We start from the raw sequence: 72089 nt of genomic DNA on the forward strand, positions 1-72089 counted from the left end.
TAGACAATAAATATTACGTTCAAACATTTCGGTGACTCGGTTTAGTGGTCCCGAAACCACTTCCCGACTAGGGTCAATTTTGGGCTGTCACAACTCTCCCCCACTTAAGGAGTTTTCGTCCCCGAAAATCTTACCGGTAAACAGGTTTGGGTAACGCTCTTTCATAGAATTCTCGGGTTCCCAAGTAGATTCTTCCATCCCGTGTTTGAGCCATAACACTTTTACTAACGGAACCCTTTTATTTCGCAACTCCTTCACTTCACGAGCTAGGATACAAATCGGTTCTTCTTCATAACTCATATCGGCTTGAATTTCAATCTCGGAGGGGTTTATTACATGTGAAGGATCGGATCGGTAACGTCGAAGCATCGAAACATGGAAAACGTTGTGGATCCTTTCGAGTTCAGGGGGTAAAAGCAACCTATACGCTCTTGGGCCGACTCGTTCGGAGATCTCATATGGCCCAATGAATCTGGACTCAATTTGCCCTTACGGCCAAATCGAGTATCTTTTTCGGTGATACCTTAAGAAACACTTTGTCTCCCACGATACTCAATATCTCTTCGTTTTAAATCCGCGTCGACTTCGGCGATTGACGACCTTCAAACTTTCACGAATTACTCGAACTTTTGCTCAAGATCTCTAATCAAATCCACCCGAAAATTTTGCTCTCACCGAGCTCAGTCCAAAACAATGGTGTACGGCATTTACGACCATACAAAGCCTCGTAAGGCGCCATCTTAATGCTTGATTGAAAACTATTGTTGTAAGCAAATTCAATCAAGGGTAAATACCGTTCCCATGAACCATTAAACTCGAGGATGCAACATCTCAACATATCCTCAAGTATCTGAATTATCCGCTCGGATTGACCATCGGTTTGGGGATGAAAAGCGGTGCTAAAATGCAGCTTGGTACCCAAAGCTTCTTGCAATTTCTTCCAAAATCGTGAGGTGAATCTTGGATCTCTGTCCGACACAATAGAAATCGGTACCCCGTGTAATCTCACAATCTGAGAAACATACAATTCAGCTAGCTTATCCAATGAAAAATCCGTACGTACGGGGATAAAGTGAGCCGACTTAGTCAATCTATCAACGACGACCCAAATTGCATCTTTCTTGCTTGCCGACACTGGCAAGCCAGATACAAAATCCATCGTGACTCGTTCCCATTTCCATTCAGGTATCATAATTGGCTGAAGCAAACCCGTGGGCACTTGATGTTCCGCCTTTACTTGCTGACATACTAGGCACTTCGAAACAAGGTTGGAAATGTCTCGTTTCATACCATGCCACCAAAACTGGTGTTTCAGGTCGTTGTACATTTTCGTACTCCCCGGGTGGATTGACATTCGACTACTGTGAGCCTCGTTCAAAATCATCGAAACAAGTTCTGAATTCCTTGGAATACATAATCGACCCTTGAACGTCAAGCAATCATGGTCGTCAATCTGAAATTCCGATTCCTTGTTCGGAACACACTCATCCCGTTTTGCAACCAACTCATCGTCGACTTTCTGAGCTTCACGAATTTGACGTATCAATAATGGTTTGGCTTTCAATTCAGCTACTAACACATTGTCGGGTAGAAACGGACAAGTGTACATTCATCGTTCATAGCGCAAATAGTGATTCGACTTAAGGCATCCGCAACCACATTAGCCTTTCCCGGGTGATAGTCAATGACCAACTCATAATCCTTTAACAGCTCGAGCCAACGTCTTTGTCGCAGATTTAAGTCTCTTTGAGTCATCAAATATTTGAGACTTTTGTGATCCGAATACACATGGCACTTCTCACCAAATAAGTAATGTCGCCATATCTTTAAAGGCGAATACGATGGCGACCAATTCGAGATCATGGGTCGATAATTTTTCTCATGTGGCTTTAATTGTCTCGACGCATAGGCCACAACTCGCCCTTCTTGCATCAATCGCAACCCAACCCAAGTAGGGATGCGTCACTATAAATGACAAACTCTTTGCCCGATTCGGGTTGCACTAGAATTGGGGCTTCATCAAATAAGCTTTCAGTTGATCGAAACTTTTCGACATTTCTCCGTCCATTCGAACTTAACATCCTTTTGGAGTAAGCCGTCATTGGCGTGGCTATCGTCGAAAACCTTTACAAATCGTCGGTAATAACCGCAAGCCCCAAAAGCTCCTAACTTCGGTAACATTCCTTGGTGGTTTCCAATCGACTATGGCGAAATTTTGTTCGGTCCACCACGACACCGATCACGGACATCACGTGCCCCAAAAAGCTAACCTCTTTCAACCAAAATTCACATTTACTGAACTTTGCGTATAACTGCTTATCTCGTAAGATTTGCAACACTAGCCTCAGGTGTTCAGCATGTTCAGTTTCATCTCTCGAATAGACCAAAATGTCATCGATAAATACAACTACGAACCGATCCAAGTATGGCCTGAAAATTCTATTCATTAAATCCATAAACACCGCAGGGGCATTAGTGAGCCCAAACGGCATCACCAAGAATTCGTAATGACCGTACCTCGTTCTAAAAGCGGTTTTGGGTATGTCCGATTCTCGGGCCCTCAACTGATAGTACCCCGACCTCAAATCTATCTTTGAAAACACCGAGGCTCCTTTAATTGATCAAACAAATCGTCAATTCGTGGCAATGATATTTATTCTTTATCGTCACTTTATTGAGTTGACGATAGTCGATGCACAACCTCATGCTTCCGTCCTTCTTTTCACAAACAATCTTTGTGCGCCCATGGAGAAAAACTTCGGTCGGCGAAACCCCTATCCGTCAATTCTTGCAATTGGACCTTCAATTCCTTTAACTCCGTTAATGCCATACGATCACGGAGCTATTGAGATCGGCGTAGTACCGTACAACTTTGATGCGAATTCCACTTCTCGAACCGGTGGCAATCCGGTAACTCCTCGGAAAAACATCTGAATACTCACAAACCACTGTACCGATTCGAGTTTCTTTTCCGTCTCTTTACTTTCAAGCACATACGCAAGGTATGTTTCACACCCCTTTTCACATATCTCCGAGCGGTCATAGAAGATATTATCGCGGCACTCCTTTTAAATCGATGAGACTCGACTCGGACTACCTCATTATTTGCACTCCTCAAATCAATGGTTTTCCTTTGCGATCCACCTTTGCATCATGTACGGTCACCAATCCATACCAAGAATAACATTGAATTCATCAAATGGTAGAAGCATCGATCGGTAGGAAAACAGATTCTCGAATTATTAGGGGCATCTCTTGCACACTTTATCAACGAAATGCGTATTGACCCAAAGGGTTTGACACTGAATTACGAACTCGATGAGACTCAACAGTAGAGTCTTCTTGGATGCTAAAGTTTCACATACATATGAATGAGTAGAGCCGGGTCAATCAATGCAATCACACTAGTATCAAAGAGAGTAAAAGTACCGGTGATAACGTCGGGGAGGATGCCTCCTCTCGTGCGCGGATGGCATATGCTCTAGCAGAGCACGAGTCTCGGATCGAACAGCCGTGTCGGTGGCTCCCCTCGATTACCACCCCTACCTCCTGAAATCCTCGGGGTCTACCTCTAGTCGTCGCCCCACTCGATCTTGCACCTTGCATCTTATTCTTCTCATCTAGCTCAGTGCAATCTCTAATGAAGTGGTCCTTGAACCACATCCGTAATGAGGCAGGTTAACAGACTTACCCCAACATTCACCTAGGTGTCGTCTTCCACATTGGGGGCATTCATGTCTCTCTTGACGATTATTGCCCACACTAGCCACCAAGTAGCTCGAGTCCGTCGATGGTCGTGCTCTAATGGAAATTCCCTTGATCGTCCTCGATTTATTAGTGTCCTCCACGAACTTCTTTACAATCGAGAACGGAGCTTACCCATCGATCTCTTCGATAGTCTTTAGCTTCAAATTCAGCCTTCTTCTTCTCCTTTCCAAGTTCTTCCGCCTTGCGAGCTCGTTCGACCAGCGTCACGAACTCCTTTATCTCCAAAATACCCACTAGTAGTTTTAAATCTTCATTCAATCCTTCTTCAAATCTTTTGCACATAGCAACCTCATCGGCCACACTCTCCGAGCATACCGACTAAGTCTTACGAACTCATGTTCAGATTCGTCTTGTCATACGGCCTTGCTTGAGTTCCAAGAATTCCTTACGCTTTTGATCGATGAACCGTTGACTAATATACTTCTTTCAAATTCTTTTGAAAGAAATCCCAAGTAACTTCGCTTCGTTTGGGACTATGGAGATCAAAGTCCTCCACCAATAGTAAGCTGAGTCTCGCAACAAGGATATAGCACACTTTAGACATTCATCGGGTGTGCATGACAGTTCATCAAACACCCGAATGGTGTTATCAAGCCAGAACTCGGCTCTTTCGGCATCAAACACCCGCGCTTTCTAATCAAGTCTACAGGTGGCTTACTCGGCCTCATAGGATCAGTAACCGATGGCATTACAGGCCCTTGGGGTGGATTATTTAAATTCGGGAATTGTTGGACAGCCGGATTGGTTCGGGCGTATTGCGCTACCCACTCATTCATCATGGTAAAGAAGGCTTGTTTTGCCTCCTCACCTTGATTATTCGCAGATGACTGAGGTTCAACAGGCGGCGTCCCTTGTGCAGGAGCAGCCGCTACACTTTCAACGTCATCCGCCAAGGTTCTCTCTACACCGGGATCCATTTACTAATCAAAACAAAAATTTTAACCGTCAGAAGTCATCACACATTTAAACATTAACATTAAGGCATGTATAGCTAGACTCATACGCGCTATGGTAGTCCTAGAACCGACTAAACCATAGCTCTGATACCAATAAAAATGTAACACCCCGAACCCGAGACCGTCACCGGAGTCGAACACGAGGTGTTAACAGACTTCAACCCACTTATTGAGAGTTTCCAGACAAGCTGCCAATCTGTGTACTAGTCGCTCCAAAATTCATAACTTGAGTTTTACAACTCGAAAATCAGTTTCGCAAATTTTCCATGAAACTAGACTCATATTTCCATCTACATATTTTTTCTAGAATTTTGGTCGAGCCAATTGGTACAGTTTATTAGTTAAAGTCTCCCCTGTTGCAGGGATCGACTACACTGACCTTTGAGCATTACATTGGATATCTCCTGTACAGGGATTAAATACTGATGCCGTTTGTTTCTATAGAAACTAGACTCAGAGAGAAATCTACACATATATGGCATGACTCCTAATTATCTCTGGTTAATTTACAATGATTTTCCAAAGTCGGGACAGGGGATCCAGAAACCGTTCTGGCCCTGTTTCACAAGAACTTTAATAGCTGTTAACTTATAACTCATATGACCATTTCGTTTCTTCTATATAAAAGTAGATTCATCAAGGTACATTTACATAATTTATTTACTATTTAATACCATTCCTACTATTTTTAGTGATTTTTCAATCTCACGTTACTGCTGCTGCCAGCACCTGTCACTAAAGCAACTATGCCTATTTCATGATTTCCTTTGATCTAACTAGTGATTCATCATACATGTCACAAATCATGATCATGACTAGCCATACCAGAGGCTAATCATTATCCAACATCTCCCTACTACACTATTGCCATAACATGCATTTTAATACCAAAATAATCAACCATGGCATAAGACATGGAAATCGAATTACCAAGACTTGTGACTTAACATTGGAGAACTAAATCCAACCAAGCATTTATGCCATTTTCGCATGGCTAAAAGTTTACATACCAAAGTTCAACAAAGCATATTAGCCTATACATGCCAAAATGTTCTCCTAAACCGACTACACAAAAAGATACCAAAAGTTGATAGTCGGTGTGATGACTCAATGACGATCACGAGCACGCAAAAAGGACGAGTCCGAGAAACCTAAAATGGCGACAAGCAAACACCGGGTGAGTATATAACTCAGTAAGCCATAAGCATTATATTGCCGTTCAGTAATAATATACCATAAAAGAAAATAATTAAGGCGAATTAAAATCCTCCATCCACACCCCAAACGGTACTATAATTCTTTAGGCATTTCGGTTTGGTCACATACCAAGCCCTACTTGATATTTCATACATTACGCCATATGACATTGCATGCATTTATTTTGAGTAATATCACCACATAGATCAAGACTTACCAAACCAAAATTCCAAATATAAATAAAATGTCCATTCCTCATAAGCTCAAGGTGTTTACTCGTGCCGCTGTCCATGATTGACTCGGTAAGGCCATACGTAGAACGTGTACGTTTATTAGAGGATGTGCCATAAGCCCGCACACTTAGTGCTTAATAGTCGAACTTCGCACACTTAGTGCTATATAATCAAACTTGCACACTTAGTGCTGTATAATTTGAACCCGCACACTTAGTGCCAATTTGTGATTATAAATGTTTACACCGCACACTTAGTGCCGAACCGATCATTCAATACATCTCACCTCTTTTCTTTCAATTCAATATTTTTATCACCACATACATACATGTTTATATATATATATTCTACCATTCCATTCAGCAACATCACTTAGACATTACGACCCCTTTAAATTAGTACAAATAAGTGCTTAATGACTTACCTTATATCGGATGAAATGATTCCCAATCTACTACTCGATTATCTTCGCTTTGCCTTTGCTTGGTTCTCCTCTTTGATGTCTTGATCTAAAATGAATACATTTAGTAGTTTAATCTTCTTGCTGGATTTTTATGTGTATAACTTAATGGTTTTCACCCCATTTCACAACTATCTTTGTTCAAAATATCAAAATCTCAACCAACCTTTGTTTAATGCTTCAAGGCGAATGCATGGTCACCATTAAGCTAATCTAGTCTCAAGTATTTTAATCCTAACATACGACATCATGAATCAACTCAACCTTATAAGCCAATATTACTCCTACAACCGATTGTAAGGAGTTAACAAAGAAAATATATTTTTACAAACATATACACCCATGTGGCCGATTTTACCAAATCAAATTTAACCTTACTTATCTCAAATTTTCATTTCATACTATCATCCCCATGACATAGCAAGGTTTTGAATCATGGACTAATTAGAACTAAAACTAGCAACTAAGAACATGCATGAATCTCATGGCACCATATTAAACATACCTTAATCTAGCTACAAGGATGGCCAACCTATTCCAAACCAACCATGAGCAAGGACCCTTTCTTCTCCTTGAGATTTTTGGCCAAAAGGATGGAAAAAAGATGAACAAAGCTTTTTTTTTTTGTTTTTCTTTCTCACTTGCACGGCAATGGGGAGGGGAGGGGAAAGCCTTCACACACACACCTTTTTTTTTTTTCCTCATGCACCTTATTTTATTTATTTCAACATAAACCACTCACCCAACATGTTTCATGACATGTCTTGCCCATGCTTCCTTGTCATGGCCGGCCACTAGCACTTGGGGGAATTTTGACATGCAAGTCCTCCCTCTTGACTACATGTACTATTAGGTCCTTATAGATTAGCCTATCATTTTTCAAAAGTGACATACAAGTCCTACTAACTGAATTCACATGCAATCGACTAAACCGAAGCTTGAAATTTTTACACATTCGTAAATACATATTCTAGACAATAAATATTACGTTCAAACATTTCGGTGACTCGGTTTAGTGGTCCCGAAACCACTTCCCGACTAGGGTCAATTTTGCGCTATCACAGTTGGTGCCATTCTATATAGAGCAATCGAGATCGGAGCTGTTCCCGGTATCAAATCTATACCAAATTCTACTTCCCTGACTGAAGGCAAACCCGGCAATTCTTCTGGAAATACATCCGCAAATTCACACACAACCGGCACTGATTCAACTTTCTTTTCAACTTCTTTTGTATTAATTACATACGCCAAATAAGCATCATAACCCTTTCTCAAATATCTCTGAGCCGACATCGAAGAAATCATACTAAATATTGCCTCTGATTTGTTTGGTTCAACCCGCAAGATTTCACCACTTTCACATTTTAATTCTATAACCTTTTCTTTGCAATTTACTATAGCATCATGCAATGTCAACCAATCCATACCTAAAATAACATCAAATTCATCAAACGGCAACAACATCAAGTCGGCCGGAAAGTAATGACCCCAAATCATTAAAGGGCATTTCTTGCATACTTTATCAACTATCACACATTTGCCTAGTAGATTCGACACTCTAATCATAAATTCTGTGTTCTCAACAGGTATATTCATACTAAACACCAGTTTCATGCATACATATGAATGAGTAGAACCGGGATCAATCAAAGCAATAACATTAGTATCATAAAGAGAAAATGTACCAGTAATCACATCGGGTAAGGAAGCATCTTCACGCGCTTTAATAGCATAAGTTCTAGCCGAAGCTCTTCCTTCAGATCTAACTACTGCATCTCTAGCTACATTCTTACTGCTTGTTTCACTTCCAGCTTTTCTCGGATACCTTTCCCTCGAGTCTGCACCACTAGCTTTTACATTCTGAAATTTTTCTTTCTCAGCTCTCTCTGGGCAGTCTCTAATAAAATGATCCGGAGAACCACATCGAAAACATTCATTTGCTTTGCACGGACCAAAATGATTTCTACCACACCGCTGGCACTCGGGTTTAACAAATCTCGTATTTCCCACACTAGCCGCAGAAGTAGTTTGAGATTTAGGACCCACATTTCGCTTCTTAAAATTTCCATATGATTGCCCCGCTAAAACTTGGGAACGAGGATTCATATTTCTTGACTTTCCGGTTTGCTGTGAGGGTGCATTACCCATTGGTCTTTTCTTCCAATTTCGTGTTTCAGATTCTACCTTTTTCCTTTCCTTCAGTAACTCTTCAGCCTTGCAAGCTCGATCGACAAGTACCACCATTTCTTTTAGTTCAAGGATCCCAACAAATACCTTAGTGTCTTCGTTAAGCCCGTCTTCAAATCGTCGGCACATCTTGGCTTCTGTAGGAACATATTCCTTGGCATACTTACTCAATCGAACAAACTCTCTTTCATATTCTGAGACTGTCATATTACCTTGCTTCAGCTCAAGAAAATCTTTACATTTCTGATCAATAAATCTTTTACTAATATATTTCTTCCGAAATTCTTCTTGAAAGAATTCCTGAGTTACCCTCTCTTTCGTACCACCAAATCAAAGTCTTCCACCAATTATAGGTGAATCTCTCAACAAAGATGTAGCACATTTCAAACTTTCTTCAGTGTACAAGATAATTCATCAAATACCGGATAGAATTTTCAAGCCGAACTCGCTTTCTCGCATCATCATCAATATTTGCTCTAAATTCTTCAGCCCTTTTTACGAATTACATCAACGAGGGTTCGTGACATTTTATCATATCCACTCCACGAGGCATTGGAGGCATAGGTTGAGGAATTGCGGGAGGTGGGGAGGTCGTACATTTGGGTTCGTCTGAACGAACTCAGTGTACCATGCACTCATCATTTGGAGAAAGGCTTCCCGATCCCTTTCTCCTCCTCCCTGACCAACAGTAGGGGGTGGGTTTTCAGTCGGCACTACCCCTTCAACCGTAGCTGGCGCATTACTCTCTACTTCATCTGCCACAGCTGGATCGGGATCCATTAACTATATAAAAATCATTTAAAAAGGTCAGAATTCGTCACACTATCACAATTCATACATATGGCATGTATAGCAAAATCCGTACATACAACACGTAGTCCGAGAACCGACTAAACCTGCTCTGATACCACCAAATGTAACGGCCCCACCCCCAAAACCGTCGCCGGAGTCGAGCTTGAGGAGTTACCGAACATAATTTATCAAATTAAGAACTTCAAATCATTTGTTTCTACATTCACAGCTTTCTAGCTACCCGCGTCACAGTTACAAGAAAAATCATAACTCGAGTTACGAAACTCGAAATCAAAACCCATAAATTTTCCCTAAATCTAGACTCATATATCTATTTACTAATTTGTTTCTAGAATTTTTGGTTGGGCCAATTAGTAAATTTTATTAGTTAAAGTCTCCCCTGTTTTAGGGTTTGACTACTCTGACCTCTGTGTATTACGAATCAGATATCTCTCTATAACGAATTTCAATGACTATGAGGTTTGTTTCTCTTAAAACAAGACTCAATAAGGAATCTGTAAATAAAAATAAAAACTTCTAATTATTTTTTTACAATTTATTATGAATTTTTAAACTCAAAACAGAGGATCCAGAAATCACTCTGGCCCTGTTTCACAAGGTTTCAAATATCTCATAAAGTATAATTTATATGCCTGTTTTTTTTATCCATATGAAAATAGACTCATTATGCCTCAATTTCATAACTTCATCATCATTTAATTCCATTGATACTATTTTTAGTGATTTTTCAAATTCATGTCATTGCTGTAGCAATATTCTATTTTAAGGCAAATTTCATCTTTTCATGAGTCATTATGAACTAGATAACCTATTAAACTTCCATGATATCAAACAAGATCTAAATTTAACCATCACCATGACTTATCAATATCAAACATTTTCTCAACCAATCATGGCCATATCATAAAATTATTTACACAAAATAAGTATATTGCTATACATGCCATACTTAAGTTTTACAAGCCATTTACCCAGATGAAAGTCCTTTGGATAGTGTGATCGAACCTTCGACCCGTCCCAATTCCCGAGCTGGCTTGTTCCAAACTACAGTAAATAAAGAGGAGGGAGTAAGCATAAATGCTTAGTAAGTTCATATGTAAATAACAAGTAACATAACAATACAAATATACCAAACAACTTTAGCATGGTATCACCAAAACATATATCACATTTCTAAACATCATTCATCATCTTACCACCTTATCGTTGTTGTATCTATTTTCAACCCGAGGGTTAAGAAAATACTTATCCAAAGTGTCCATTTCACAACACTTACCAAAACGTCGCTTGCACCTTAAGTGTTCTTCCATTTCACTAGAAATTTCACCCGTTGAACACATCGGAATACAACTTGGATACACAGATAATTTGCACATAAGTGCCTCATATGTAATCAAGAAATCATGTAACCCGCCCCTAAGTGAACTCAGACTCAACTCAACGAGCTCGGGCGTTCGCATCCATAAGTGAACTCGGACTCAACTCAACGAGTTCGGATGCCTAGTTACATCTCACGAACTCGGACTCAACTCAACGAGTTCGGACATTCGTATCCATAAGTGAACTCGGACTCAACTCAACGAGTTCGGATGCTCAACCATCCTAGTGACATGTCACTTGTATCCTAATCTATTCCTAAGGTTGAAACGGGCTTTTTCCCTCGATCTCACATTTGTCGTCTTCCATGGAATATCGGAACCGATACTCGGTAGCAATTCATATTTATCAAGTAGTAAACATAATTTGCATATTACTCAACATTAACCACAAAGCATAATATTTCACGATTAAAAATCAGCGTATCATATAATTAACATCAATAACTTAAAAATAACAATTATGCTACATTATTTACACATGAACTTACCTTGGTACCAAAATATAAAGATTTTGCAATTTAGTCCACAATCTTTTCTTTTCCTCGATCGCGACTTGAATCTCGTTTCTCTTGATCTATAATGCCAAATTAATCTTATTTAATACATACATTCATCAAAACAGCATTTAATACGAACTTTGGAAAAATTACACTTTTGCCCCTAAACTTTTGCATAATTACACTTTTTCCCCTAGGCTCGGGAATTAAACTTTATTCCTTATTCTTATGTTTTATAACATGCTAATCATTTTTCCCTTCTATGGCAACATCAAATTCTTACTCTAACATATACTTGTGACTATTAGGTATTTTTGCCGATTAAGCCCTTTTACTTGTTTTCACTCAAAATCGAGTAGCACAAGTTGTCTAACATAATTTACAACCCCATATTCTATCATAAAACATCAAAATACACAAATTTCACCTATGGGTATTTTTTCAAATATAAACCCTAGGTTGAATTATTGCTAACATAAGTTTAATCGAGCTACCGGGATTCCAAAAACGTAAAGAACGTTAAAAACGGGGCTTGGAATCACTTACTATGGAGCTTGGAAACTTGAAACTAACCCTAACTATGGAGAACCCTTGAAATTTCGGCCTAATGAAGAAGATGGACAAAAATTGGCTTTTAATTTTGTTTTTAATTCATTTTAATAACTAAATGACCAAAATGCCCTTACTACTAAACTTTCCAAAAATTCCTTCCATGTCCTAATTTTGTCCATGAACTTAAAATTGGTCAAATTGCTATTTAAGATCTCCTAATTAATATTTCAATGCAATTTCATACTAAAAACTTCTAGAATGCAAATTTTGCAACTTATTCGATTTAGTCCCTACTTTCAATTTAAGCACTTTAGGCATAGAATTTCATCACGAAATTTTCACACAATCATGCAATCATATCATAATCATAAAAATAATTATAAGATAATTATTTCTATCTCGGATTTATGGTCACGAAACCACTATTCCAATTAAGCCCTAATTCAGGATATTACATACCTGATCACTTTAACTTATTTTGCACATTCATTCACAACTTATCATTATCGTTGCCCGATGAACCATTTGGAATTGGATTGGACACTCGGATAATAACACATTTCGTACAATGCCAATGTCCCAGACGTGGTATTACATGTAATCACATATCGATGCCACTATCCCAGTAGGGTCTTACTTGCATACGTATATCGGAGTCACATATCGATGCCAACGTATAAAACGTACTCTTACTCGCACACATATATCGATGCCATGGTCTTACTCGCACATCACATATCAGAATACTATGTCATGACATATGTATCCTAGCTATTCTTGAGGTTCACATGGGGCTTTTGGACATCGTAACTCGGCCGAAATGAATTTGTAAACAAGTTACCAAGCTTAATAACATTCGGCTATTATGTATATATTCACATATTCCATTTCAGCATATATAGCTTGCATATAATTAAAATAAACAACATCTATTTGCTTATAAACTTACCTCAGACGATGTAAACAAGAACGGGACGACTAGTCGACACCTTAAGTTTTCCCCCGATCCAAATCCAATTTTCTCTTTTCTTCATCTAAATTAATATAAATTAAACTTATTAATCAAATTACATATTTAACCTTAATGATTTAATAACAAAACCATATATTATATGCCTAATGTCGTCCATTCATTTAATCAATGGGCTAATTGAAACATAAATCCTCCACATTAAAAGAACAACCACTATTCTGCCCTTTTAAAAATAACCACCAAATTTTCATTTTACGTGATTTAATCCTTTTATTTAATCAGGCACTCAAACAATAAAATTAAAGCACGGAAATTTCATACATACAAATTCACACATAATAAACATAGAAAATAATTTTGAAATATTTTTCTGACTCAGGTTCGTGGTCTCGAAACCACCGTTCCGACTAGGGTCTAAATCGGGTTGTTACAATTTGAATATGGTAAGTTTTGTCTTGTGAATTGTCTAATAATTTGGCTTAACAAAGGAGCAAGATGTTGATTATATAAATATGTACATGTGTATGTGTGTGTAATCGAATGATACTTATCATTATGATTTGGTTTGTAATGGAAATGTATATGCATATATTATGCTTATGTGGTTAGTAAAATGGGTACGATTGATTAAGGTAAATATTGAGGAAGTGTTAGGTATGTTTTGTTAGTAAATTGCATATTTAATAAGTAACAAGTATATATATATATATATATATATATCTGTATTCGGGTATGCAATTGGTAAACTTCTAGTTTAAGATTGAATGGTGGAATTGGTATGACTTTAATGTTTAATGAAATATTCTTAATCATTTGTGAAGTTGATAATGCCATATATGCTAAGGGATAAAATGCCTTGTGATATTATTTAATTGGTTAAATATGTGCATGTATAAAATTAAGAAATAAAATGTTTGAATTTTTATTTTGGTATCCGCTTATCAATAAAGTGATGAACCTGTGATTCGTATACGCAATATGTTTATATAAGGTATGATTAATATTTAATTAGTTATATGCTCTACATGTATATAAGAATATGACTTGTGTTAGCATGAGAATGTTTGGAACTATGTGTAACACCCCGAACCCGAGACCATCGCCGGTGTCGGACACGAGGGGTTAGCAAGCCAAGTTCACTTGTTTGCCCATCCATTGGACATTTCCAGTCAGGCTGGAAAACTGCATCACTGTCGCCTTAAAATCATATCTCGAGTTTCAAAACTCGGAAACTGGTTTCGTAAATTTTCCTGAATTTAGACTCATATATCCATCCATGGATTTATTTCTAGAATTTTGGTCGGGCCAATTGGTACAGTTTATTAGTTAAAGTCACCCATGTTACAGGGATCGACTGCTCTGACCTTCGCGCGGTATAACTTGAATATCTCTCTGTACAGGGCTTTAATGCTGGTGCCGTTTGTTTCTAATGAAACTAGACTCAAAATGGAATCTGTACATATAAGGTATGTCTCCTAATTCTTTCTGGATAATTTATAGTAAATTTTAAAGTTGCGACAGGGAACCCAGAAACCGTTCTGGCCCTGTCTTACAATAGCTTTAATATCTCTTAACATGTAACTCCTATGACCATTTCGTTTCTTCCATATGAAAATAGACTCATCAATGTTCATTTACATAGCTGATTCACTATTTAATACCATTCCTACAAATTTTGGTGATTTTTCACATTCACGTTACTGCAGCTGGCAGCATCTGTTTTTAAGGTAGGTCTTACCTATTTTGTGGTCTCCATGAACCAACTAGTCTTGCCTTACATAGGTCCACATATGATCATTTTAACCATGCCAATGGCTGATCATGTGACCAACATTCCCATTTCCAATTCATAGTCACATCATGACACCATATATATATATACAAACCGCAAATAGTTTAAGTTGATACTTCACTATTACGAGCCATTTTCGCATGGCCGTACACATATACATCATAACATATTTAAACCAACAAGGGGTAGTCCTATACATGCCATTTCAAGTTCAACCAAGAATTTATACCAAAATGGGGGCTTGATAGTGTGGATGACTTCGACTTCAACGATCCCAAATCCGATTGCTTCGGCGAAATCTAGAAAACCGAGAGCCAAAGCAATGAGTAAGCATTTTATGCTTAGTAAGTCTCAAGGAATATAATCAACTCTAATTACAGCAATACATTCACATAGTTAAATGCATCATTTCATTAATGCACATTCACATAATCATACTTACTTCACCATCCCAACTCTTATGTTCATACACAAATAACGGCTTCATTAAGGCCGATAACTCGTTCCATCATAGGAGCGGATATTCACACGCTCTTACTCCTAGCGCAAGAAAGCACACACCGCACTTACCTTGTCATTGGGAAATTTCACAAGTGCATTAGCTGAAATTTTCCAGCAAGCTTATAATTTTCAAATCACATACCTTCGAGTTTAACCGGATGTCGCTACTCGATCAATCGCCTTGGGACATAGCCGGTTATGGTAACCCGCACCAAGGCCTCACGGACTTAACCCGGATATCACGATTTGCACAAATGCCTTGGTCTTAGCCGGATAGAATGACTTCATACGAATGCCTTGGTCTTAGCCGGATGTAGCCACTAGCACAATTGCCTTGGTCTTAACCGGTTATAATTTCCAGCATAATTGTCTTGGGCTTAGCCCGGATATCATTCAATTTCTCATGCACACATACATCAATAATCATTGGACATACATATTTATTTTTGTTACTAAGGCTCAAACACAATTATAATCACTAACATAATCGCCGGGACTTAGCCCGGGTATCATTCAATACTCATACACACATAAATCAATAATCAATACATCCATATTTCATTCCACATAATTCAAGTAAGGTCACTTCTTGAGGACTTACCTCGGATGTTGTCGAACGGCTTTTACGGCTATTCGATTACTTTTTCCTTCCCCTTGTCCAATTGTGGCCCTCTTAGCTCTTGAGCTAATTCAAACAAATTCAATTTATCAAAACCTCATTGTGCTAGCTTATGGCGAATATGACAAGGAATTTAAATGGTCATATGGCCACCCTTTAGCTTGAATACACAATGGTCATGCACATTTTATACTACATCAAGCAATTCAATACAATTTATTCGAGCATCAAGGAAAAGCTAAGGCCTTCAATAGGCTACCCAAGGCCGAATATACTTGTCCATGTTGAGGCCAATTATGCACTTAATACCACACAAAAACAGCATGCATTTTACTAGTTAATGCTTTGCATATTGTAGCTCAAAACTTACAATATAGCATCAAGCACTCATATGTGTGCTAGGCCGAATGTGCTTACAATTTCACAATTATTCTTCAACATCTTCTTCTTTAAACAAACTTATTCATCACTTCCTTCATAACCAAAACATCATGTGCAAACATATATATACATATATGAGCATGGCAATTTCAAGGTGTCCATAGCCATCCAAAACACAAATTTTAACTAACATGCAAGAAGCATGAACCATGCTCATGAATGCATCATGGCGAATATGACAATCATGCTCCTTTTCAACTTCAATCATGATAAAACAAAAGAAAGCTCAAAAATCTTACTCAAGAGTAGACAATCCATCATTGCATGCATCATCATCAAGCTTCACACTTAGCATGCAATGGCTTTATCACCATAACAACTTTGGCCAAATACCATTTCCATGGCTTAACAAAGATTTGAGCCATGGCTAACATGCACATCAAGTTAGCAACCAAAACATGCATGAAACTCCTAACACAACCTCATACATACCTTAATCTTGATGCAAACTTAGCCAAATCTCCTTCTAGATCTCTTCCAAACCAAGCATGAAGCAAAAATCCTCCTTCTTCCTTAGTTTTGGCTCAAAGAAAGGATGAACAAAATTTTTTCTTTCCTTCTCTACAACTCACGGCAATGGGGGATTACCACACTCACACACATTTTTTTTCATTTTTTATCACCCATACACCTTTGTTTATTATTTCACCCTAATGCACCAACAAAACATGTTTCATGACATGTTTAGCCCATCCTCCTTGTCATGGCCGGCCACCACCTATAAAAGGGGAATTTGACATGCAAGTCCATTATTTTGCATGCATGCTTTAATTAGTCATCACACATTTCCCTATCATACTTTCAAAGTTCATTACTAAGTCCTTTCTTGTGGAATTCACCCTTATAACACTAAATCAATCATCATAAAATGTCATACATGAGCACACACATATTATAGGCATCAAAATAAATTTTTAATTATTTTTATGCCTCGGTTTTGTGGTCCCGAGACCACCTTCCGACTAGGGTCAATTTTGGGCTGTCACACTATGCTTATGTTCAGTAATGCCTCGTGACCCTAGTCCGGTGATGAATATGGGTTAGGGGTGTTACACAGTCAATCCATGCCAAGAATTAGATCAAATTCATCAAACGGTAGTAGCATGAGGTTAGCCGGAAAATAGTGGCCCCTAACCATTAACGGACAGTTTCTACACACTTTGTCAACTATTACATGTTTGCCTAATGGGTTGGACACTTTTACCACAAATTTAGTACACTCCACTAGCATATTCGTACTAGGTACCAATTTCATGCAAATATAAGAGTAAGTAGGCCCCGGGTCGATCAAAGCAATCATAGATATATCATAGATAGAAAAGGTACCCGTAATCACATCAGGAGACGCAGCATCTTCATGGGCGTGAATGGTGTTGTCCTTGTAGGCCCTCTGTCCTTTGACCTCACAATAGAATCTCTAGGCAAACCTCTGCTACCAGCCCCACTCCCAAGGTTCTTCTGTGGTCTACCCCTCAAGGGAGAATTACTCACTCTTACATCTCCTTTTCGTCTTTCTCCTCCATCTTAAGACAGTTTTAAATAAAGTGGTCTAATGAACCACACTTGAAGTAGCCTCTATCATTACCTCGGGACTCACCGAAGTGTTGTCTACCACACTGCGAACACTCTGGTCTATTCGGTTGAGCACTACCAACATTCGTAATGAAAGTGGTCTGAGCTTTAGATGTCGCATACTGCTTATTTTTGTTTCTGATTGAGAATCCTATCGATGCATTTGTTTGAGTAGGAAACTCCCTCGATTTCTTAGATGAGGTCTGAAATGATCTTCCCATTTGTCTTTTCTTTGAGTCACATGACTCAATGTCAACTCTCCTCTTCTCTTTGGCCAATTCTTCGGACATACACGCGCTCTCAACAAGTACTACAAATTCTTTTAACTCCAAAATACCAACCAACAATCTGATGTCTTTGTTCAAACCGTCCTCAAACCTCTTGCACATAGTAGCTTCGATAGATACGCGCTCCCTAGCGCATTTGCTGAGTCTCACGAACTCATGCTCATACTCTGTTATCATCATTCAGCCTTGCTTCAATTCTAGAAATTCCTTCCTCTTCTGCTCTATAAACCTCTGACTAATATACTTCTTTCAGAATTCTTCCTGGCAAAACTCTCATTTAATCCTTTCTCTTGGCATAACTGACACAAGGGTGTTCCACCATTGGTAGGCCGAGTCTCGCATGAGTGACACAACACACTTCATGCACTCCTCGGGGGTGTAAGACAATTCATCGAATACCCTAATGGTATTTTCCAACCAAAACTCTGCTCTTTCTGGGTCATCGTCAATTTTAGCCCGAAATTCCTCGGCCCTATGCTTACGAATTCTATCTACCGAAGGTTTTTCTCTCCTAACCATTTCTACTCATTGGGGAGCCATATGGGCAAGCTGAGGAATCGGAAGAGGCAGGGGAGGTGGAGTGTTCAAATTTGCACGAATGAACTCTGAGTACCAAGCATCCATCATATGGAGGTAGGCTTCTCTAGCCCCTCTACCCTGACTCAATGCCACGGGCCCACTTTCGACTGGCGTGGTCCCTTTAGTGGGAGCCGGCACATTACTTTCTATATCATCCACCATAGCTCCATCAGGATCCATTTACTATATGAAAACACAATTTAAATTTGTCAAGAGTCGTCACACTATCACAAAATGTTTATGGCATGTATAGCTAGACTCGTACTCATTCTAGGTTAGGCCGAGAATCGACTAAACCATAGCTCTGATACCACTAAATGTAAGACCCCTTACCCATGTTCGACGCTAAACAAGATACGAGGTGTTACCAAACATAAACACATACAAACATTCATTTCCTAGATATGAAGTTTCGCTCAAAATTAAAACTTTTCACAATACCTTAATGTCCCTACTATAGGCTTACGAGGCCCTGAACACACTTGGAATTGATTCAGGGCTAATCTGTGCACTCTAAAAGACTTTGTAAAATTTCAAGCTGACAGGGGCACACGCCTATATGGAAGGGCGACACACCCGTGTGTCTTCTTAACATGGCCATGTTGAAGGCCCATGTGACTCACATGGCCTGAACATATCAGGACACGCCCATGTCCCTAGACCATGCAAATTTATTTTATGATTCAAACCTACAAGGATTTTCACATGGCTTGGCATACGCCCATGTCCATGACCTGTGTCCCCCACACGGCCATGACACGCTCGTGTCTCAGCCCGTGTGCTAAAACCTTGACATTCTATTTCTGACATCAACAACCCCTTAGGGGCACACAGCCAAGGCACACGCCTGTGTGTTAAGCCGTGTCCTCCACACGGCTAAGACACACGATCGTGTCTCTGCCTGTATGTTTACTACCATGCATACTAACTTGAAAAATTGAGGTGCAGAGGACACATGGCCGAACTACACGCTAGTGGGGCAAACAGTGTGTCACACACGGTCTAGACACATGCACATCTGTCTGCCCATGGGAAAAAATAAAGCTATTTACCAAGCCTTTTTGCCACCCTTACTTGTACCAGCCTACATAACATCAACCAAAACCAATCCAAGCTAACACATATAACCAAAACAACCACAACCATGAGAAATTTGCATCAAATGCATTTAATAATAATCAATATTAGCCAACACTAATGGCCTATACAAAATGAGTATCACATCCATCATATGAGCCAACTCTTATAGCTAAATTAACAAGACATTAAACAAAAGATTCAAGTCCCTATACATGCCAAAATAAAAATATTAAACTAGCTATACCAAAGCTTCAGTTGATAGTGTGATTTATCCCGCCGACGTCCCTGGATCCCCGATACTAGCTTGGCAGCACTATAAGTGTAACACCCTTCGCCCGTATCCCTCGCCGGAACAGGGTTCGAGGTGCTACCAGATTTAAACTCATCCATTTATATAAAACCAGACCGTAAAAATTTTTGATCAATTTTAAACTTTTCCTACACACGTATATTATCCTTTAATCGGGCTTACAAGGCCCAAAATATTTATGAGGCATTATTAAATATTTACCAATACCTTACTCTTGTATCATTTACTTACTTAACTTTACAACCCTATACATGCCATAGACTCGAAACACTAAGATTTACTTACGCCGATAGCGTAGACTTGACAATGTGATAATATCTCTGATGGCCTCCAACCCGATCTAACCTGGAAACCCTAGGGAATATGAGAAAGAAAAGGGGAGTAAGCTTTAAGCTTAGTAAGTTCATAAGAAAACAATAAGCAACTCATTAACAAGTTTTATCAATGTTTACAACATTGTAACACCCCATACCCGATACCGTTGCCGGAGTCGAACACGAGGTGTTAACGGACTTAATTCATTAATTAAACAGCTCATACAATTCATTTTAAAATTTCCAGACAAGCTGGCTAACTGCATCACAGTCGCTTTAAAAATCATATCTCGAGTTACGAAACTCGAAATCCAATTCCGTAAATTTTTCCTGAAACTAGACTCATATATATATCTACTAATTTTTTCTAGAATTTTGGTTGGGCCAATTAGTACAGTTTATTAGTTAAAGTCTCCCTGTTTCAGGGTTCAACTACTCTGACCTCTGTGTATTACGAATCAGAAATCTCCTGTACAGAGCTTCAATGACTATGCCATTTATCTCTAATAAAACTAGACTCAATAAGGAATCTGTACATATAAAGCATGACCTCTAATTATCTTTGTAAAATTTATGGTGAATTTCCAAATTCAGAACAGGGATTCAGAAATCGCTCTGGCCCTGTTTCACAAAAATTTAAACATCTCATAAAATATAGCTCATATACCTGTTTTGCTTATTCCATATGAAAATAGACTCATCAAGCTTCGATTCCATAACTTATTCATTATTTAATTCCATTTCTACTATTTTTAGTGATTTTTAAACTCACATCACTGCTGCTGTCTGAATCTATTTTATGGTAAATTTTACCTATTTCATGGTTTCCATGGATTAGCTAGCAATTTGACATACATAATACCAAATATGATCATGATTAGCCATTCCAATGGCTAATCATTACCAAGCATTTCTATTTCCATACCACTCAATAACCATATCATAAGACCATATATACAAAATGATTATAATGCTATACATGCCATACTCAAAATATACAAGCCATTATGCCAAGATGGTATACGGATAGTGTGGCGTGCCTCCGACCGCTTCCGATTTCGAGCTGGCTTGTCAACACTACAAGGAATGAAAAGGAGGAGTAAGCATAAATGCTTAGTAAGCTCACATGCAAATAGCAAGTAACATAACCATATAAGCAAACATAAAACATCATTTGCATAATCATCACCAAGACATTCATATCACCTTTTCATTTATCATCTTACCATATTGTTGTTATATCGAGTTTTCAACCCGAGGGTTAAGTACATACCTGTTCAAAGTATCCATTTCACAACACTTACCAATACGTCCCTTTCATCTTAAGTATTCCTCCATTTGAGTAGAACTTTACCCGTTGAACACATCGAATATAATTCGGATACATGGATAACTTGCACATAAGTGCCACATATGTAGCCAAGCTACCATGTAACCCGCCCATAAGTGAACTCGGACTCAACTCAACGAGCTCGGCGTTCGCATCCATAAGTGAACTCGGACTCAACTCAACGAGTTCGGATGCCTAGTTACATCTCACGAACTCGGACTCAACTCAACGAGTTCGGACATTCGCATCCATAAGTGAACTCGGACTCAACTCAACGAGTTCGGATGCTCAACCATCCTAGTGACATGTCACTTGTATCCTAATCTATTCCTAAGGTTCAAACGGGATTTTCCTCGAACACATATCCTTGCCATCTTCCGTAAAATACCAAACCAATACTCGGTAGCACTTTATATTTAATGATAATACACATATCTTGCATTTTATTCAAAATAACCACAAAGCATATATTTCATGATAAAAATTCAGCATAACACATAATTAATATCAATAACTTAAAAATAATAATTATGCTACATTATTTACACATGAACTTACCTCGTATGCGAAAATGGTTATTTTACCATTTCAATCCACCACTTGGTATTTTCCCCATTTTAGCCCGAATTTCAGTTTTCCTTGCTCTATCATTTAAAATATAGTTTAATTAGGACTCACATTATTCAAATTGACCCAAAATCATATTTTGGAAAAATTACAATTTTGCCCCTAAACTTTTGCATATTTACACTTTTGCCCCAAAGCTCGTAAATTAAAATTCAGCCTATTTTCTTATGTTTTATGACATGCTGATTATTTTTCCTTCTATGGCAACATCAAATTCTCACTCTAACATGTACTTATGACTATTAGGTATTTTTACCGATTAAGCCCTTTTGCTCGTTTTCACTTAAAACCGAGTAGCACAAGTTGTCTAACATAATTTAAAACCTCATATTCTATCATAAAACACCAAAATACACAAATTTCACCTATGGGTATTTTTCCAAATATAAACCCTAGGTTAAATTATTGCTAGCATAAGCTAAATCGAGCTAAGGGACTCCAAAACGTAAAAATCATTAAAAGCGAGGCTAGAACGAACTTACAATCGAGCTTGGAAGCTTGAAAACCCTATCCATGGTTTCTCCTTGCTATATTCGGCCATGGGGTTGAAGATGAGCAAAATTGGCTTTTAATTTTGTATTTTAATTCATTTTACCCTAAATGACCAAAATGCCCTTACTACTAAACTTTCCAAAAATTCCATCCATGTCCAATTTTTGTCCATAGACTTAGAAATTGGTAAAATTACTCTTTAAGGACCTCTAATTAATAATCTAATTCAATTTTATGCAAAATAATTCTAGAACACAAGTTTTGCAATTTATTCAATTTAGTCCCAAATTTCAAATTAAGTACTTTATGCATAAAATTTCTTCACGAAATTTTCACACAATCATGCAATCATATCATAAACCTTAAAATAATCATAAAATAATTATTTCTATATCGGATTTTGTGGTCACGAAACCACTATTCCGACTAGGCCCAAAATCGATATATTACAACTCTCCCCCTTCGTGATTTTCGTCCCAAAATCTTACCGTAAAAGTGGTCTTCACTTTTAATCTCATATTTGGTGCCAAGAACTAGCACTTAGACTGCACCTCCAATACATCTCTTCAATTTCTCATATGATCTAAAAGCTTACAGCCTCAACTCTCAACCGTTCTTAAATTTTCAACCCTTCTCAATTTCCCATGATATCATGACATAAAACCGGATCTCAACTTGATTTAATGGAGACCGAATTCCAAGAAATCCAACAATCAAAGAGACCGAAATTCCATGAATCGATGAGTAGGAATTCATTCAATACGATGTGATTTATAGATCTCGCCAAACATTTAACAATAAGATACATCACATTTTCCTCTTTCCGCCATAGAAATAATTACGATATGGCCTCAAGAATAATCCTTCTCATTTCCATCCCAATATCAACATTGACAAGGATAATTTTGATAGATCCCAATGCTCGCTTTAACCCCTTTAACAACTCCGATTTTATGTAACATCGGATGCTCTAAACTATCACATTACCTCACCGTCTTGAAACACATCACAATTCATACAACAATACATTCTTGAAAGTCGAAGTCTTTGCTCAATGTAGACTAGTCTAGTTCGACGCCTTGTTACCAATATTCTCATCTATCCGAACTCTGTCAACATGTAATAAACTTTTCAGCTTTCACAAGATGGAAACCTTATCATTCGTAGTGACTTAAACTAATATTCAACTCTTTCTATTAAATATACACTTCTCGTTCAAACTATTTACTCTTTTATCCGTACAAAATGAAATTCTATTATCAGACTTGGGAAAAATAATCCTCACATAATTGTCACATGAAATCTTTCAAATAAATAATTTACCATACCGACTAAAACTCGCGCTTTTATCACCTATGCCTTTACTGATGTCAAATCCTTACACAGAAATTAGAAAAATCCCAATACTAAAATCACCACATTACCAAGATCAAATTAGAAGTATAGTCATATTTGACATGATTATCACGAAATGAAGAACGATTTGAACATGAGTCATAATTGACAAATTATGGAACAAAGATAACAAGAAAACCGAATAAAGAAATCCAAGATAGAAAACCGAATAAAGAAATCCGAATAAAGAGATCCGGGATAAAGAAACCCAAGATACGATACTATGCCGGAGAATCGAAAACCAAATTCATAGAGAAAATACGAGAATACCACGATAATTCTTCAAAGAAAGAAAGTCCAAAAGAAAACATTATTTAATCCCATGAAATCAAATATAACAAGATCAATATATCTTCCCATACATATATATCGATGATGCATCAAGTAGAAGAAACAGAATCATAATATCATATGAATTCTCTCATCAATTCTTATCGAGACGAAATGAAATAGAATACAGATGAAATAGAGCAATATAAATTATAAACCAAAGGACTACCAATGCTTTCATCCAACACCAAATTAGAAGACATTCCCATATAACAAGAATTTCTTCAAAGATCAATAGCCATAGAAATATTTACGAGAACGGGTGAACACATAGAACATCTCAAAAGAGATCGCTAAATCATTCGGTCATAATCATCACACTCGGATAATTCACATTTGAAATATCATTTCCCAACTAGTTCTCCGTCACAAATTTCATATTAAATCATTCACTAAAGAATGTCAGTTCTGAATAAATTTTGATTTACCAAAGAGAATTCCTTCTCTAACTGGGACAGTGCATAATTCCAATAATCTTTATATCAATCAGATACTTTCTGGCTCTGACTTTACTTATCAGCTCATTTTCAATCTCGGATCATACTTATAATTATTCTATCACTGAACTCTTTGGGTTTTCAACAGGAAACTTATTCAATACAAATCTCATGAAATTCCATTATAAGTACCACTTTGGTAAGGGGGAGGGGTTGTAGGACCTCTGACTCGACTTTCTTATACATACACATATGACACAACTTCCATCATCATAGTAACATCATCAAAATCATGTCATTCATTCATGTTGGCTTACACCAATTTTCCTATTGTCCCATTTAGACAATATACTTATCCACACATTCTATGTTTTCTAGATAGCTTTACTTATCCATTCATTTCATTAAATTAATTCATGCTCATGACATTATATAAGGCCAAACAAACATAAATATTTGCATCACAATCACAACTTTCATTTCGTGCATCATCATGTACATATCATTACAATCATACAATTCAGTCCAACAATTTAACATAGATAAGTTCATTTCATTATAATCCTTTATCTCATAAAAATTGTATATCATTAACATTCATCAACATTCAACGTCCAATCAAGACAAGGACATTTTCATCCGTATTATGATATTATGACCTTTATTCATACCTCTACTACTTTCTATTTATTCCGTTCATCTTATCAAGTAAGCCACATACACTACATCGTATGAGCATTAAGCAAATATGGATATTTATCACAACATGAACTTTCATCTCACATATTATCACATATGTATCATAAACTTTTATTCATACTTTTCTGAACCGAGACTTATCATAATCATAATTTTACTCAAATATCTTCACATAACATTGAACATGGTCGGCACATTTCGGTTGGAGAGTACCTGTCTAAATAAGACGGTACTTATACTGCGTCGGAAGACATCACACTATCACGGATCGCTGGCATGTATAGCTAAACTTTTACACATGCTAGGTTAGTCCGAGAACCGACTAAACCTGCTCGATACCACTAAATGTAACACCCATACCCGATACCGTTGCGAGTCGAACACGAGGTGTTAACGGACTTAATTCATTAATTAAACAGCTCATACAATTCATTTTAAAATTTCCAGACAAGCTGGCTAACTGCATCACAGTCGCTTTAAAATCATATCTCGAGTTACGAAACTCAAAATCCAATTCCGTAAATTTTTCCTGAAACTAGGCTCATATATATATCTACTAATTTTTTCTAGAATTTTGGTTGGGCCAATTAGTACAGTTTATTAGTTAAAGTCTCCCCTGTTTCAGGGTTCAACTACTCTGACCTCTGTGTATTACGAATCAGAAATCTCCCTGTACAGAGCTTCAATGACTATGCCGTTTATCTCTAATAAAACTAGACTCAATAAGGAATCTGTACATATAAAGCATGACCTCTAATTATCTTTGTAAAATTTATGGTGAATTTCCAAATTCAGAACAGGGGATCCAGAAATCGCTCTGGCCCTGTTTCACAAAAATTTAAACATCTCATAAAATATAGCTCATATACCTGTTTTGCTTATTCCATATGAAAATAGACTCATCAAGCTTCGATTCCATAACTTATTCATTATTTAATTCCATTTCTACTATTTTTAGTGATTTTTTAAACTCACATCACTGCTGCTGTCTGAATCTATTTTATGGTAAATTTTACCTATTTCATGGTTTCCATGGATTAGCTAGCAATTTGACATACATAATACCAAATATGATCATGATTAGCCATTCCAATGGCTAATCATTACCAAGCATTTCTATTTCCATACCACTCAATAACCATATCATAAGACCATATATACAAAATGATTATAATGCTATACATGCCATACTCAAAATATACAAGCCATTATGCCAAGATGGTATACGGATAGTGTGGCGTGCCTCCGACCGTTTCCGATTTCCGAGCTGGCTTGTCAACACTACAAGGAATGAAAAGGAGGAGTAAGCATAAATGCTTAGTAAGCTCACATGCAAATAGCAAGTAACATAACCATATAAGCAAACATAAAACATCATTTGCATAATCATCACCAAGACATTCATATCACCTTTTCATTTATCATCTTACCATATTGTTGTTATATCGAGTTTTCAACCCGAGGGTTAAGTACATACCTGTTCAAAGTATCCATTTCACAACACTTACCAATACGTCCCTTTCATCTTAAGTATTCCTCCATTTGAGTAGAACTTTACCCGTTGAACACATCGGAATATAATTCGGATACATGGATAACTTGCACATAAGTGCCACATATGTAGCCAAGCTACCATGTAACCCGCCCATAAGTGAACTCGGACTCAACTCAACGAGCTCGGGCGTTCGCATCCATAAGTGAACTCGGACTCAACTCAACGAGTTCGGATGCCTAGTTACATCTCACGAACTCGGACTCAACTCAACGAGTTCGGACATTCGCATCCATAAGTGAACTCGGACTCAACTCAACGAGTTCGGATGCTCAACCATCCTAGTGACATGTCACTTGTATCCTAATCTATTCCTAAGGTTCAAACGGGATTTTCCTCGAACACATATCCTTGCCATCTTCCGTAAAATACCGAAACCAATACTCGGTAGCACTTTATATTTAACAGATAATACACATATCTTGCATTTTATTCGAAAATAACCACAAAGCATATATTTCATGATAAAAATTCAGCATAACACATAATTAATATCAATAACTTAAAAATAATAATTATGCTACATTATTTACACATGAACTTACCTCGTATGCGAAAATGGTTATTTTTACCATTTCGTCCACCACTTGGTATTTTCCCCATTTTAGCCCGAATTTCAGTTTTCCTTGCTCTATCATTTAAAATATAGTTTAATTAGGACTCACATTATTCAAATTGACCCAAAATTATATTTTGGAAAAATTACAATTTTGCCCCTAAACTTTTGCATATTTACACTTTTGCCCCAAAGCTCGTAAATTAAAATTCAGCCTATTTTCTTATGTTTTATGACATGCTGATTATTTTTCCCTTCTATGGCAACATCAAATTCTCACTCTAACATGTACTTATGACTATTAGGTATTTTTACCGATTAAGCCCTTTTGCTCGTTTTCACTTAAAACCGAGTAGCACAAGTTGTCTAACATAATTTAAAACCTCATATTCTATCATAAAACACCAAAATACACAAATTTCACCTATGGGTATTTTTCCAAATATAAACCCTAGGTTAAATTATTGCTAGCATAAGCTAAATCGAGCTAAGGGACTCCAAAAACGTAAAAATCATTAAAAACGAGGCTAGAACGAACTTACAATCGAGCTTGGAAGCTTGAAAAACCCTATCCATGGTTTCTCCTTGCTATATTCGGCCATGGGGTTGAAGATGAGCAAAATTGGCTTTTAATTTTGTATTTTAATTCATTTTACCCCTAAATGACCAAAATGCCCTTACTACTAAACTTTCCAAAAATTCCATCCATGTCCAATTTTTTGTCCATAGACTTAGAAATTGGTAAAATTACTCTTTAAGGACCTCTAATTAATAATCTAATTCAATTTTATGCAAAATAATTCTAGAACACAAGTTTTGCAATTTATTCAATTTAGTCCCAAATTTCAAATTAAGTACTTTATGCATAAAATTTCTTCACGAAATTTTCACACAATCATGCAATCATATCATAAACCTTAAAATAATCATAAAATAATTATTTCTATATCGGATTTTGTGGTCACGAAACCACTATTCCGACTAGGCCCAAAATCAGGATATTACAAACATAATCACAAATTCACTACAAGTTGTCTTCCTAAGCAATAGTCACTAAATTATTTATAACTGGAGCTAAAAAACTCCAAATCAATTTTCGTTAATTTTCCCTGAAAATAGGCTCATATATCTTCCATCCATAAAATTTTCAGAATTTTAGGTTTGGCCAATCAATACCAGATTTTTCTTAAAGTTTCCCCTATTTCACTGTTTGACTAATCTGACCACTCTTCACAACGAATCAAATTTCTCATTGTACAGAATTCAAAATATGTTCTATTTGATTTCATTTGAAACTAGACTCATTAAGGAGTCTAACCATATAAATTGTATCTTATAACCATTTTTTTACAAAGTATAATGATTTTCTAAAAACAGAACAGGGGACCCCGAAGTCATTTGACTCTATCCGACGCCACTTCAAATATCTCATTATCAGAAATTCTTTTTCTTACATGGTTTCTTTTATAATAAACTAGACTCATTAAGCTTAAAGTACATAGTTTATTTAGCTTCTAACTCAACTCCAACAATTTATGGTGATTTTCCAAAATCACGTTACTGCTGCTATCCCAAGCAGATTTATTACAAATTTACTCTTTCACACATTCTTTGCATTCACATTATTTAAACATGTATATCACCAATCAATTTCATCACATATCTATAATTTCACTCAATGATTCGCACACAACTGTTCAAATTAGCAATTATAAGATGATTCCGCACATAGTCCACCCTTATCAATGATTTACGATGGTTTTGCCCTTATTCACATATATGACATAGGAATTTTCACCTATGCTTCTCATTTCACACTCATGATTCAATTTCAATCGATCTAACATGCATAAGAATATATCACATACCTGGCCAACTTAATGCATTGAACAAATTCAATTGCTAATTTAACACAAGGTCTCATAGTCTTAGACTTTTATCAAATCACCGGCATTTAGCCTGCTAGGTTTTAAACCCGATAATATTATTCACCAGCTTAAAGCTTTCTAGGCTCAAAGCTCAAATATCACCATTATAAAGTCGTCTCATAAACAATTCATATAATATAGCATGTATACCTGTTCACTTTGCACTATTTAATCATTCAATCACAATTTATAATTTCCCTTTGAATCATTCGATATTTTGCACACTAAGTGTCATTCTCAATATCTCGCACACTAAGTGCCATTCTCAATATTTCATACACTGAGTACCATATTTGATTGCCCCTTTTACTAAGTGCCACATTCTCATCAATATGTCGTCAAACATTAAAATATTCACGATATACAATTTATACAATATTAAAGCATTAGAAACATCAATTTAACAATTCTTATTGCATACGAACTTACAGCTAAATTGTAGAGATACCAAAGTTCGAGGGCATTTTGGTAATTTTCTCATTTTCTCGATTTTCCACCCGATCTTGATCTAAATTAATAATTTCATTCAGTATATTAATTTAGACATTAAAACACCTCACTTCATACAATTTGGTCATTTTGTCATTTTTACAAAATTACCCTAAAGTTTTACTTTTATTTATTTTAGTCCCCGAGCTCAAAACATGCAAATTAACCATTTTTAACCATAATTAAGCTTAGCCAAATGTTCATGGTATCCAAACAGTCCATAATTCACTTTATGGCAAAATTATAGTTTTACCCCTAATATTTCAACTTCTTTACAATTTAGTCCCTATATCATAAAATGCAAATTCATGAAATTGAGTAAAATTCTACTATAGACGAATATCACTAGTGTCTCTAGCAGCCCACACATTTCATTTATTTGACATTTTAACCGAAAGTTTTCACATTTATCAATTTAGCCCTTAATTGTCAATTTCACAAAAATTCACTTAACAAAAAGTGTTTAACTATCAACAAGGACTCATATTCTTCCATTAAACTTCAAAGCCCTATTATACTCATCAATGGAAAATATCAAACTATTCAATGGTTTTGCAAAATAGTCCCCTCATTAGATAGATTAAGCAACAACGATCCGAAAATATAAAAATAATTAAAAGCGGGACTAGAAATGCCTACCATGCATTAGTGAAAGTTGGAAGCTTCTTCCATGGCTTCTCAAGCCTTCATATTCTACTGGTAAAAGAGAATGAAAAGATGACACCTTGATTCTTTTATTATATTTATTTTATTATTATTAACCAATTTACAATATTAACCTTTATACACTTTATTTATTACACCAAATGCCAAGCCATCATATCCCACTATCTTTTTAATGGGCTAATTACCAAATAAGGACTTCTACTTTTAAGTTCTATATCTATTTAATTCCCACTATCTTTTTGCTTAATTAACTATCGAAACGATAAAATTTTTCAACGAAACTTTAATACCATCTTATTGCCACTACATAAATATTTATAAAAATATTTACAACTCGGTTTATAGAAACAAGGTCTCGATACCTCATTTTCTAAACCCACTTGACCTTAGGGTCATACCACTTGAACTTAATAAATCACTTATAAAACAAAAATCACAATATCAAAAGCATTTTTAAAATCACAATTAACTCATAAATATTAAATATAATATTTACCAACCTACTCGTTCGAATTTGGTGGCCCTGAAACCACTGTTTCGATCAACCCTAAAAAAAACGGGCTATTACAATAAGAAAATGGAAAGGAGAGCTTAGTAAGTTGCATATAAATAAGTAACAACATCAACCATGCATGTTATAAATCAACACAACATTCTTGACTGAACATGGGTAAATATCACTGCATGCTTATATAAATCACAAGTATAAACCAAAAATTTCAATATCATCCCAAGATCATTTTCATAGCTAGAACTTACTCATGTTATTCTTACTATCAAGGCAACATAACTAGAATTATATCTCATGAGTTTTGAATAAGAACCTGTACCACTCACAACATGATTATGTCATTCCATGTCATTGTCATAAGCTTTTAAAATAACCCGTGAAACCATTTGGAATACTAAAGGATATCTGACAAGCTTTACACAAGAGGGTGAATTGATGATGCCATGTTCCAAACATGGTCTTACACTGGCTCACATGTAGAGGCCGATGCCATGTCCCAGACATGGTCTTACACTAGCTCTCGTCTCAATGCCGATGCCATATCCTAGACATGGTCTTACACTGGCTCTTATAATATGGCTGATGCCATGTCCCAGACATGGTCTTACACTAGCACACGTATCAATACTGATGTCATGTCCTAGACATGGTCTTACACTAGCTCTCACAACATCGCTGATGCCATGTTCCAAACATGGTCTTACACTGGCTCTCATATCGTAGCCGATGCCATGTCCCAGACATGGTACTAAACTGGCACAGATATCACCTGAATGGCATGGCATGGATATCCAATCTATTCCTAGGTTCTACCGAGAATTTACTGCATTAATTTCATCATACATTATTCATAATCATATTCAACCACATTATGCAAATAAATCATTCAACAAATGATAACGATAAAGTTACCTTACTTACATACAGCTTACCTAGGTATACAAAAAGTGGACGACTAATTGGCTTTAGTCTACTAGCTTGGCCTTTCCTGGGTCTAGGTCCAGATTTCGTATTTCTTAATCTAAAATGATAAAATTTCATTAATTTAACCATCATATTAATTAGTGCATTTCATAAATCATATTTTGGCAAAATGACCATTTTGCCCTTAAACTTTTAGAAAATTACTATTTTACCCCTAGGCTCGTAAATCGATTTTTATTGAATTTTCTTACTACCCAAGCCTAGCCAAATTCTTTTTATACTAGAAGCATCCCATAATTCCCATTATTTCACACATTCACCATATAATTTATAACTTATACAAGATGGTCCTCAGTTAGGGTTTTCATGAAAACTACTTCACAAAAGTTGTTTGTTTTGCAACTAAGATTCATTTTTTTCCAAAAACATTCAATAAAAAACATGAATTCTCTCATGGATAAACCTTATGCTTTCAACTATTTTGCAAAATAGCCCCTCCATTAGCTAAATTAAGTTACAGGAGTCCCAAAAGTACAAAAATCAACAAAAATAACCATCAAAATGACTTACATGTAAGGGTTTATTGTGCTGAAAATTTTCAAGCTCCTATGGGGGTTTTTCACTTCAGTTTTTGGTGGAAAAGGATGGAGAAGAAAGATGACCCCTTTGATTTTTATTTTATTCAATTAGCTAATGTCATCAAATACCAACCCTACTAAATTTTTGACTTTTTTGACTCCCCTTGTCTCTATGGCCGGCCCCTATTGAAATGATTCTATTTTCCCTTTAAAGACCCCTAATTATGATTCTCTACTTATTTAACACCATTTGCTAGAAAAACAAAACTTTTGCTCTTTATGCGATTTAGTACTTTTTCGCAATTAAGCATGAAATCGCTAGAATTATTTCACCAAAATTTTCATGTACTCTATAACATTCTATAACACATAAAATTATATAAAAAACTAATTCTATAACCTCGGGTTAGTGGTTTCGAAACCACTATTCCAACCAGGCCCAAAATCGGGTTGTTACACCTGGTCACCGAAAGACATTTCTTAGCCGGAGTTGTGGGCTGGACAAACGAAAGCTATCTTCCTGAGTTCTACCTTCAATTTTTTATTTTCTATTTTGTAATCTAATTTAAGGAAACAGTGTTGATTACTATTTTGAATTTGGATTCTATTCACCAACCCATGAGCTAAATCTCATAGGGTTGGGATTACTTGATGAAACTTTTATTTCCATTATTGGCCACGGCTTGGATTAGTTTTAATTTACTATTTCATCCAATGGTATTTATGAATAGCGTGCGTGTAATCTCTAGACATAGGTGAATATGCAACATGTTTATGAAATTAATCTAATTCTGACAAGGTTAGGTTATTAGATCGAAATTGAATGATATGAGTGAGTACTCAAAAAAATACTTCTAGCAGACTCTATACATAGAGTAGAGTTCTATACAAAAAGGAGAAGAACACTAGTAGGAACCAAACTTAAAACCTATAGACATATAGTTCCCTAGGTGAGGTCATTCAAGGCATAACTCTCAAAAAAAGTAGACCACAGTAGAACTATACCAAGCAATAGAATAAGACTAAACTTCCCGACGTATTATTGGTTAATGAGTGTAGATTCGTTGTAATCCCAGCCTTAGGATTCAACATCGTAGATCCTTTAACCTTTGTTATAGCATCTTTATTTTCACATCCTTAGTTGTTACTTTTTTACATATTCTTAATTATTCTTGTAATTTCCATTGCATACTTACTATTGTCTTGCCATAGCATTTTCATTTATTTGTTATAATTCACATATCAAACACATCTGTATTACTTAATTATCTAGTATTCTTTTTTTTTCTATAGCATTAAACACACTCCTTTATACCTAATCATCCCTGTGGAGACAATCTCACTTATCACTTTATTACTTGATCCGACGTGTACACTTGCACAATTCGCTGAGCATATTCACACACGACAAGTTTTTGTTGCCATTTCCAGGGATCGACAATTTGGTGAAATTTGGTTTTATTATTTTCTGATCAAGTTCCATTAGTTTTATGTAACTTAGTTGTTTTTAATTTCTATAGGTTCGTTATCAGTACATGAGTAGAGGCATTCCTGTTAACGAAAAGTATTCTTTTGACCCTAAGATTGAGCTAACTTTACAAAGAAAGAGAAGAGAAGTGCATAACATGACTAGAGACGAGAATGATCCTGGTTTAAATGATCCATTAAATCCAAACGGTTAGGATCTTCCTATTCATCGAGCGATGGATGATCGTGACAGGCTAATTCTTGAGCATGTTGTTCCAATTTTGGATGATTTGAATCGAGGGATAATTAGACCACACATTCAATTTCATCATTTTGAATTGAACATCTAAGCATTTTGAATTAAAACTGGTAATGTTTCAAATGTTGCAAATAGTAGGGTAGTTTAGCAGGTTACCTACTGAAGATGCACGATTGCATTTAAAACTTTTTCTAGAAGTCTTTGACTCATTTAGATAATAGAGTGTTCATGATGCAATCACTTCATTGACTGCTCGGGTATCATCTTTAACTAATATGATCAAAACAATAAATAGGCCAATTGCAGTTCAAGAGATGAAATTAGTCGAGCTATCATGTGTTTATTGTGGCGAACACTATGTGTTTGACAAATGCCTATCAAACCCAACATCTGTGTTTTACATGGGTAATTTTAATCGAAATAATAACCCCTATTCCAACACCTACAATCTAGGGTGGAATCAACATCTGAACTTTCATTGGAATAATCAAGGTACAGGGAATTTTAACAATGCGACAAGACAGAGCATCATTAGTGCACCGCTTAATTATACTCAACTTATACCGAAGGAAATTGTCCAACAAGGTTAGCCATCGGCTTTATCATCATCATCATCATCATCTATTGAAGCCTTTTTGAAAGAATATATGGCCACGAATGATGTCGTAATTTAGAATTAAGTTGCATCCCTTTGAGCTCTTAAGAATCAAGTAGGGAAGATAGAAAATGCTTTGAATTCAAAACCACAAGAAGGTCTACCAAGTGGTACTGAGAATTTGAGATCATACAGGAAAGAGCACTGTAAGGAAATTACTCTCAGAAATGGGACTCAGTTCAATGAAATCATTAAAGATACCATAGAAAAATAGGGCAAATAAGATTGCAACAATGGAAAATTTTCAAAAACATCTGAAAATCACATTATGTCTGGAAAGGCTAAAAAAACGAATGTTACAGAAGAATCAGATCATCTTATTAATGAAAATGCTACAGCAAAACAGTGTCAGCAACCTGAAGGACGACCACCTCCACTATTTCCTCAATGATTTCACAATTGTAAACAAGAGGCTCAGTTCAAAAGATTTTTTTGATGTCCTTAAATAGCTTGACATCAATATACCGTTGGTGGAAGCTTTGGAGCAGATACGTAACTATGTGAAATTTATGAAAGAGACACTATCAAAGAAGTGTATATTAGGAATATTTGAAACTATTGCTCTCACTGAAGGGTGCACAACGATGTTTAATAATAAATTACCTACAAAGTTGAAAGACCTAAGGAGTTTCATTACTCCTTTTTCAATTGGAAACCATTATGTTGGAAAGGCATTATGTGATTTAGGAGTGAGTATAAATCTAATGTCTATGTCTATTTTTAGGAAGCTGGGAATTGGGAAAGCAAGACCTATGACAGTTACATTGCAACTAGCTAATCGACCCTACACACATCTCGAAGGTAAAATTGAAGACGTGCTGGTAAAAGTAGACAAGTTTATTTTTCTAGTAGATTTTCTTATTTTAGAATGTGAAGTTGACCATGATATGCCAAGTATTCTTGAAAGACTTTTTCTTGCTATAGGCAAGACTTTAATTGATGTGTAAAAAGGTGAACTAAACATGAGGGTAAATGAATAGTAGATCACATTTAATGTATTCGATGTCGTGAAATGTGCTGATGAGAATGAAGAATGTCATGCCATTGATTTGATAGAAATAGCAGTGGAGGAAGAGTTCATAAGATTTTGCCACAGCAATTCTGATAGAGATGAAGACTCACTTGAGTGGAGTGATGCAATAATTTTTGAAGAACTTGGTGAACTTGCGAAAGCCAAGAGTTTTTGGATAGACCAGGGAAGAAGTTTGAATCCTTGGATTTATTAGATTGCTTTTTCAAGCCTCCTAAACCATCTACAAAGGAACACCCTAGGCTGGAGTTGAAGCTGTTGCCGATGCACTTAAAATATGCTTATTTAGGAGAGAATAACATTTTTCCAATAGTTATTTTTATGCAGTTGACACCCGATCAAGAGGTAAGGTTGTTGGAAGTACTCCGATGATATAATAATACATTGGGATGGACAATTATTGACATCAAGGGAATCAGCCCTGCTATCTGTATGCATAAAATTTTACTGGCGATTGCCATAGCAATTCAATTGAACAACAGAGGAGGTTAAATCCAATCATGAAGAAAGTTGTTAAAAAAGAGATTATCAAGTAGTTAGATGCCTGTAACACCCTATACCCGTAACCCACATCAGGGCAGAGTACAAGGCATTACCTAACCTGATCTCATGCATACAACCGATCTTAAGTCACCGAAACTCAGTACAAATTTAAAAATTTTTCAATTTCTACTATAAACTTCTTATTATGGGCTTACGAGCCCCAAATCGATCGTTGAAAAGTAATCGAAACCTTTCCGAGTCCTTAAACCAACCTTAAGAAATTTTCCTTTAAAATAGGGCACACGCCCGTGTTATCATTTCGACATGGTCGTGCTGATGGCCCGTATGACTCACACTGCCTAAGCACTATGGGACACACTCGTGTCCTACACCCGTGTAGGATTAATTCTACTTCACACCTACAAGGGTTTTCATATGGCCAGACACATGCCAGTGTCAATGGCTAGTGTCCCTCACATGGCCACGACACGCCCGTGTCCAAGCCCATGTGCCAAAACATGGGCATTTTGTTTCTGACGTCAACATGCTCATGATGTCACACGGTTGTGTCTCTGCCCGTGTGTTTATTACAATGCATACTGACTTAAAATTTTTAGGTGCAGGGGATACATGGCCGAACTACATGCCCATGGGGTAGACCGTGTCTCACACATGGCCTAGACACACGCCCGTGTGTCTACCCGGCTATTTACCAAGCCTTATTGCCACCCTTACTTGCCTATTTCCATACAAAGTCCAACCAATACTAAAACGAGCACAATTTCTAAAATCAAATCAGCCACAATTGACATTCATTCCACCATGATAATGCATCTTTTATAAATTCAAAATGAATGCTAGCCATCATTCAAGGCATAATACAAATTGAAAGGCTTCCAACCCAAGCCAACACATTTGGCCAAATCTCAAAGACACAAAATAATAAAAGTCTAAGTCTTATACATGCCAAAATCAAAATATAAATCCAACTATATCGAATGCTTCAATTGATAGTGTGATCAATATCTCTGACCTCCGGTGAATGTTGAGCTAGACAGGCGACACTGTAAGGAAATGGAAAGGAAAAGGAGTAAGCATAAAAGGTTAGTAAGTTGCATATAAGTAAATATACAACAACAATATATCAGTGATCAACATGCTCATAATACCGAGGTAGGCACAAGTATAACTTACTCATTACTGTCTATACAAATCACAAGTTATATATATAGGGCTCATATCTTATACGTACCAAATAGGTACTTGTACCACTCACAACACGGTTATACTTTCCTTATTAACTTAAGAACATAACTTTCACCGTTGAACCATTCGGAATACTACCGGATATTCATTAAGCCTTAAATGTAGGTAAGATGTCAATGCCATGTCCCAGACACAGTCTTACACGGGCTCATATCTCAAGTCGATGCCATGTCCTAGACACGGTCTTACACTGACTATCATCTCGTAGCCGATGCATATCCCAGACATGTCTTACACTGGCTTACGTATCGAGGCCGATGCATGTCCCAGACATGCCTTACACTAGCTTTCGTCTCAATGCCGATACCATGTCCCAAACATGGTCTTACACTAGCTCTCATAATGTGGTTGATGCATGTCCCAAACATGTCTTACACTAGCTCACAAACAAATGACCCAAATGCCATGGCATGAATATCTAATTTACTTTCTAAGGTTACAACGGAATTTCCACTATCTCAATTATCATTATACATTCTCAATTTCACAACCAAACAATTCATGCTATATTAACTCAATACAATTCAATACATACAATAAATATGTAATTGTATTATTTACATACAACTTACCTCGGATTACAAAACGTACACGACTAGTCGGTTTAGTCGATTTAGTCGATTTGCTTGGCTTTTCCTCGGTCTAGGTTTGGATTTGGAAATTCTTGATGTAAAATAGCAAAATGCACTCATTTAATCACTAAATAAAATTAAGCAATTAAAAAAAATCACATCTTCGGTAAAATGAACGTTTTGCCCCTAAACTTTGGCAAAATGACCATTTACCCCTATGCTCAAAAATCGATTTTTATCAAATTTCTTCGCATCTTAAGCTTAGTTGAACTCTTTTTACTCTTATATATTCTCTCTATTTCACACATTTATCACTTATTTTACAACTTGTGCAAAATAGTCCCTCTAGGTGTTTCCATGGTAACACATTTCTCAAAAGTTGTCTATTACACAACTAAGACTCATATTCTTCCATAAAATTTTAGAAAACACCCTAAATTCTCTCATGAAAAAACCCTAGACCTTCAACCATTTTGCAAGATAGTACCCTCATTTGAAAGCCCATGCTTCAAGGGTCTCAAAAACGCAAAAATCATCAACAAAGGGTATGGAAATCACTTACTTGTGAGTGCTTCAAGTTGCTGAAAATTTTTAAGAGCTCAAACCCCATTCCATGGCTAATTTTCAGTGGAGAAAAGAGATGAGTAAGGGATGATATCATTCTTCTTTTATTTTATTTCTATTTAAGTCAAAATTAGTCGCCTAACCTAACAAATTTTAAAAATTTTGACCACATATGTCTCCTATGGCCGGCCACTCAATTCCTAGGGGTCTAATTGCCCTTTAAAATCCCCCAATTTTGCTTCTCTAATAAAATAACACCTTTAGCTATCAAAATAGAACTTTTGCACCTTATGTGATTTAGTCCTTTTTCGCAATTGGACTCACAAACGTCAAAATTAACTCACCAAATTTTTCATCTACTAATATAAACATGCTATAACTCCAAAATAATAATAATAAAATAATTTCTTTGACTTCGGATTTGTGGTCCTAGGACTACTATTCCGACTAGCCCTAAAATTAGGCTGTTACAATGCCAGTATTATCTACTCGATCTACAATAGCTCGTGGGTGAGCCCTGTCCAATGTGTACCCAAGAAATGAGGTGTCATGATGTATAGCAATGATAACAATGAGCTCATACCCACTTGCACTATTATGGGATGTAGAGTATGCATAGATTACCGCAAGCTCAATAAGGCAACTTGGAATGACCATTTTCCCTTACCATTTATTGACTAGATGTTAGATAGATTAGCTAGGAAAGCTTTCTACTATTTTTTGGATGGTTATTTAAGATATAATCAAATTGTCACAACTCTAAATGGCCAAGAGAAGACAACTTTCACTTGTCCATAAGGAACTTTTGCGTTTAAACAAATGTCATTCCAATTGTGTAATGCACCAACAACATTTCAGCGTTGTATGATGGATGTTTTCTTGGACATGGTGGAAAATTTTCTTGCAGCCTTCGTGGACAATTTCTCTGTGTTGGCAATGTTTTTGAGGATTGCTTGAATAATATGGAATTGGTTATGTTCCGTTGTGAAGAAAAAAAACTTGTTTTGAATTGGGAGAAACTCCAATTCATGGTTCGTGAAGGTATTGTGCTAGGTCATAAGATATCACATCAAAGGATTGAAGTTGACAAAGCAAAAATTGAGGTGATAAAAAAATTGCCACCTCTGACTATTGTTAAGGGTATTAAGAGTTTTCTAGGTCATGCGGGATTTTATAGAAGATTCATTAATGATCTTTTGAAGATATCTAAACACTTGTGCACCTTGTTGGAATAGAATAGACCTTTCAATTTTGATGAAATTTATTTGATCGCTTTTGAGGAGATGAAAAGACAATTGGTAATAGCACCAATTGTAATCGTTTTGGAATGGACACTGCGTTTTGAACTCATTTGTGATGCTAGCAATTATGCCATAGGACCAGTGTTGGGACAAAGGACAAACAAGGTATTTCATGTAATTTATTATCCGAGTAAGACCCTAACGATGCGCAACTTAACTACCCTACTACTGAAAAAGAGTTATTGGCTGTGGTTTTCATATTTGATAAATTTCGATCTTATTTAGTTGGACCAAAGTCATGGTCTACACAGATCACTCTGCTATTAAATATTTGGTGACCAAGAAAGATGTCAAGCCAAGATTAATTCGGTGGATACTTCTACTATAAGAGTTTGATTTAGAAATTCGAGACAGAAAGAGGACTAGAAATCATGTGACTGATCACCTGTCAAGGGTACAAGCTAGAAATAAAGATGGCAAAATTCAACTTATTTTAAGATTTTCTAGATGAGTGACTATTGGTTGCCATGGCATTTCCTTGGTATGCTAATATAGTGAACTTCTTAGTAAGTGGTTTGATGCCACCTAATCACAACAGTCAAAGAAGACGTAAGTTCCATCATGATGCCAAGCATTATTATTGGGATGAACCCTTCATATTCAAGCATTGTGCTGATCAGATAATTAGGAAGTGTATCCCTGATGACAAAATACATAGCATTCTGCAGCATTGTCACTTAGCGCCTTACAAAGGACACTTTGGAAGAATGAGAACTGCTACCAAGGTACTCCAATCTGGTTTTTTTGGCCAAGTTTGTTCAAGGATGCCCATGAATTTTATAAGGCATGCGACTGTTGTCAGAGGACAGGAAATCTATCTAAGAGACACGAAATACCGCTACAAAACATTTTGAAGATTCAATTGTTTGATGTCTTAGGAATAGACTTTATGGTCCCATTACCACCATTATTAGGCAGTCTCTATATACTCTTTGTAGTGGACAACATCTCTAAGTGGGTCAAAGTTGTTGCCCTCCCTGCTAATGATTCAATGTCAGTGATGATGTTCTTGCACAAGAACATTTTCACAAGATTTGGTACACCTCGAGCCATTATCAGTGATAAAGGTTCTAATTTTGATTGTAGATTAGTTGCTAGCTCTTTGCAAAAGTATGGGGTGAAGCATAAGATTGACATGTCATATCATACCCCAAACAAATGGACAAGAACATATCTCTAATAGAAAAATTAAATAGATTCTAGAAAAAGTGGTGAACCAAATTTGAAAGGATTGGTCCGCTAGGCTAGATGAAGCCTTGTGGGCTTATCATATGGCATTCAAAACACCATTGGGGATGTCACCTTTTAAGCTCGTTTTTGGGAAGCCATGTCACTTACCTATTGAGTTAGAACATAAAGCATTTGTGGCTATTAAAAAGCTAAATATGGGCTGGATAGCTGTTGGCCATAACAGGTTGTTAGAACTAAATGAACTGGAAGAATTTCAGGCATAGGTATATGAGAACGCTAAACTATACAAGGAGAAGACCAAGTAGTGGCATGATAAGAGGATTATGCCAAGGTAATTTGAACCAAGACAACAAGTGTTGTTGTTCAACTCTAGGCTCAATTTTTTCCCTAGTAAATTAAAATCTCATTGGTCAAGACCCTTTGAATTAACTGAAGTCTATCCTCATGGAGCTGTTGATGCCAAAGATATGAAAATGGGGGTCACATTTAAAGTTAATGGACAATGCTTGAAGCACTTGTTGGAACGCCGGTATCCCCATGGCACATCGAAAAATATATATATATACATTCTAGCGATCCAAACCATGGATCCATGTGCGAGGAATGAATCGGGGTGAAAATGTTTCAAAATTACCAAAATTACGATCTGAGTAGACAGTGAAGCCTCGGCAATGAAAATACTATTCTAATTTAGAATCCAAGCAATCCTTATGATCCCGACCACTACGCCACCCAGTTGACAAAGAATGGAAGAAATCCCCAAAAACTATTTTCTGAGATATTTTGCTTGACAGTTGCAAGGCCTAATAGCAAAGCTTCGGGTTTTTATATATATATTTACTTTTTAGGGTTTTTCTCCCTTTCTAAATATAACTCCCTTTATAATTGGTATGTATATATCGAATTAAATTTTAATTTGAACATAATAATCATAATTAAAATAAATAAATATAATACTATTTTAACTGAAAATTATAATTACATTAATTATAATAAAGATTTGATAAACTATATTTATTTAAATTTATATACAAACCAAATTCATATATTAATAGAATTATGTTCTCCTTATGTGTACAACATCCTTGTACATATAATATGTTCGATATTTGATTTCCCAATTAAATTAATTTTATAATTAATTTAATTCATGTGACAACCAAACACAATACCAACTATGTTTTATTCCATTCATTTCAACAATAGGGTGTGACCCTGTAGGTTCTTGTAACGTTAGCAGTAATACTAGAACAATTCTAATGTTACAAACAATGAGTGGCATCTAGTAATGCATCATCTTGATTCAACATAACCTTTTGTGATTAATCTTTTATGCATTAATCCTTAAGTCCTTTATCTCTGGAATGGACACAAGTCATGGAATAGTCACACTTGCATAGTTCATCCCATGTTTCTTGATACCTTGAGTAGACTATGATACACAAATAAGTATGACATCTCTTATTAACTTATTTGAGAATGGCCATGCATTTCTAGTCTCACTCAATCAAGTGGCCTAAGATATTACTCCTATTATGTAGGATGGACTTATCCTATATTGATCAACCATATCCCTCTACATAGATTGTGGTATATCCAACATCAGCCTTTATAAATCAACCAATTGTGGTGTACGTTTGACTGTATCAAAATATACAACTCACGATGTTGGGATAATGATGATATCAAGTCTGAGGATCATATACATATTAATCACTATGAGTAATGTTGTGACAATTACATAATAATCCAAGAAACACACTCATAGCGGGTCAGTCCAATATGTTGTTCTCTAACACACATATTCATGCATTGATTCTGACACTCCATATCAATGACAACTCTTTATCATCAATCAACTACATGTTAGTCTTAATACATTATTGTTGTCCTAGTCAACAATAATACTTGACTAAGGACCTTTTAAGAATAATCATATTATTCTCAGGACATTATTATAAAATAGTTTATTTATACGCACAGAAAAGAAACTGAAATAATAATGGCAACGCCTTATATTAATAAACATGGTAAATCAAGTATGTTATTACAACCATCTCATGATTGATCTTTGGGCATACTCTTACAGCACTATTAGGGTGCTCATGTGGATCGAGACAAACAATCTATTGACTTCCAAGATGTCTAAGTTAATAATTATATTTTCTATTTTTTTCCTTTTTCCTGAATTGCTTTACTTTAATTTTGTTTTTATTATTAGTTATCTTTAATTTTTCATGTTGCTTCTATTTCTATTTTTATCTTTAAGTAGTTCTTTCCATGATTTCCAAAGATAGAATAAAGAATACGAACTTATCAGTTGTGCTATTAAGAGGAGTCTACTGCAACATTGCTAAAGAGAGTTATGCCGTGAAAAATTGGGAAATGGATGTTGAGGTACAAGGAAATATGGGTTAACCAGACAGAAAAGTCCAAGGGAGAGATTTCTTGACAGATGGGCCTATTACGTTACTTGGGTAGCCCATGGTGGAAAATTCTAAATTCTTATTTTAGGGCTAGGTCACTTCCCAGTTCCCTCAAAAAATCCCTTTGTTTTTCCCTCCTCCATACTACAAAACATACTTTGCATATTTAATTTTTCTAAACAGTCAACACTATCTTATAACAGCAATTGTGAGATTTTGTTGTATGATACCCATTGGCCCATTGGGAATTTGTTTCCCAAATATTTGGGCTTGTACCCTTTTCACTTTTCCTCTAAATTTCCATCACACTAAATTTAGGCCATAATTATCGACCTCCCATCACTCATGTCATACCCCATTTACTCCTTAATTTGTCATCGTTTTATTTTACCCTAACCTCTTTAATTCTTTTACAATTACCCTAAATTTTCTTTTTATTTTACCCTAACTTCTTTAATTCTTTACAATTACCCAAAATTTTATTTCTCTCCACTTTTATTTGTGCTTTCTTCATGCACTTCAAATTTTTTTCTTCCTTTTCTACATAGACTTTTACCTTAACTTTCCACAATGGCTAGAAAATCTATCCCTCGATCATCTACTATGCCACCTTACACTTTCTTTAATGTTGCGGCAAAAGAGTGGTATTAGAACAACATCTCAAAGTAACCCTTTTGTTTGGTAAAAGGCTTTCTTTTTAAAGACGAGCGTCCTTTTCATGGGATACAATGCTTCCATTTCTTCTATCGTCGAGTAAAATGGATGGTAAATTTTTTGTTTGCATTCGGAGAATGTGCTGATCAAGATTGTTTGTGAGTTCTATGCTCACCTTACTTCCCCAAATGTTGCTTTTGTAACACCCCTAACCCGTATCTGTCGCCGGACTAGGGTTAAGATGTAATACCAGACGTATCGGGACATTTTATAATCAATTCACAAACATCATCCACACATCATAGCAACATAGTCAAAAATCATCACAAAGTCCCTTTCTTAGGTCAACGAGACCTTAAACATGATTTAGGAAGGGGTTGGGACTAAACCGAGCACATACAAAATTTTTCAAAACTTAACAAATTTTTCTAAGTTACAGAGGTTAGACGCTCGTGTGAATAGGCCATGCGCCTTACACAGCATTAGACACGCCCGTGTGTCTAGGCCGTGGCAAAACAGGGCATACATACTGACTTCACCACATGGCCACAAGACATGCCCGTGTCCCAAACCGTGTGAAAATTAGGGAGGTTACTGACTTGGCCACACGTCCGACCACACGCCCATATGCCAGCCCGTGTGCCACTCACACGGCCAGTAGACACGTCTGTGTGTTAAGCCATGTCAAACCTGTAGGGTATACTGTCTTAATTCGAAAGGGCACGTGACAGCCCAAAATTGACCCTAGTCGAAATGTGGTTTCGGGACCACAAAACCGAAGCATAAAAATAATTAAAAATTTATTTTGATACCTATAATATGTGTGTGCTCATGTATGACATTTTTGATGTTTCGATTTAGTGTTATAAATGCGAATTTCACTAGAAAGGACCTAGTAGTGAACTTTGAAAGTATGATGGGGAAATGTGTGATGACTAGTTGCTCATGCATGCAAAAATAAAGGATTTGCATGTCAAATTCCCCTAACATGAAGTGGCAGGCCATGGCAAGAGAGATGGGCAAAACATGTCATGAAACATGTTTTGTTGGTACATTAGGGAGAAATAATAAACAAAGGTGTATGGGTAAGAAAAGAATGAAAAAAATGTGTGTGAGTGTGGTATTCCCCCCATTACCGTGAGTTGTAGAGAAAGAAAGAAAATTTTGTTCATCCTTTCTTTGAGCCAAAACTAAGGAAGAAGGAGGATTTTGTTTCATGCTTGGTTTGGAAGAGATCTAGAAGGAGATTTGGCTAAGTTTGCATCAAGATTAAGGTATGTATGAGGTTGTGCTAGGAGTTTCATGCATGTTTTGGTTGCTAACTTGATGTGCATGTTAGCCATGGCTCAAATCTTTGTTATGCCATGGAAATGGTATTTGGCCAAAGTTGTTATGGTGATAAAGCCATTGCATGCTAAGTGTGAAGCTTGATGATGATGCATGCAATGATGGATTGTCTACTTTTGAGTAAGATTTTGAGTTTTCTTTTGTTTAATCATGATTGAAGTTGAAAAGGGCATGATTGTCATATTCGCCATGATGCATTCATGAGCATGGTTCATGCTTCTTGCATGTTAGTTAAAATTTGTGTTTTGGATGGCTATGGACACCTTGAAATTCGCCATGCTCATATATGTATATATATGTTTGCACATGATGTTTTGGTTATGAACTAAGTGATGAATATGGTTGTTTAAAGAAGAAGATGTTGAAGAATGATTGTGAAATTGCAAGCACATTCTACCTAGCATACATATGAGTGCTTGATGCTATATTATAAGTTTTGAGCTACAATATGCAAAGCATTAACTAGTAAAATGCATGCTGTTTTTGTGAGGTATTAAGTGCATAATTGGCCTCAACATGCACATGAATATTCGCCTTGGGTAGCCTATTGAAGGCCTTAGCTTTTCCTTGATGCTCGAATAAATTGTATTGAATTGCTTAATGTAGTATAAAATGTGCATGACCATTGTGTATTCAAGCTAAAGAGTGGCCATATGACCATTTAAACTCCTTGTCATATTCGCCATTAGCTAGCACAATGAGGTTTTAATAAATTGAATTTGTTTGAATTAGCTCAAGAGCTAAGAGGGCGAATTGGACAAGGGAAGGAAAAAGTGATCGAATAGCCGTAAAAGCCGTTCGACAACATCCGAGGTAAGTCCTCAAGAAGTGACCTTACTTGAATTATGTGGAATGAAATATGGATGTATTGATTATTGATTTATGTGTGTATGAGTATTGAATAATACCCGCTAAGTCCCAAGGCGATTATGCTAGTGATTATAATTGTGTTTGAGCCTTAGTAACGAGAATGAAATATGTATGTCCAATGATTATTGATGTATGTGTGCATGAGAAATTGAATGATATCCGGGTTAAGCCCCAAGACAATTATGCTGGAAATTATATCCGGTTAAGACCAAGGCAATTGTGCTAGTGGCTACATCCGGCTAAGACCAAGGCATTCGTGCGAGTCATTCTATCCGGCTAAGACACAAGGCATTTGTGCACATGCTTATATCCGGTTATATTCAAGAATCTTGGGCTGGAGGTGAGTGTTGGTTGCTGTAATAAATTCAATTAGTACACTCGAGAAGCCCAAAGAATAAGGTACGTTTATATGTGCATTGGAAAGTCGACATGTTTGAGCAACATTCGCTCAATCGACTAATGAATTTCAGTTATTGAATTGATTGATACTTTGTGAAAGTATATAATGATGAAGTGTGAAGTAAGAATGTGTATTAATGAAATGATGCATTTGGCTATGTGAATGTATTGCTGTAATTAGAGTTGATTATATTCCTTGAGACTTACTAAGCATAAAAATGCTTACCCCGTTACTTTGGCTCTCTGTTTTATAGATTTCGCTCGATAGCAATCGGATTCGGGATCAATAAAGTCGAAGTCATCCACACTATCAACATCTCTATTTTGGTATAAATTTTTGGTTGAACTTTGAAATGGCATGTATAGGACTAAACCCCTTGTTGGTTTAAAAATGTGGTGATGTATATGTATACGGCCATGCGAAAATGGCTCGTAAAAGGAAGCATGAACTTAGACTTTTTGTGGTTTGTATGTATATATATGGTGTCATGATGTGATTATGGATTGGAAATGGGAGTGTTGGTCACATGATCAGCCATTGGTATGGTTAAAATGATCATATATGAACCTATGTATGGCAAGACTAGTTGGTTCATGGAGACTACCAAATAGGTAAGACCTACCTTAAAAACAGATGCTGCCAGCTGCAGTGACGTGAATGTGAAAAATCACCAAAATTTGTAGGAATGGTATTAAATAGTGAATAAGCTATGTAAATGAACCTTGATGAGTCTATTTTCATATGGAAGAAACGAAATGGTCATAGGAGTTACATGTTAAGAGATATCAAAGCTATTGTGAGACAGGGCCAGAACGGTTTCTGGGTCCCTGTCGCAACTTTAAAATTTACTATAAATTATCCAGAAAGAATTAGGAGTCATGCCTTATATGTACAGATTCCATTTTGAGTCTAGTTTCATTAGAAACAAACGGCACCAGTATTAAAGCCCTGTACAGAGAGATATTCAAGATATAACGCGCGAAGGTCGAGAGCGATCGATCCTGTAACATGGGTGACTTTAACTAAGAAACTGTACCAATTGGCCCGACCAAAATTCTAGAAATAAATCCATGGATGGATACATGAGTATTCAGGAAAATTCTGAAACCAGTTTCGAGTTTTGAAACTCGAGATATGATTTTTAAGGCGACGGTGGACGCAGCTTTTCCAAATTTTTGAAATGTCAAATTGGTGGGCAAAACATGTGAACTTGGCTTGTTAACCCTCGTGTCCGACACCCATGATGGTCTCGGTTCGGGTGTTACAATTTTATTGGTATCGAGCCACGGTTTAGTCGATTCTAGGACTACCGTGATGTGTTTGGGGTCTAGCTATACATGCCATTAAATGATGAATCGATAGTGTGGTGATTTCGACAATTTGACTTTGTGTTTGTTTATAGCATTGGATCCCGATCCCAACCGAGCGATAGCGATGTTGTGGAGAGTGTGGCGCTGCTCGCGCAAGGGACAATGGCCGCGGACTCTCAACCTATGGCCAACAATCCGAATGATGAGGCTAGGCAAGCCTTTTATAGTGTGATGAACGAATGGTTTAATCAATACATTCGAACTAACACGGTTGTTCCACAACCTCCATTCCCGACAAATGCAACCCCGCACCTACAATACCTCCGTGATCGACCAAATAAGGTCAAGTAAGCCCCTAGTCGATAGGATTCAAAACATGGGGCCACCGAATTTAAGGCTACGGATGATGATGATGCCGAGCGAGCTGAATTTTGGTTGGATAACACTATCCGGGTGCTCGATGAGTACATCCTGTACACCCGATGAGTGCTTAAAGTGTACCATCTCCTTGCTGCGTGAGTCCGCCTACTATTGGTGGAGTACTCGACTTACGTGGTACCTAGAGAGCAAGTGACTTGGGAATTCTTTCAAACCGAAGTTCAAAAAAAGTATATCGATCGAGATTCATCGACCAAAAGCGAAGGGAATTCCTTGACCTTAAGCAAGGTTCTATGTCGATTCGATCACTGAACGAAAATTTGTGAGGCTTAGCCGTGCTGCGAGAATGCATTTCGTGCAAGCCATTATGTATAAACGCCGAGGATGGGCTGAATGATGATATAAGGATGTTCGTTGGCATTCTCGAGATACGAGAGTTCGTAGTACTTGTTGAGCGAGGTTGTAAAGTCAAGAGCTTAGAAAGGAGAAACAAAAGCTGATGTGGGAACCGGAGAATTCGAAGAGGTCCTCGAAAGTCTCTTCAACAAGCATCGAAGAGATTTGAGATGATGCGAGCCGGTCTAGAGGCGTTTTGGGCTTTTCTAGACGAGGACGCGATCGACCCTCGTGACCACACGAGTCACTTCGATCGCCATGGTGGAAATGATCGCCGAGAGAGGCGGAGTGTCCACATTGTGGCAAATGGCATTCGGGAGCTGTTGGTTTCGTGATCGCTCCTGCTATAAGTGTGGGTCGGCCGACCACTTTATGAAGGATTGCCCGAGGATGCATGAGCAGAATGTAAGTCGAGTGGAAACCCGGTGCTACCATCGCCGAGGTAGGCCACCCGAAATATGGGCAATGTCGATGGCGGTCGAGAGGATCTAGAGATGCTACCATCGGATCCGAGGCTCGTGCTCTGCAAGGACTTATGCCATACGCGCGCGTGAGGATGCTGCCTCTCCGGATGTCATTACGGTACTTTCACTCTTTTCAATACAAATGTGATCGCTTTGATTGACCCCGGTTCTACTCATTCATATATATGTTAAACCTTAGCATCCAAGAAGACTCGCCTATTGAGTCTCTCGAGTTTGTAATTCGGTGTCAAACCCTTGGGTCATTACGTGCTTGTCAACAAAGTGTGCAAGAAAAGTCCCCTAGTGTTCCGAGGTTCTTGTTTTCCGCGGACTTGATGCTTTTGCCGTTCGATGAGTTCGACGTTATTCTTGGTTTGGATTGGTTGACCATGCACGATGCGGTTGTAAATTGCAAGAGCAAGACTATCGATTTGAGGTGCGCGAATAATGAAATAATTCGGGTTGAGTCTACTGGACTTAAAGGGTTGCCGGTGATAATATCGTGATGGTGGCCCGAAATATGTAAGAAAAGGGTGCGGCGTACCTTGCGTCGTGCTCGATGACAAGGAATCGTAAAAGAAACCCGAATGCGTCCGTGGTTTGTGAATACCCGGATGTTTTCCCAAGAATTACCGGGTTTACCACTGTTCGGAAATAGAATTTGGCATCAAATTGTTACCGGTACCACTCAATTTCAATAGCTCCGTATCGTATGGCACCAACGAAATTAAAGGAGTTGAAAGCTCGATTGCAAGAATTGGTGGATAGAGGTTTTGCTCGCTTGAGTTTTTCGCCTTGGGTGCGCCGGTGTTGTTCGTGAAGAAGAAGGATGGAACCATGCGGCTGTGCATCGACTATCGTCAGCTTAATAAAGCGACGATAAAGAACAAATATCCGTTGCCACGTATTGATGACTTGTTTGATCAACTGAAGGGAGCCTCGGTGTTCTCGAAAATAGATTTGAGATCGGGCTATTATCAATTGCGAATCCGAGATTCGGACGTACCCAAGACTGCCTTCAGAACGAGATATGGTCACTATGAGTTCCTAGTGATGCCGTTTGGGCTCACTAATGCCTCTGCGGTATTTATGGATTTAATGAATCGGATCTTCAGACCATATTTGGATCGATTCGTAGTCGTGTTCATTGATGACATCTTGGTCTATTCAAGAAATGAGACCGAACATGCTTGAACACTGCGGTTAGTCTTGCAAATCTTACGGGATAAGCAATTATATGCTAAGTTCAAAGAAGTGTGAGTTCGGTTAAGAGAGGTTAGCTTCTTGGGTCATGTGGTATCTGCATCGGTATTCGAGTCGACCAGAATAAAATTTCAGCCATACTTAATTGGAAGCCTCCGAGAAATATTAATGAGGTTCGAGTTTTGGGGCTTCTTGTTATTACCGACAATTTGTAAAGGCTTCTCAACGATAGCCACGCCGATGACGGCTACTCCAAAAGGATGTTAAGTTGAATGGATTTGAGAAATGCCAAAAAGTTTCGATCAATGAAAACTTATTTGACCGAAGCCCCAATTTTAGTGCAACCCGAATCGCAAAGAGTTTGTCATCTATAGTGACGCCTCCTCCTTGGGTTAGGTTAGCGTATTGATGCAAGAAGGTCGAGTTGTGGCCTATCGTCGAGGCAATTAAAGCCACACGAGAAAAATTATCCGACCCATGATCTCGAATTGGCGCCATTGTGTTCGCCTTAAAGATATGGCGACATTACTTATTTGGTGAAAGGTGCCATGTGTACTCGGATCACAAAAGTCTCAAATATTTGATGACCCAAAGAGACTTAAATCTGCGACAAAGATGTTGGCTCGAGCTGTTAAAGGATTATGAGCTGATCATTGACTATCACCCGGGAAAGGCGAATGTGGTTGCGGATGCCTTGAGTCGTAAATCATTATTCGCTTGCGGCGATGAACGATGCACTTGTCTGCTCGATCCGATAGTGTATTAGTAGCTGAATTGAAAGCCAAACCACTGTTGATACATCAAATTCGAAAAGCTCGGAAAGTCGACGACGAGTTGGTCGTAAAGCGCCGAGTGTGTGCCGAACAAGGACTCGAATTTCAAATCGATGATGACGATTGTTTGAGGTTCAAAAGTCGTCATGTGTTCCAAAGAATTGAACTCATTTCGATAATTCTGAATGAAGCCCATTGTAGCCGAATGGCAATCCACCCGGAGTACGAAGATGTACAATGATTTGAAACGTCGGTTTTGGTGGCATGGTATGAAGCGAGACATCTCCGACTTTGTTTGAGATGTTTAATATGTCAACAAGTGAAAGCGGAACATCGGTGCCTTGAGATTACTTCACCAATCACGATACCCGAGTGGAAATGGGATCGAGTCACAATGGACTTTGTATCCGGACCGCCATTGTCGCAAGTAAGAAGGATGCGGTTTGGGTCGTGGTAGATCGATTGACTAAGTCGGCCCACTTTGTCCCCGTCACGTATGGATTTTCAATGGACAAATTAGCGAATTGTACGTTTCTCAGTTGTGAAATTACACGGGTGCCTATTTCCATCGTGTCGGATAGAGATCCGAGATTTACCTCGCGATTTTGGAAAAAGTTGCAAGAAGCTTTGGGTACCAAGTTGCATTTCAGCACCGCCTTTCACCCCCAAACCGATGGTCAATCCGGCGGATAATTCGGATACTTGAGGATATGGTAAGATGTTGCGTCCTCGAGTTTAGTGGTTCATGGGAACGGTATTTGCCGTTGATTGAATTAAACACAACAACGACTTTCAATCAAGTATTAAGATGGCACCCTACGAGGCTTTGTACGGTCGTAAATGCCGTACACCATTGTTTTGGACCGAGCTTGGTGAAAGCAAGATTTTCGGGTGGATTTGATTAGAGATCTTTGAGCAGAAAGTGAAAGTAATCCGTGAAAGTCGAAGATAGCCTCCGATCGTCGGAAGTCGTACACGGATCTGAAGCGTAAGGATATCGAGTATCGGTGGGTGATAAAGTGTTTCTCAAGGTATCGCCTTGGAAAAAGATACTCGATTCGTAGTAAGGGCAACTTTGAGCCCGAGGTTCATTGGGCCATATGAGATATCCGGCGAGCGGTCCGATGGCATATCGTTTGATTTTGCCCCCGAACTCAAAAGGTTCACGATGTCTTTCACGTTTGATGCTTCGACGCTATAGATCCGATCTATCGCACGTGATTAGTCCATCGAAATTGAAATTCAAGCTAATATGAGTTATGAGGAAGAACCGATTCGTATCCTATCACGAGAAGTGAAAGAGTTGCGAAACAAGCGGGTTCCGCTAGTGAAAGTGTTATGGCTCAAGCACAGGATAGAAGAAGCTACTTGGGAGACCGAGAACTCTATGAAAGAGCGATATCCAAACCTATTTACGGTAAGATTTTGGGACGAAAATTTCTTAAGTGGGGAGAGTTGTGACAGCCCAAAATTGACCCTAGTCGGAATGTGGTTTCGGGACCACAAAACCGAAGCATAAAAATAATTAAAAATTTATTTTGATACCTATAATATGTGTGTGCTCATGTATGACAATTTTGATGTTTCGATTTAGTGTTATAAATGCGAATTTCATTAGAAAGGACCTAGTAGTGAACTTTGAAAGTATGATGGGGAAATGTGTGATGACTAGTTGCTCATGCATGCAAAAATAAGGGATTTGCATGTCAAATTTCCCCCCCCAACATGAAGTGGTCGGCCATGGCAAGAGAGGATGGGCAAAACATGTCATGAAACATGTTTTGTTGGTGCATTAGGGAGAAATAATAAACAAAGGTGTATGGGTAAGAAAAGAATGAAAAAAAATGTGTGTGAGTGTGGTATTCCCCCATTGCCGTGAGTTGTAGAGAAAGAAAGAAAAATTTTGTTCATCCTTTCTTTGAGCCAAAACTAAGGAAGAAGGAGGATTTTGCTTCATGCTTGGTTTGGAAGAGATCTAGAAGGAGATTTGGCTAAGTTTGCATCAAGATTAAGGTATGTATGAGGTTGTGTTAGGAGTTTCATGCATGTTTTGGTTGCTAACTTGATGTGCATGTTAGCCATGGCTCAAATCTTTGTTATGCCATGGAAATGGTATTTGGCCAAAGTTGTTATGGTGATAAAGCCATTGCATGCTAAGTGTGAAGCTTGATGATGATGCATGCAATGATGGATTGTCTACTTTTGAGTAAGATTTTGAGTTTTCTTTTGTTTAATCATGATTGAAGTTGAAAAGGGGCATGATTGTCATATTCGCCATGATGCATTCATGAGCATGGTTCATGCTTCTTGCATGTTAGTTAAAATTTGTGTTTTGGATGGCTATGGACACCTTGAAATTGCCATGCTCATATATGTATATATATGTTTGCACATGATGTTTTGGTTATGAACTAAGTGATGAATATGGTTGTTTAAAGAAGAAGATGTTGAAGAATGATTGTGAAATTGCAAGCACATTCAGCCTAGCACACATATGAGTGCTTGATGCTATATTATAAGTTTTGAGCTACAATATGCAAAGCATTAACTAGTAAAATGCATGCTGTTTTTGTGAGGTATTAAGTGCATAATTGGCCTCAACATGCACATGAATATTCGGCCTTGGGTAGCCTATTGAAGGCCTTAGCTTTTCCTTGATGCTCGAATAAATTGTATTGAATTGCTTGATGTAGTATAAAATGTGCATGACCATTGTGTATTCAAGCTAAAGAGTGGCCATATGACCATTTAAACTCCTTGTCATATTCGGCCATTAGCTAGCACAATGAGGTTTTAATAAATTGAATTTGTTTGAATTAGCTCAAGAGCTAAGAGGGCCAGAATTGGACAAGGGGAAGGAAAAAGTGATCGAATAGCCGTAAAAGCCGTTCGACAACATCCGAGGTAAGTCCTCAAGAAGTGACCTTACTTGAATTATGTGGAATGAAATATGGATGTATTGATTATTGATTTATGTGTGTATGAGTATTCGAATAATACCCGGCTAAGTCCCAAGGCGATTATGCTAGTGATTATAATTGTGTTTGAGCCTTAGTAACGAGAATGAAATATGTATGTCCAATGATTATTGATGTATGTGTGCATGAGAAATTGAATGATATCCGGCTAAGCCCAAGACAATTATGCTGGAAATTATATCCGGTTAAGACCAAGGCATTCGTCTGAAGTCATTCTATCCGGCTAAGACCAAGGCATTTGTGCACATGCTTATATCCGGTTATATTCAAGAATCTTGGGCTGGAGGTGAGTGTTGGTTGCTATAATAAATTCAATTAGTACACTCGAGAAGCCCAAAGAATAAGGTGCGTTTATATGTGCATTGGAAAGTCGACATGTTTGAGCAACATTCGCTCAATCGACTAATGAATTTCAGTTATTGAATTGATTGATACTTTGTGAAAGTATATAATGATGAAGTGTGAAGTAAGAATGTGTATTAATGAAATGATGCATTTGGCTATGTGAATGTATTGCTGCAATTAGAGTTGATTATATTCCTTGAGACTTACTAAGCATAAAAATGCTTACCCCGTTACTTTGGCTCTCTGTTTTATAGATTTCGCTCGATAGCAATCGGATTCGGGATCAATAAAGTCGAAGTCATCCACACTATCAACGTCTCTATTTTGGTATAAATTTTTGGTTGAACTTTGAAATGGCATGTATAGGACTACCCCTTGTTGGTTTAAAAATGTGGTGATGTATATGTATACGGTCATGCGAAAATGGCTCGTAAAAGGAAGCATGAACTTAGACTTTTTGTGGTTTGTATGTATATATATGGTGTCATGATGTATTATGGATTGGAAATGGGAGTGTTGGTCACATGATCAGCCATTGGTATGGTTAAAATGATCATATATGAACCTATGTATGGCAAGACTAGTTGGTTCATGGAGACTACCAAATAGGTAAGACCTACCTTAAAAACAGATGCTGCCAGCTGCAGTGATGTGAATGTGAAAAATCACCAAAATTTGTAGGAATGGTATTAAATAGTGAATAAGCTATGTAAATGAACCTTGATGAGTCTATTTTCATATGGAAGAAACGAAATGGTCATAGGAGTTACATGTTAAGAGATATCAAAGCTATTGTGAGACAGGGCCAGAACGGTTTCTGGGTCCCCTGTCGCAACTTCAAAAATTTACTATAAATTATCCAGAAATAATTAGGAGTCATGCCTTATATGTACAGATTCCATTTTGAGTCTAGTTTCATTATAAACAAACGGAACCAGTATTAAATCCCTGTACATATAGATATTCAAGTTATAACCCACGAAGGTCAGAGCAGTCGATCCCTGTAACATGGGTGACTTTAACTAATAAACTGTACCAATTGGCCCGACCAAAAATTATAGAAATAAATTCATGGATGGATACATGAGTCTAAATTCAGGGAAAATTTACAAAACCAGTTTCCGAGTTTTGAAACTCGAGATATGATTTTTAAGGCGACGGTGATGCAGTTTTCCAGCCTGACTGGAAATGTCAAATTGGTGGGCAAAACATGTGAACTTGGCTTGTTAACCCCTCGTTTCCGACACCGGCGATGGTCTCGGGTTCAGGGTGTTACAGGGCACCCTAGGGTACACACGGCCATGTAACATGACTGTGTGCCGCACACTGCTGAGACACACAACCGTGTCTCTGCCCGTGTGGAAAAAAATTGGCCATTTGCAAAGCCAATTTTGCCACCCTTTATGTTCATCCCTACAAGTCTAAAATCAAGCATAATACAAAACCAAATGGCAACTAAAACCTTACTCAAACATGCATAATTCAAACCACAATATCACTAATCAATTTCATACTCATTTTCATATCATAGCATACCAATTTCATTTACTAAAATCATACCAATCCATTAGTCTCAAACAACATTTAACCAAACACAAAATCATATCAAGATAGCCATTCACATAAGACCAAATATATACATCAAATATATCATTTATCCATCACATAGTCTACATCAAAACTAATTCCATAATCACAATCACATTCATGCCATATCACATGGCAAGAAAAACACATAGCACATATCATAACATTACTAGCCTATACATGCCATACATTATTATTTACAACTTTAAAAGTACCAAAATATCATTCAATAGTGTGATGACAATCCTTAACGATCCCCGAGCTCACGATAGCTTCGATAATCTATAAAACAATTATAAACACACAAAATAAGCTTTCCAAAGCTTAGTAAGCCATATACAAATAAACTTATCACATAAACAATTTTATACCAATTCATATATATAAATCATGGCAAAACACATTTGCAAAATCATATTTCTCACATAACTCAAATGTCCAAAATCACTTGCTTATAAACACATCACATATTCATATAGTTTACATCACAAATGATCATATTCATTCTCACTTCTTATTGCCAAATTTTATATACCTTTCGCATGTACCTGAATCGGATACACATTCACTTGACCATTTATTTTTCAATAGTGCCCATTGAACCGTTTGGAAACAATAAGGATATTCAAATAGATCAAAAAGCTCGTACAATGCTAACGTCCCAAACGTGGTCTTACATGTAATCAAATATCGATGCCACTGTCCTAGACAGGGTCTTACACGAAATCACATATGAAGCCAATGTCCTAGACATGGTCTTACACGTAAATCTCAAATCGATGCCAACGTCCCAAAAGTGGTCTTACAGGATATCACATCTCGAAATCATATGTCATGACATATGTATCCTATACTATTCCTATGGTTCGTACGGGGATTTCAGATGTCGTAACTTTGTCGATACTTTCTCAGATTTAATTATTTAGCTCTCATAGCAATTTAATACATTTCCAAAACAATCAAACATACATTATTCAATTGAAATACGTTTATTTGCATATGAACTTACCTCGGAAATGAGAATAGCTAAACGAGTCGATTATTCTACAACCTTCGACTTTCTCCGATCTAATTCTGATTTCTTTTATTCTTGATCCAAATAAATTAAAATTTCACTAATTTAATCACACATTTATTCATTTCAATCCACAAACACATAATTAGGGCATTTTACACTTTAGCCCCCAAAATTTCACATTTTGACATTTTAGTCCCTATTTCATAAAATCACAAAATACACATAATTTCACATTTTTCATGCTTAACCGAATTTTCATATAATCTCTAGTAGCCCATATTTTCATTTATTTCACACTTTAAACCATACATTTTACACATTTCACAAATTAGTCCTTTTTTATGCAATTTCACTAAAAATCACTTAATAAAACATGAACATCTATCACCAAGCTTTCTTATTTCACCATTTAACATCACAAAACTCTTGAATTCATCAATGGCATCTCGTCAAATCATCAACAATTTCATAAATTTAAACATGGGCTAGCTAGAACACATAACAACGATCATAAAAACATAGAAATCATCAAAAACTGAACAAAATTCATACCTTAATTGAGCAAAATGAATGATGAACCCTAGCTTGGTCTTTTTTCTTTTATTTTCTTTTGATTTTTGGTTGATTAATGAAGAAAAATGATGAATTTAATTTGTTTGTTTTATTTAATAAACATTAACACATCAATTACTATTTTACCCTTCGCTTAATAACTTATAATTCATCCATTTTAAGGTCAATTATGACCAATCCCACTATCCATGGTCCAATTACATAATAACGACCTCACATTTCACAAAGCATAGTATTTAAGCACTTTTAACTATTAACAGGTCACTTTTTCACTTTACGCGATTAAGTCCTTTTATCAAATCGAGCACACAAACAATAAAATTTTCTCACTAAACTTTCACACATATAACTTAACATACTATAAGCACAGAAAATAATATTAGAATATTTTTTCGAATCAGATTTGTGGTCCCAAATGTGACAACCCGAATTAGGGCCTAATCAGAATGTGGTTTTGTGACCACAAATCCGAGATAGAAATATTTTTTATAATTATTTTGAGGTTTATGATATGATTTCATGATTGAGTGAAAATTTCGTGATGAAATTCTCTACATTAAGCGCTTAAGTTGAGATTAGGGACTAAATCGAATAATTTTCAAAACTTGTGTTCTAGAAGTTTTTAGTATGAAATTGCTTTGGAATATTAATTAGGAGGTCTTAAATAGCAATTTGACCAATTTCTAATTTTATGGACAAAAATTGGACATGGATGGAATTTTTGGAAAGTTTAGTAGTAAGGGCATTTTGGTCATTTGTATATTAAATGAAATAAAATGGGAAAAATAACACAAAAAATGGTCATCTTCTCAATTAGTTGCTGCTGAATTTTACTTTCCTCCATAGCTAGGGATTCTTCAATTTTAAAGCTTCATAGTAAGTGATTTCAAGCCCCATTTTTAATGATTTTTATGTTTTTGAAATCCTGGTAGCTCGATTTAGCTTATGTTAGCAATAATTCAACCTAGGGTTCATATTTGGAAAAATAACCATAGGTGAAATTCATGTATTTTGGTGTTTTATGAATGAAAACGAGTAAAAGGGCTTAATCGGTAAAAATACCTAATGTTCATAAGTACATGTTAGAGTGAGAATTTGATGTTTCCATAGAAGAGAAAAATGTTTAGCATGTCATAAAACATAAGAATAAGGGCTGAAATTAAATTTTCGAGCCTAGGGGCAAAATCATAATTTTGTAAAAGTAGGGGGCAAAAACGTAATTTTTCCATAATGTGATTTTTGGATTGAAATAAATAGTATGAGTGTTAAATAAGCAAAATGTGTTGTTATAGATCAAGAAAGATGTGGAATCCATCGTGATCGGGGAAAGGAATAGCTTTCGGACTAAATTATAGCATTCCTAAAGTTTGCACCAAGGTAAGTTTGTACTTGAAAAATTTATCAATTTTTTTATGTTATTTTATGTTGTTATCATATGAATTGGTGGCCATCCATAGAATGATTAAATGATGGAAACTTGCAAATTTAATTAGATTATGAATAAGTGTTAACGGTGAAAAAGGAAAGATTTTCCGGTTGAACCCTCGGAACATGAACAATACGAATGACCCATTGTGAATACACGTGTATAGTACTAAGTGCAGGCTACTACGTGTACCATACTGTTAAGTCGCATGTGTAGTACTAAGTGCAGGCTACTATGCGTACTCAATGACTTCGATCACGTGTGTAGTACTAAGTGCAGGCTACTACGTGTATCAGATGATGAGGTCACGTGTGTAGTACTAAGTGCAGGCTACTACGTGTATCGGATTGTTGGTCGCATGTGTAGTACTAAGTGCAGGCTACTATGCATATCAAATAGCTTCGGCTATAAGTGTGGAAAGGGGAAATATGTGTAAACAATGGTATATTTGTTATTTTTCTGTTGAGTTCAACGGGGAAAATCGATAAAGTGGTAATATGTGAAAGTTATTATAAGGTGGATATGTGCAAATTTACATTTCTGAAAAGTTAGGAGCTATGTGCTCGATAATTGAGTGAATTCTGGTATAACAAAAAGGACTAGGTGAAATTATGCAAGAGTGAATGTTAGAAATAAAACAGTGTTGGACAGCAGCAGTTATATGATTTTAAAAATTTACCAAAAATCGTGGAAGTTGAATAAAAATGAAAATGATATATGAAAATAAATCTTAATGAGTTTATTTTCAGATAAAAGAACAGAGGAAGCAAAAGAAATCTATATTGTGTGATATTTGAATTCTTGTGAAACAGGGTCTGAATGAATTTGAGATCCCCTGTTCTTACTTTAAAAATTCACCATAAATTGTAAGAAAAATTATTAAGAGTCATACTTTACATGCATGGATTCCTTATTGAATCTAGTTTTAAGGGAAACAAACGGCATGGTTGTTGGAATTCTGTACAAGAAGAAATTTTGTTTGTAGTGCACAGGGGTCAGAGTTGTTGAACCCTGAAATAGGGGAGACTTTAACTAATAAACTGTACTAATTGACCAGACCAAAAATTCTAGAAAACAATTAATAAGTAGAAATATGAGTATAGTTTCAGGGAAAATTTACGGAATTGGATTTCGAGTTTTGGAGCTCGAGATATGATTTTTTTTAAACCGGGAATCTAGAAAATAGCCTGTCTTGAATATGTGATTATATACTAGTATGATTGTTTTACTTTGAAAAATTGAATATCAATTTCGTACTTACTTACTAAGCTATATGCTTACCTTCTTTTCTTTTTCTTGTCTTATAGAATTACTAAGCCAGCTCGAGATTTGGAGATCGTCGGAGACCCATCCACACCATTAATACTGTTTGGTATTTTGTAAACACTATTTTGGAGTTATGACATGTATAGAGGGCTGAATCATTTTGTTATATGTCATAATTAATTTGTTTTAAAATATTACTTTTCAAAATTTGACAATTTACTTGTACTTATGTATATTTGTTAATGTTATCTATTTTTGTTCAAGCTAGAGGAATTAATTACGTAAGATCAGGTAAATGTGTGAATTCATGTTTTCGTGATCTGTAATATTTCGTACCTTGTTTCGGCTTAGAACATGGGTAAGGGGTGTTACATTTATTGGTATCAGAGCTGAAGTTTAGCCGGTTCTCAGATTTACGTACTGTGTGTGGAAGTCTATCTATACATGCCATAATTATATTATGATAGTGTGATGACTCCTGACAATTTAGATCGTGTTTTTATATAGTAAATGGATCCCGGCCGAGCTTAGCTAATGATGTAGAAAGTAATACGCCAGCTCCCGCACAAGGGACTGCGCCAGTTGAGAGCAGGCATGAGACACGTGATTAGGGAGATGGGGCCCGGGAAGCCTTTCTCCATATGATGAGTAATTGGTACACAGAATTTGTTCGGGCAAATCCGAACGCTCAGCCTCCTCCACTCCCTCCTATTCCTCAACCAGTTCCTGTAGTTCCTCAAGGTGCCGAAATGATAAGATTAGCAAATCCCAGTTGATAAAATTTGAAAGCAAGGGGCTGAAGAATTTAAGGCTAATATAGATGATGATCCCGAGAAAGCAGAGTTCTAGCTTGAAAATTCTATCAGGGTATTCGATGAGCTTTCTTGCACTCCCGAAGAATGTTTCAAATGTGCTATATCTTTACTAAGGGATTCAGCATATCATTGGTGGAAGACATTGGTATCTGTCGTTCCGAAAGAAAGGGTGACATGGGATTTCTTCCAAGAGGAGTTTAGAAAGAAGTACATAAGCCAGCGGTTCATTGATCTAAAACGGAAAGAGTTCCTTGAGCTGAAAAAAGGTAGAATGTCTGTGGTAGAATATGAACGTGAATTTGTCAGACTCAGCAAGTATGCCCAGAAGTGTGTGTCGACCGAAGCTATTATGTGTAAGAGGTTCGAGGATGGGCTAAATGAAGACATCAAGCTACTAGTTGGATTTTAGAGTTGAAAGAGTTTGTGGTATTGGTCGATCGAGCTTGTAAAGCTGAAGAACCGAAACAACGAGAAGAGAAAAGCGTGAATGAAGCCAGAGACGCAAGAAAGAGGCCAATGAGTAAGTCATTCCAATCTCAGTCAAAGAAGTCTAAAGAAATGAATCCTCGGTTGACTGTTTCAATTGGACATTCGTATCGGGATCGTGGGAGATCATATTCGGGTTCTAAAGCTCAAGCCACTTTAATGGCGAGTGTAGGTAATGTGAGATCTAATGCACCCGAGTGTCAGAACTGTGGTAAACAACATTTCAGGGAGTGTTGGATGATTAGCTGGGCTTGTTTCAAATGTGGTTCCCGAGAACATTATATTAAGGATTGCCCAAAAAAGGTTGAAGAAGAAAAATTCCAGAGTGCCAGACAGACTAGTGCTGCTAATAGAGGTAGACCTCCGAGAAATACTGGATGTGGAGCTAGCAGTCGAAGTGTGATAAAGGAATCAATTGGAAGACCGGAAGCTAGAGTACCTACTAGAGCTTATGCCATACGTGCTCAGGAAGAGACGTCATCTCCTGATGTGATCACTGGTACATTTTCTCTTTATGATACTATTGTCATTGCATTGATTGATCCTGGATCTACTCATTCTTATATTTGTGTGAATTTGGTATCTAGTAAGAGCTTGCCTGTAGAATCTACTGAATTTGTGATTAAAGTGTCAAACCCTTTAGGCAAATATGTGTTAGTAGATAAGGTTTGGAAAAATTGCCCTTTGATGATTCAAGGTCAATATTTTCCAGCTAATCTAATGTTGCTACCATTTGACGAGTTTGATGTCATTTTGGGTATGGATTGGTTGATACTACATGATGCCAGAGTAAATTGCTGACAGAAAACTCTTGAGTTGAAATGTGAAAATGGTGAAATTCTTTGGGTGGAAACAAATGAATCAAATAAATTGCCTATGGTGATTTTGTATATGTCTGCTCAGCGATATATACGAAAAAGGTGTGAAGCTTATCTTGCTTATGTATTAAATACTAAAATGTCTGAGTCGAAGCTTGAATTAGTACCGGTAGTCTGCGAGTTCCCGGATGTATTTCTAGAAGAATCGCCGGGGATGCCTCCGATCAGAGAGGTAGAGTTTGCTATTGATTTATTCCCTGGAACTGCACCAATTTTGATCTCTCCATACAGAATGGCTCCGACTGAATTGAAAGAATTAAAAGCTCAGTTGCAAGATTTAACAGATAAGGGGTTTGTGAGACCGAGTTTCTCTCCCTGGGGTGCCCCGTGTTGTTTGTAAAGAAAAAGGATGGATCCATGAGACTTTGTATTAACTATCGACAGCTCAACAAGGTGACAATAAAGAATAGGTATCCATTGCCGAGAATCGATGATTTGTTTGACCAATTAAAAGGGGCGACAGTGTTTTCAAAGATTGATTTGAGATCTGGTTACTATCAGTTGAGAGTTAAAGAGTCGGATGTGCCAAAAACCGCTTTCAGAACGAGGTATGGACACTATGAATTCCTTGTGATGCCTTTCGGTTTAACCAATGCTCCGGCTATCTTTATGGATTTGATGAATCGAATCTTTTTGCCATACTTGGATAGGTTTATGGTTTTGTTCATAGATGATATCCTGATTTATTCTCGAAACGAGTCCAAGCATGCTGAACATTTAAGAATGGTATTACAGATTTTAAGAGAAAAGAAATTTTTTGCTAAGTTCAGTAAAAGTGAATTTTGGCTTCATGAGGTCGGATTTTTGGGACATGTAGTTTCGAGTGATGGTATTCGGCTCGATCCGAGCAAAGTTTCAGCAATTATTAATTGGAAACCGCCGAAGGATGTATCTGAGATTAGAAGCTTCATGGGCTTAGTTGGATATTATCGATGCTTTGTTGAGGGATTTTCGATGATCGCCTCTCCTATGACTAAGTTGTTGCAAAAGAATGTTAAGTTTAATTGGACTGAAGAGTGTCAACAAAGTTTTGAGAAGTTGAAAGAGCGGTTGACAAAAACACCAGTGTTAGTGCAACCCGAGTCGGGGAAAGAATTTGTGATCTATAGTGACGCGTCATCAATTGGTCTTGGTTGTGTTTTAATGCAAGAAGGTAAAGTAGTAGCTTATGCATCAAGACAGTTGAAACCGCACGAGAAGAATTACCCGATAAATGATTTAGAGTTGGCCGCCATTGTCTTTGCTTTGAAGATTTGGCATCATTATTTATACTATGAGAAATGCCGAATCTTTACTGATCACAAAAGTTTGAAATATTTGATGAATCAAAAATATTTGAATTTACGACAACAAAGATGGCTTGAATTATTACAAGATTATAAATTAATAATTGATTATCATCCTGGGAAAGCGAATGTAGTCGCAGATGGCTTAAGTAGAAAATGTTTGTTTGCTTTGAGAGCTATAGGTACAGATTTGGCTATGTCTGATGATGGTTTGATTTTGGCCGAGTTAAGAGTTAGGCCGCTATTTACGACAAATTTATGAAGCTCGGAAGAATGACGATGAATTGCGAGCCAAGCGAGCTCGATGTGAATTGGATTGTAACTCAGATTTTGAATCGGACTAGAGGATTGCTTAATGTTACGTGATCGGTATGTGTACTAAAAGATCTTTGAGTTGATTCGAAGATTTTACATGAGGCACACGGTGGTTGTTTGCAAGTTCATCCTGGTAGTACGAAAATGTACAACGACCTGAAGAAAATATATTAGTGGAATGGTATGAAGAGAGATATCTTTGAGTTCGTAGCAAAATGCTTGATTTGCCAGCAAGTGAAAGCTGAACACCAAGTACCTTCAGTTTACTTCAACCAGTGATGATTCCCGAGTGGAAATGGGACAAAATTACAATGGATTTTGTGACAGGGTTGCCTCTGACTCTGAAAAAGAAAAAATGCCATCTGGGTAATAGTTGAGAGACTGACCAAATCAGCTCATTTTATTCCGATACGTACGGATTATTCTCTTGATAAGTTGGCTGAATTATATATTTCTGAAATTGTGAAATTACACGGAGTACCTATGTCTATTATTTCGGATAGAGATCCGAGATTTACTTCGAGGTTTTGGAAAATGTTGCAAGAAGCTTTGGGTACGAAATTGAATTTCAGAACCGTATTTCATCCACAAAATGACGTTCAATCCGAAAGAGTAATTCAGGTACTCGAGGATATGCTCCGATGTTGTGTTTTAGAATTTCAGGGAAGTTGGAGAAATATTTACCTTTGGTCGAATTTGCCTACAACAACAGTTTTCAATCGAGCATACAGATAGCACCGTACGAAGCATTGTATGGTCGCAAGTGTCGGACTCCTTTGTATTGGACAGAGCTCAGTGAGAAACAGATTCACGGAGTTGACTTGATTAGAGAAACTGAAGAGAAAGTGAAAGTGATTCGTGATTGTCCGAAAGTCGCTTGGATCGACAAAAGTCATATCTGATTTGAAGAGAAAAGAGATCGAGTTCCAAGTGGGTGATAAAGTTTTTCTAAAGGTATCTCCGTGGAAGAAAATTTTAAGGTTTGGCCGAAAAGGAAAGTTGAGTCCGTGTTTCATTGGGCCTTATAAGGTTATTGAAAGAGTTGGACCAGTGGCTTATCGGCTAGCCTTGCCAATTGAGTTGGAAAAGATTCATAATGTGTTTCATGTGTCAATGCTACAATGTTACCGTTCTGATCCTTCACATGTGATTCCTCTAACAGAAATTGAAATTCGACCGGATATGACCTATGAGGAGGAACCAATAAAGATTTTGGCTAGGGAAATTAAACAGTTGAGAAATAAAAGTATAGCCTTAGTGAAAGCATTATGGCACAGACATGGAATAGAAGAGGCTATGTGGGAACCTGAGGAAGCTATGAGGAAACAGTACCTGAACCTCTTTACCGATAAGATTTTCGGGGACGAAAATCCCTAAAGGGGGGAGAATTGTGACAACCCGAATTATGGCCTAATCGGAATAGTGGTTTCGTGACCACAAATTCGATATAGAAATAATTGTTTTATAATTATTTTGAGGTTTATGACATGATTTCTTGATTGAGTGAAAATTTCGTGATGAAATTCTATGCATTAAGCGTTTAAGTTGAGATTAGGGACTAAATCGAATAATTTGCAAAACTTGTGTTCTAAAAGTTTTTAGTATGAAATTTCTTTGGAATATTAATTAGGAGGTCTTAAATAGAAATTTGACCACTTTCTAAGTTTATGGACAAAAATTGGACATGGATGGAATTTTTGGAAAGTTTAGTAGTAAGGGCATTTTGGTCATTTGCATATTAAATGAAATAAAATGGGAAAAATAACACAAAAATGGTCATCTTCTCAATTAGTTGCTGCCGAATTTTGCTCTCCTCCATAGCTAGGGTTTCTTCAATTTTCAAGCTTCATAGTAAGTGATTTCAAGCCCCGTTTTTAATGATTTTTATGTTTTTAAAATCCCGGTAGCTCGATTTAGCTTATGTTAGCAATAATTCAACCTGCGGTTCATATTTGGAAAAATACCCATAGGTTAAATTTGCGTATTTTGGTGTTTTATGATAGAATATGAGGTTTTAAATTATGTTAGACAACTTGTGCTACTCGGTTTTGAATGAAAACGAGTAAAAGGGCTTAATTGGTAAAAATACCTAATGTTCATAAGTACATGTTAGAGTGAGAATTTGATGTTTCCATAGAAGAGAAAACCGTTTAGCATGTCATAAAACATAAGAATAAGGGCTGGAATTAAATTTTCGAGCCTAGGGGCAAAATCATAATTTTGTAAAAGTTAGGGGCAAAAACATAATTTTTCCATAATGTGATTTTTGGATTGAAATAAATAGTATGAGTGTTAAATGAGCTAAATGTGTTGTTATAGATCAAGAAAGACGTGGAATCGATCGTGATCGGGGACAAGAATAGCTTTCGGACTAACTTATAACATTTGTAAAGTTTGCACCGAGGTAAGTTTGTACATGAATAATTTATCGATTTTTTATGTTATTTTATGTTGTTATCATATGAATTTGTGACTGTCCATAGAATGATTAAATGATGGAAACTTGCAAATTAATTAGATTATGAATAAGTGTTAACGGTGAAAAATGAAAGATTTTCCGGTTAAACCCTCGGAACAGGAACAATACGAATGACCCATTGTGAATACACATGTATAGTACTAAGTGCAAGCTATTACGTGTACCATACTGTTAAGTCGCATGTGTAGTACTAAGTGCAGGCTACTATGCGTACTCAATGACTTCGATCACGTGTGTAGTACTAAGTGCAGGCTACTACGTGTATCAAATGGTGAGGTCACGTGTGTAGTACTAAGTGCAGGCTACTACGTGTATCGGATTGTTGGTCGCGTTTGTAGTACTAAGTGCAGGCTACTATGCGTATCAGATAGCTTCGGCTATAAGTGTGAAAAGGGGAAATATGTGTAAACAATGGTATATTTGTTATTTTTCTGTTGAGTTCAACGGGGAAAATCGATAAAGTGGTAATATGTGAAAGTTATTATAAGGTGGATATGTGCAAATTTATATTTCTGAAAAGTTAGGAGCTATGTGCTCGATAATTGAGTGAATTCTGGTATAACAAAAAGGACTAGGTGAAATTATGCAAGATTGAATGTTAGAAATAAAGTGTTGGACAACAGGAGTTACATGATTTTAAAAATTTACCAAAAATCTTGGAAGTTGAATAAAAATGCAAATGATAGATGAAAATAAATCTTAATGAGTCTATTTTCACATAAATGAAACAAAAGAAGTAAAAGAATTCTATATTGTGTGATATTTGAATTCTTGTGAAACAGGGTCTGAATGAATTTGAGATCCCCTATTCTGACATTAGAAATTCACCATAAATTGTAAAAAAAATTATTAAGAGTCATAATTTGCTTGAATGGATTCCTTATTAAGTCTATTTTTAAGGGAAACAAAAGGTATGGTCGTTGAAATTCATGCGGGGAGAAATTTGGTTAAGTAGTGCACGAGGTCGAGTAGTGAAACCACAAGCAGGGAGACTTTAACTAATAAACTTTACTAATTGACCCGAACAAAAATTCTAGAAAAAAATTAGTGAGTAGAAAGATGAGTCTAGTTTCAGGAAAAATTTATAGAATTGGATTTCAAGTTTTGTACCTCGAGATATGATTTTTTTAAACTAGGACTCTAGAAAATAGCCTGCCCTGAATATGTGATTATATACTAGTATGATTGTTTTACTTTGATAAATTGAATATCAATTTCGTGCTTACTTACTAAGCTATATGCTTACCTTCTTTTCTTTTTATTGTCTTATAGAATTACTAAGCCAGCTCGAGATTTGGAGATCATCGGAAACCCATCCACACTATCAATACTTTTTGGTATTTTGTAAACACTATTTTGGAATTATGGCATGTATAGAGGGCTGAATCATTTTGTTATGTGTCATAATTAATTTTTTTTAAAATATTACTTTTAAGAATTTGATAATTTACTTGTACTTATGTATATCTGTTAATGTTATCTGTTTTTGTTCAAGCTAGAGGAATTAGTTACGTAAGATCAGGTGAATGTGTGAATTCATGTTTTCGTGATTTGTAATATTTCGTACCTTGTTCCAGCTTAGAACATGGGTAAGGGGTGTTAGACCACAACCATTGTTCCGAGTAGGGTCTAAACCAAGCTATTACAGCTTTAATATATGTGCGAGGAGTCTCGTTCTTGATTGATGAGGACACGATTAATGCTTAGTATGGTCTTTCTAATATCCAATATGAGCATACCGAGTTTGCTACAACTGTCACTGCTGATGGGTTAACTCAGGTTCTTCAAGACCTATGTGTGATGGGAACTAAATGGATAGTGTTTCCACAAGATTATTACATCGTGGAAAGGGCATCTTTGAAGCCTAAGTACAGGGTTTGGTATCACTTCCTTAAGACGCACCTACTCCCTTCAACCCATAACTCAAAAATTTCTAAGGAGCAGATGTTGTTGCTCCATTCCATCATGCAGGGTAGGAAAATTAATGTGGGTAAAATTTTATTCAACAAAGTACACCGGTGCACACAAAAAGAATATCGGGAGTCTGAACTTTCCTTCTTTAATCACTGTGCTTTGCTAGTGTGTTAATATCTCAGTCTAAGCCAATAAGGATGTCGTCCCAAATAAAGGGTCCATAGCAACAAGCTCTTGGCTCAACCAAAAATTCTCTACACCAACATTTTCCACTACAACAACCTCCGAGACTAACAATTTATTCGAGAAAAAAGTGCTCCTTCATTGGAGAAGCTACAAAAATAGAACAATTTTTTTGAGACTCAACAGTTTTAGCTTGTTGCAATTTGGAAAAGGTGTAGGATAAACTGGCTATTTACTGGGCCTATGTAGAGAGGAGGGACGTTGCTCTGAAAAGGTCCCTTTAAAAAAATTTCACCAAGCCAATGCCTACATTTCCTCACCTTTCTAAGGAATTGCAGACAGTTGTAGTAGAAGAGGTTGGGGAAGCCCAGCTAGCTGAGACAAACCCTGCCACTACCAAGAAAAAACCAAAGAACTAGAGGAAGAAACAGAGAAAATGGAATCAAACAGTATTCCAATTGGTTGTGAAGAAGAAGCAAATCCTATACCTACACCACCAATGGACAGCACTACAGCTGTCCCACCTCCTTTTACTGAACCTATGACTAAACAGGATAGTGAAATCAATCAGATTATTGTTGAAATCACTAAATCCGATGATGAACAAGAGGACATGCCATTCCAATCATTGAAAAGGAAAATGTGCTATAAACACAGTGCACATAAATCCACTCACAAGACAGATCCAAGCCAAGGAAGTTCTTTTCCCTTCCATACATCATACATTTCATTTATTTTCCCATGACATTTTCTCTTGTATATTCATATATACATTGAGGACAATGCATCCCTTAGGTTTGGGGGTGTGTTGAGCATTTAGTATTGCATTAACTAGTTCGTTGAACATGTTTTAATTTTTGGTTAACTTGCCATTCATTTTTCCATGGCACACATAATTGTCGCAGGTTCTTTTGCCTATGATAAGTACAATCTTCACTGATGACGTTCGATGATGAGCTTAAATTCTTCAATACACTTAGAACATGAGACAACGAATTAGGTGAATTTAGCTTAGGAGAGTTGCTTGCAAATTAACTCTTAAGCATGAGATGTCCTAACCTCAGTTAGTTGTGGACTATGGTGAGTGTCTTTTTATGAACTTAAGGACTTTTGAAGCCAAAATCAATCAAATTGCCAAAACATTACTTAAATAAAGGACAGTAAGCACTCCAAGGCTTAAAATTGCCAAGTAAGTCACTATTACTTTGCTTGCTCCATCGTGCTGTTGACTAGAAAGGTGAGTTTGAGTAAGAGTGTTAATAAAAATAGTAAGGGGCACTCCACTGTAGTATTAGGTTGAGTAGCTAAGGAGGTAGTTGTTTGCTCCATCCATCTTTTGTTAAAAGCCTTAGCTTCAAGAGTGATTTTTATTTAAATTATGACATGATTGAGTACACGGTAATTTAGTGTTTTCTTTATTGTGATTAATGAGTAAAATAATTTGTAACATGCTAAATCCCCTACATTAATTTTAAAAAAAATAAAACAAAAACAAGAAAAAAAATATGAATAATATATATACATTTTGAGCAGGCTTAGAGTAACTTGAGTTTAGGTAACAAATCAACTAAGTGAATTAGGAGATGATTGCTATGGCCAGAAAGCACACATGAGCACTTTGGAAATTTTGTTTTTAGGATGAAATTTTTTGCACTACTTTTGTTGAGCAAACCTCTGACACTTGAACAAGTTTTTGGAGAAAGAAGATTACTAAGAACAAATGTATATAGTGTTCTTTGAGTAGACTGGTAGTTCAAGGTGGTTATGTACGATGGCAAATTCTTACATATATGCATTCATCTGAATCTTTCTTGAAGACAAGTAATAACTCAGGTTTGGGGGTGTGATAACTCTTGAAAAGAGTTATATTTTATGCCTTTAGAATTTGTTATTTGCCTGTACTTAGGTAAGTTTAGTTGCATTTTAGGATTTTCCATTAGTGTTTTTAGTAAATTGCATTAAAAGGCTTGGATTGTGCTTAAATGTTTTTACATGTACTTCTAATTGTTTGAAGGAAGGATTTATTTGTTAAGTAGCAGGTACAGAATAAGGAAAAAAAGTAAAGAAGTGAAGGTTTGTCGTGGAAAAAGATTGGACAGTTTACCAAACGAATGTCATGGCAATGCCAGATAGCGACCCAGTCAACACTTAACTGTTATCAGCCCTGCTATATGTGTACCAAAAAAATCAACCTAAATAAGAGGAAAGGTCATGGGATCATAGGATGATAGGTCTATCCTAAAGGAGGAGATATAAAACCCAAAACTAAATAAAAATGAAGAGGGGGTAGACAGTTAGAGAATCAATTTTGGAAGGAAAAATCCCTTAGACGAAAATAGAGGGTAGCGGTTGTGACAAGGACAGACATGCAAAGGGAAGATAAAGGTAGTCCCTTCTAGTCATTGAAAGACATTTTGTAATCGAAGTTGTGGGCTATACAAGCAAAGGCTATCTTCCTAAGTTCTACCTTTAATTCTTTATTTTCTCCGTAATCTAATTTAAGGAAA

Source organism: Gossypium arboreum, chromosome 4 (genome assembly GCF_025698485.1).
Source record: "Gossypium arboreum isolate Shixiya-1 chromosome 4, ASM2569848v2, whole genome shotgun sequence".
NCBI classification, from domain to species: Eukaryota; Viridiplantae; Streptophyta; class Magnoliopsida; order Malvales; family Malvaceae; genus Gossypium; species Gossypium arboreum.